The following is a 72089-nucleotide window of genomic DNA, read 5'->3' on the forward strand; positions in this document are numbered from 1 at the left end:
GAGAAGTCGTCAATGAATAATATAAGGTATTCTTCTCCTCGAGGTGACCTTGTCCTAAATGGACCACATACATCTGTATGGACTAGCTCAAGAGGCCTGCTAGCTGGTCCTTCCTTTTTAGGAAAGTTAGTTCTGGTTTGCTTACCAAATTGACATGATTTGCATATGGTGTTGTCTGGAATTTTGATATCTGGAAGACCACGAACTGCCTGGTATTTGCATGCTTTCCTTATTTGTGAAAATATTAGATGCCCCAACCTCCGGTGCCATAACTAGTGTTCGTCATCCTTGCACAAGTAGCATTGTTGTTGTCCTTCTTCAAATATGTATAGATTATTTGGAGTTCTTCTGCCTTTGATCACTGTTTTTCCCGTATCAAGATCACAAACACTACATCCATTTGATCGAAATACTACCTCGGTTCCTTGATCGCACATCTAACTAACACTCAGTAGATTATGCTTCAAGCCATCAACATACAAAACATTTCCAGCTTTGACCGTTTCTTTCAACTGAGCAGTGCCTTTTCCTTTTATGGCTGCAGGGGTATCATTTCCAAAAGAAACCTTCTTTCCCTTTTCTAATGCAGTATATGATTCAAGTTTTTCTTTATCCCCTGTCATATGCTTCGAACATCCGCTGTCGATATACCATAGATTTTCCTGTCCTTCTGCATAAAAGGCTATCCCACATCTTTCTGGTTGTGGTTCCTTCATCCTCCATGTTCTGGCACTTGAGGTTTGTTCCTTCTGAGTTGTCTTCCAAAACCTGCTCCTACATTCAAAATCTTCATGACCAAAGTTATTACAAATAGAACATTCAACTTCATTTTCAAGGGCTGAAAAGTTGTTATAAGTCCTTTTCGTGATCCCAGTCATATTCTTTTGTTTTTGAGCTTCTCTAGTCATGATTGTCTTATAGGCAACACATTGGGCTGCTTTGTGACCAAAGTTATGGCAAGAGAAGCATTGGCCATTGAATAAACTCCTGTGATTATCAAATCTATCATCCAATCGATTGTAGTTTCTACTGACATCCATTCTTGAGGCAAATTGGGAAGATTTTACCTGAGGCTGATTGTAGCTTCTATTTGTCCTTAAGGTAGCTTGCCCCCGATTTTCTTGATATTATTTGTTCGTTCTTGAGGTAAACTGTCCCTGATATACCTGATGATTTCTATTAGGCCTTTGTTCGCTCCTCCTTGCTGCATCAAGATAACTTTTGGATGTGGATGCTCGAGATGTTTCTTCATTATATCCCAGACCTGTCTTGATTAGTGGAGAACGCTGCACATTGATAATCTCATCCAGAGTTTCAGATCCTTTAACAAATTTAAGATTAATAGCTTTTGTTTTCTCAATCTCCTTTCTAAGACCAACAATTTCGCATTCCAATTTTTCAAGATGTTTTTCCCTTTCAGCCAGTTGACATTGCAGAGAATCAATAATCGCATTTTTCTCTTCTAAGAAAATTTTGAGATTAGATATCTCTTTATAAAAACCTTCTACATCTATAACATCCATGTAGTCATCATCTTCAAAAGCCATTAAAAGTTTATACTTATTACCTCGTTCATCTTCGTCACTATTTGAAATTCCATCACTATCTTCATGAGTGTAATAACTTTTCTTATTTGCATTCTATTTCTTGTTCCATCCAACAGGTTCCTTCCCTTTGTCAATCTTATCCTTGTGAGGACATTTGGCAGCATAGTGACAGACTCTTCCACAAGCAAAGAATTTGAAAGGTAACTTACCTCGGAACCGTCCAGTACCCCGTTGAAGATTTCTGACAAAATTTGATTCTTCTTCTTCTTCTGACACGTGTCCTGACTCATAGTACTCGCCTTTGCCTGAAGCCTCAAAGGCAGCTTCTCTCCTGTCTGATGGACCTCCTTTCCTCATTTCATAAGCAGTTAGAATTCCGTGCAGCTGTGACATTTTAAGGCTTTGTAGATTCTCTTTTTCTTCTATTGTAGAAACTTTAGATTCAAACCTAGGGGACAAAGATCTTAGAACTTTTTCAACCACAACAGCCTCTTTTATTTCTTCACCCAAATTTTTCATACAATTAACAATCTCATCTACACGAAGAAAATAGTTAGCCACACTTTCATCATTATACATCCTGAGATTTTCATACTGAATCCTGAGGGTTTGAAGTTTTGCTCGTTTTACCTGATCATCTCCTTCATAGCTCAGAACAATCTTGTCCCATATCTCTTTTGCGGATTTAAACTACATTACCTTGACAAATTCTGATTGAGATAGGCATCCTAATAGAGTATTGACCGCCTTTGCATTTGTTTCATATTTCTTCTTTTCAGCCGGATCTATAGGAGTTGCTGATGGAAAAGTATACCCTGTATCTATGATATCCCAGACTTTTGTACCAAGAGATTGAAGATAGGCAGTAACTCTTACCTTCCAATAAACGAAGTTTGTCCCATCGAAAATCGGTGGCCTAATTGATGCTTCCCTCTCATAGTTGCTCATGATGAATGATCTTCCTTCAAGCGATCAAGCTTCTTCTGAAGGACCTGCTCTGATACCAATTGTTGGAAATAATACTGAGAGGGGGGGTGAATCAGTATTATTAAGTCAAATATTCCTTTTTCAAAATCAAATGCTATACGCTACTTCGATGAATCAAACCCGCGTATATACGCAACTATGCAGAAGAAAACCCGCGTATATAATGCAAACTTTTAATTTACTTTATCTTTCTGATGTTGATTGTTAATCTGTGATTCAGAAGCAAATAACCAGTAACCAGAAACAGTAAAACAGAGTAGAAAGACAATCGCACACAAGAACACAAGATATAAGGTGGAAACCCAATGTGGGTGAAAACCACCTGCTGCAATTCGTCTCTATCTTTTCTTTAATTAGAAACTTCTTTTTACAAATGTATTGGTGCAGTCCTTTACCAGTACGCAGGCTGCAACCTGCAGAGAGCTACAACCCTCTCTCGTTTTCCAGCTTCTTCTGGAAGGGAGCTACAACCCCCTTAGCTCTTGCACTAGCCAAGATACTAGTACGCAGGCTTCTACCTGTAGAAGGTTGCAACCTTCTCTTTGCTTTCAGGGACCTCGTTTCATTAATTTTCAGACTGGATCCATAGATAGCATCAATCAAACATCAAGAATTTTTGCATCAACCAAACTTCTTTTCACCAATCAAAACTGAATCAAATAAATACTTCTCTGACCGCTGTACCCAGAACACAGTAACTGTAATCAAACACCAATTCTGAACCCAGAATACTGCAGCAATAAAACAGAAGCAGCTAAAACATAAATCAAGATATGTACGCTACTTCACTATTCAGCAACCTGCGTGTATACGCTTCTGTACCACAACCAACCTGCGTATACGCTTCTTTCATTCACAGAAAAAGCATGTATACGCACCTGCACTTCACTAAACCTTCGTACAGATCTATAAAGGATAATTTATTATTTTAAAACATTCAGTCATCAGTTAACCCAGATTATCAGATTTATAGATCAAGAGAGCGCCACATATAACAGATCAAAATCATACAGAGATACCAATGTTCAAGCCTTGAGAATTTGATCCATCAATAGTCCTTGTCCTTCTTGCGCTTAGGTTCCCCAGATCTAGATCTGCACCATAACCCAATCACCAGTATTCCAGATCTAGAACAATATCAGATATTCAATAAATCAGATAGTGTCTTGCCACATGATCTCCTTCCTCTTTTATAGTTTTAGGTCTTCCACAATACCACGGTCCAAAACCATAATAAACAATACCAAGGGCCCAATACCTGGGGTCAACACTTCTGACGAGATACCATGGTCCAAAACCATAGGTTCAAATTCCAAGGACTAACGACCATGGACTAAAAAATAAGTTTCCCACCATGTACACGCTTTTATGTGCGTGAAAGTGCGTGTATACGCATACGCGACTTTTGAACATCTAACTCGCGTGTATACGCGTCTTCCGCAAGGTGAACCTGCGTATACAATATTTCCTTCATCCTGAGAGCCTGAACTGAGATCTGTCACCAAAGTGAGTTGTCATCAAGGACAACACCTGTACCATAGCGCCACACCTGTACCATAATGCCAACACAAAATTCCTTCATATCTTTTGCATTTACCAATATTTTCTTGTAAGGATTCAAAGGAGATCACCATTCACGATTTTCCCCAATATGAGGCGTTCAAGCCTTCTTATCCTAATCAAGGATACCTATTAACTGATAACAGTCCAAGTAGGAATATAGTATATTTTTTCAATCCCGCAATTTCCCTAGTAAGGCAAAAATAAATCACTTAAAAGGCCATACAAGCCCATTTCAAGCCCTTTAGTAGGCTTTCCACTAGTTAAATAGTTAATCGATGAACTCTTTAATATTTTTTCTCAAATGTTCTATGAAGACTCCTTCCATTTAGTTTCCACTTTATAGTCAAGGCCTTTACTCTTGCATCTAGTTCTGCATCATCAATAGGAATTTTTTATCATCAATATTAGATGTAGAGTTTCTCTAGCCAATCTAGAGCAAGTAAAGCTCCCTTGGTAGATACTCATTATGAGTCTTACACAACCTACTAGCCATCCTAATTGTCCATGGGACTAAGGGCTTAACATCCCCTATCTTCTTAGTCATGACATCTTACTAGTGAAAATGCATATTACAACATAAACACTAAAGACAACCCTGACTTAATATTTCTGAGGAACGTGCTCAAAATCATGAAAACACATCATAAGAGAACATTAATATCAACGGGAAGGCATGTGAATATTACACAACCATCACAACAATATTTTCCATCTCATATCATAAACATGTATCACATAGACTAGGATGGATATTTAGCAAGCAAACATATAAGTATACACATTTTATCAACATCATTTATGTTTCATTGAATATGGTCTATATTAAAAGTTTAAAGTCCACAAGGGTAGTTATTTGATTAAGATCAAATGTTTCCTACAACTAATCAAGGGATAGCCACGTTCCACCTTTCCATAGGCTCAACTATCTATTATATCATTTATAATTTCTCACCCCAAACCTAGACCATGAAGCCATAAGGGAAGTTATTACTCAAGCATTATAGGGTGGAGTCATGAAAGCCATTCTCCTTCATCAAGTCAAACTCATCAATTTCTCTGGAAATCCAATTAAGACTAAATTTTTCCGAACTATTATGGGTGCTTTCTTAGTTATTCTACAGAAAAAGCACCCAAAGGGAAATTATCTCACAAGTTACCAATGGTGTAAGGATGAAGGCCATTCTCCTTCCTCCACACTAAAATTAGTATGTTGTCTTTCAACCTACTAATTCAGAGCCTATTATCATTCACAATGTGGCCACAATGGACCTCCAAGACACAAAAGTATCCCTTCTTGATGCTATAGTTCCTCAATTTTCCCCTTTCTCAATGATTTCCTTGATTAATTTAGAAAAAAATCATCAATGATTCCTAGCCCTCTAGCTCTAGTTAAAGACTTCGACATTGAATTCTCTCACCAAATCAGTTGGATCACAACTTACACAAGTTCTTATGTATATGAATCCTCATGTAAACTACCACATCTTTCCCATTTGATATTTTATTGGGAAAGTTGATAATCTTAGACTTTAAGAATATTTGGCTCAATCAAATAATTTATTGGCAAGGACTAATTCCATAAATACCTTTTATTGGATTCCATTCCTTCTCATGTATTCTTATGGTCCATATCAAGGCTCCACCTCTTCATAAGTTGTTATTAAAATATAATTACAACTATTTTGGGTCTTTTAAACCTTTTACAATTACATGCTATATAGACATCATTAAGATATTTAATTATAATTACAATATACATGGGGGATTAAAGGTTGGGATGTTACAATAAACTATCACTTTAATCTAATATCATGAACATTCTGAGTGACCTATTACATCCTCACAAAAAACATCAAAGAAAATCAATAGAAAATGATATCCAATATGAATGGCCATCCACATAATGTTTGGTTGTAAAGATACTTGTGCTAAATAATCTTAACCAAATTGGGCCTAACTAGTAAAATATATGCATTGCATGAAGAAGTGGAGCAATTGAAGGAATTGTATATGAAGCAACCTAGGAGGAATGTAGACACTAATGCAGAGTATGTAAATTTTCACAATATAATGGTGTACATCATTTACCACTAAGGTAGAAACAATGAAATCCATTTCCATATCATTTAACTTAAAAAAATTTCTCACAAACAATAGTTAAAGATTTGTAACTTGTTAAGAAATTGATAGCATGGTAAACACAACAGACAAGCGCAAGGTTGAAGATGAAGAAGGAAGTCTTATTAAATAAAATTAAAATTACAGTATTGTCTTAGTTGGTTCAAAAGGACAACACAAAAATATGATAGTAATACCTCAATAAATAGTGTGATCCTTACAACCCTAACTAAAATAAAAACTAATTAATATTTCCAATGATATGATCCCCAAAAAATCTTTTTAAGACATTGTGCTTAATAGTTCTCTTTTATTCAAAAAGTACCAAATATGGTTTTGATGTACGTGAAGCATTGTTGAAGCTCCTTCCTTGTATTGTGTTCTAATTTGATGATGTGTGAGTGAAAATCCTCCTCTCCATATTGCATAGGACTTAAAAATTATATAGCTTTATTTGCAAATAAATCAAACCCTAAAATGTGTTTGGAACATGTATGATGATGTGCCCTTCAATTGCAAAACCAATGCGATGAATATTATGTTCCAAACCTCACCATCAAACTAAAATTGGATGATCTTGGTCAAGTCAACAGCCATTTGGAAAACTTGTATTTTGGTCAACACTTTGTAACATCACAATTGCAACCATGAAATTTCACAAAATCTACAACTCAAAAGATGACCTCTATCTTCCCCCTTTATCATATGAGATCTAAGGAAGGTCCAAACCACATAATCACAAGGTACCACCATTGAAACTTTAAGGGGTATTCCAAAGCACTATTATTCATGTATGAATCCAGAAGAAAGCTCAAAACTAGAATATGTATCCAAACGGTTTAAGTGTCAAAATCATCAAAAGTTATTGAAAACAATATAAATAAATGCCAAAGAAAAGCACTTGATATATTTATGCTTATCCAAACAAAATATTTTTTATAATCCCCTTATTTATTTTTCATAATTTTGGGTGCGTTGAGCAAACAAAAATGTAATGTAGCTAGGGAGGATAATATGGTGAATCTAGGGAGGTATCCAAGGGGAAAATGTGGCCATAATAATGGGATAGGTTGCCTATGTAATTAAAAGGGAAAAATATAATCATAAGGGGTAATTGGTATAAAACCCCTAGGAATATTCATGTGTCATGTGTGTCTATACATTCTCATGAATATTCCAAGGTTTCTTATCCCAGTTACCCCTTATTATTTTATTTTTTCCTTTTAATTACACAATAGGCATATTGCATTATTATGGCTACATTAGATTCACTATCCCCTTAGGTACCCCATATTATCCTCCCTAGGTACATTATAAAAATTCCTCCTTATAAGCCATAATTTTTCTGCTAACATGAAATATACCCCTTCATAATAATTTGTCAAAACTATTAGCCCTTAAAGAGCTTTGAGCAAGCAACCTCTCCTTAACCATTTTAACCTATTAAGATATAACAATAAGTTGATAGCAAGGACCCACCAAGTAAAGAAAAGAACATCAATGGATGAGAATATAAAGTAATCCCATAGTCTTGACTTCCTTTAAAACCATGAAAGCAACCCAACACCATGGATAGATTTCCTAAAACATTTGAAACCATTAAAACCAATGTGTCAATTAATTCTTATATAATTCTCTTATAAATTGAAAGTTTTTTAATTTAAGCACTTAAAAAATTTAATGAGTGGGGATTTTTCTCTTAAAAAATGAAATAACTTTAAGTCAAGAACTTGACATCTTTAATGAGTAGGGAGTGGGGATGAAACTTAGTGCTTCAAGGTGCCTAGTATGCAATGCATGCTTTTGCTCATATAGTACGATGGAGTTCCAACACATTGTTTCATCCTATGTAAGTGATCCCATGCATATCAATGTACCATTAAATGTGGATCAATTGGGGGATGCACTTTAATCCCAACAAATAGGGTCCCTTCACTATCATTCCAACTACATGACTACTATAAAAAGGGTATTTCCCCCAACCATGGCCTAGTCTTGGTGTGAAATAGATGTACTTGAGAAAATATGTTTGAGCTTAGGTTAGAAGTACATGTGTTATTGGTATGTATCAATCAAATTGATTAGTGTCACTACCTTTATTTTAGTAATGCATACAATGAGGATCCAAAATTTCCATCTCTTGGATTCAAAAAGATAACTAATATTTCATCCAATCACTAGTGTGCATTTAGGTGATATAAGTGTTCTCAAGGTATAAATCCTTTTAAGTGACCATCTCCCATTATTAATGGATATTCTGAATCATATTCCAAACACTCTAAACCAAATAACCAAATGAAAATACTCTAAAAATATTCATAAATCCAATTGTGTAATATCACCAATGATATAAATTACAAAAACACTAATTATTTTATGATTTGACTTTTTAGATTCGTCATCATTAGAATCCATCTAGAAAAACTTTGTTGAAATTGAAATTTTAGATTGTTGATTTTTTTTTTTTTTATATAGAAATGGATTCAATGCCCTTGAGTATCCCTACTATAACCTAATTTTGCGGTATTGACAATTCATATTGCAATTCCACCAAATCCAAAATTATTCCTGTCATATTACAAGTCAAAATGTCAAAAAAAATTTCCATTATTTTGAGTGTCCTAAAAAGATCCAATTCATAGGATGTTTAGACTATAGCTATAACATATATTTGAAATAAGTATAAGCACTAATTGAACGCATACCTTAGACATTCCACCCAACTATAGACCACGCTGCTCCATTACTCCGAAGAGTGGGTCACCCTTGTGTTGTGGCTATGACTCCACCAAGGAAAAAGGCTTTCTAAAGCTGGGTATGGTCCATAATTGATCTGGATTTAAACAGGAACACAAAAAATTATAGATATAACCATAAATACAAAGATGTAGTAGAAATAAAACTTCATTTCATTAATATCAAATATTGAAATGTGCCTACAAACAGAATGGAAATAAGACTAGCTCGAGCGATGGTAGCTTATCTCTGAGAAGAGATGTGGCGGCTACATGCCTCTGAACTGTGTTAGTATGAGGTTAAAAGGTCTATTTATTATTGAGAAACAATGGAAAACCATAAACATTCAAAAACCTAACCCTAGGAGATGAGGCGCCAAACTATGGGCCTCGTTTGGGTAAATTGGTACATCAACTTCCTGGGGTCGTAACTTTGGCATACGATCTCCGTTTGACGTGCACAATACCTTGTTAGAAATATCTATCTGGGGAATACAACTTTTAAATGACCAACATCAGTCAATGTCTAATGTTGGTCCTGATTTTCCCCAAAAAAAGTCGTTTAGGGCCTCAAAATGGCCCTGGAAGTTCAACACCCAAAAAAATGCCAAAAATAGTAAATTGTGGTACAAATAAGGAAATTGAAAAAATGAAAGAAACAATGGTGGGGGTCCAAGTGGAATAGGCGGGTGGCCACCAATATCCACCTGGATGATTCCTCCCCCCTTAGGAAGCAATGGTCCCCATTGCGTTGAGTTCCTCCATGAGATGAGGAAACTTCTGCTGAACTTGGTCCCTGGTGAGCCACTTGCGTTGGTGAAGGAGTTGGCCTGCTTTGACAACTCGATATAGTTGGATACTTTGTTGTCGAGTGTTCTTGGTCTGCGTGTCCATGATCCGATCAGTTGTGACTTGTTCCATGCAATATGGATTTAACTCTATAGGTGTGAGTTGTTATGTAATGTCTGACGTGTCTAGCAATTGTGGGAAGTATGGTCGAAGGCAGTCCACATTGAACACTGGGTGTAGGCCAAGGAATGGGGGAATGCTGAGCTCAAATTCATTATCTCCCACAACCTTTTTAATGGTGTAAGGACCATATCGGAGTGGTCTAAGTTTCTAATAGGCTCCTTTAAGACGTTCCTTCTGCAAATGAAACTAGACTTTGTCGCCCACCTGAAACTTGTGTGGTACCCGATGTTGATCATGTCACTGCTTGTACTTGGAATTTGTTTTCTCTAGAATCTCGTGGACCTACTGGTGGATATGTTGGATGTGCTTAATGAATTTGTTTGCTTTATCGACTTCAAACTGGACATGAGCTGAATTTGCCTGAGTAGCTTCAAATGGTATGGCCACATTAATGGGACATAATGGTTGGAATCCCAAGCCCATCTGAAAAGGGTTATGGCCAGTCAAGCTATGGAGAGCCTGATTATAGCTGTGATGGACATAGGGGAGGATCTCATCCCATGTGTGTGGATGCTTTGAGTTGTACATGCGCAAAATGTGGACAATCATCCTGTTGACGACCTTTGTCTGGCCATCAGTTTAGGAATGGAAAGCTGTGGACTTAGTGAGCTTGGTGTCCAGCATTGAATAGAGACTGGATCAAAATGTATTGAGGAACTTGTTGTCCTGATCTAAGATAATAGACTATGGGATCCCAAAGTGTACCCACACTCGTTCAAAGAAGAGTTTAGTAGTGGATTTTGTTGTGATATTCTTCTTGCAGGCCGCCATAATGGCCATCTTCGAGAATCTGTCGACAACCACAAAAATTCATTTGTTGCCATGCTTAGTAGAAGGAAGGCCTAACATGTAATCCATGGATATGGATTCCCAAGGTCGACTCGGGGTAGGAAATAAAGTATAAAGGCCTTGCTTCTTGATGGTCGGTTTGGAAATGGCACAGGCAGTGCATGAGCTGATGTACTTCCCAACATCCTATCAAAGATTTGGCCAATACATATACTTCTGCAGTACTTCCACCGTTTTCTCGACCCTGAAAACCCACCGACCCGACTGTAGTGTGCTTCCCAAATCATCTTGGCATGCTCACTTGAAGGAACACAAAGATGTACCAGGTGGCATAACAAGGCATCTTGGAGGTGAAAATTTGGAACTTGCTGACCCTCCAAGAGCGTCTGGTATGTGTGCCCGAATTTTGGGTCACTTTTGTAGAGAAGGGGCCAATCAGAAGTCTCGTGACCACAAGAGTTGAGCACATGCCATGATCGGTGGTCGACTGAGGCAGTATGCAACATTATTGGTGCTACCCTTCTTATACTTGATATTCAAATGGAACTATTGCAGGTATGTGGACCACTTATTATGGCGATCATTCTGCAACTTCCCTTGCATCTATATGAACTGTAGGGGTCAGTGGTCTATCTGGATAACCATTTCCTTCCCCAAAATGTAATGCTTCCAATGCTGGTAGGCCTGCACAATGGAATACATCTCTTTGTCATAAGTGGGATACTTCCAGACCGTGTTTGAAAGTGTCTCACTATGATATGCCACTGGATGCCCTTGTTGAGTAAGGACTGCCCCAATAGCATAGTTAGAGGCATCTGTCTCAATTTCAAATGGTTGTTGCAAGTCTGGTAATGTGAGAACTGGTGTAGAGAAGAGCCGATGTTTGAACTCTACGAATACCTTTTTGTTGAGATTCAGAACAAAAGAATTTTTCTTTCACTCCTCCCTTGGTGACTTGAATCAAGGGCCAAGTGATATGAGAGAATCCCAACACGAACTTGCGGTAGAAATTGGCAAGAACCAGAAAGCTGCGAAGCTCTGTCAGAGTGATGGGTGCTGGCTAATCCCGAATGACTTGGATCTTGGTTGGATCCACATGCACCCCATGTTCATCAATAATGTATCCTAGATACTGAACCTGGGTCATGCCAAAAGTTTATTTCTCCAAATTGGCACACAACTTGTGTTGCCATGGTCTTTGGAGAACTTGTCAGATGTGGTGGAGGTGCTCTTCCCAACTTTGGTTGAAGATCAGGGTGTCATCCAAGTATACCACTACAAATGAGTTGGTGAAAGGTTGAAATATGTCATCCATCAACCTCATGAAGGTTGCAAGAGAATTTGTCAGCTCGAAAGGCATAACCAACCATTCAAAAAGGCCCTCCTTGGCTTTGAAGGTAGTCTTCCACACATCGTAGGGTTCGAATAGTACCTGGTGATATCTGGACTTCAAGTCGATCTTGCTAAAATATTTTCCCCCCTTGAGTTGGTCCAGAAGGTCATCACTTCGTGGGATCGGGTACCTATTCTGGACAGTGATCTTCTTTAGCGCTCGATAGCCAATATAGAGTCTCCAAGTTCCATGCTTCTTCTGGACCAACACGATCAGGTTCCCACAAGGTGATGAGCTTAGTCAAATGTGACCTTTCTGAAGCAGCTCCTGAATCTGCCTCGTGATTTCGTTGTTCTCCAGAACAAAGTGCCACTAGATTGGTCCATTGAGCAACGACATACCTGGGGTCAGATCGATGGAATGCTTGACCTGACAATGCAGAGGCACCCCTATGGGGGAGGTGAAGATGTCCTCATACTCCTCCACGACCTTGTCCATCTGTTGTTGTCGTGCGGAGGGGCCCTATCTAGAGGTCGTGGCCACTGTCTTCTTCTTTCCCTGAGGGCATATCATCAGGAAAACAAATTTCTTGGTTTTCGAAATGAGCTTACTGCATTGCTTTGCAGTAACCAACGAGATGACGGTAGGCAGTTCTACCTTAGGTATCCTGTAAAACTTATTTCCCAAAGTAATAATAATGGCGTGAGGCCATGACTCATACACATCATGTCGCTTCCACAAGTATGGTTGGCCTAATAATACATCACAAACATCAAGGGGAGCAACGTCACATAATACCTCATCCGTGAAGGGCTTGATGCTGTATGGAAGGTGGCATTGCTGGCTCATGCGAAGATCTCGTCCTTGGTGAAGCCACGCAATGGTGTATGATTGTGGGTGTATTATGGTTGGTAAGCCCAACCGCTTCACAACCTCTGCTGAAATGAGGTTCTTTTGGCTCCCGCTATCAACAATGAACTATAGTGGGGAACCCTTTACCCACATCTAGGAGTGGAAGAAGCGCTCCTCCTCCTCTGGATCTTCGGGTTCATCCTTTTAGATCTTCGTGGTGGCAACAATGGCATTGGGCTTTGCATCAAGAATCTGCTTCCCTTTGCCATTCCCCTTATCAGTTTCTAACTTAGAGTCGGAACATGCATCTAATTCCAAAGCCTTCAACTCAACCACCAATGACTGCTTGGCCCGAAATTCACTTATGTTGTGAGTGGATCTCTTATGGAACTCACATCACTTTCCCATGTCCTTCTTTGGCTTTGCAGTGTCGTTATTTTCTTGCATCTTTGGCAGGTTGTCCTGGGATGCCCCGCCTTAGATTTATCCTTTGTTCTGCGGTTTGGGGGCACCTTTTCCTTGCTTCAGATTCATAGATCCAAAGTCTCTCTTCTTCTGTTTAAACTTCTTCTTGATCTTGACGGCATATCGGTACGCCTTTCTGAGTGAGGAGATATCCAAGAACTCCATCTCATCCTGGATGTACCTATGTAGGCAACCGCAATACTTGAGTACAAAATGTTTCTCAGAATCCTTGATACCCAACTTCGTGTCAAGGTTATGAAAAACATTGGTAAATTTCGGCACATCTTGGTCCCTTCCCTGTCGCAGCATCGTCCACTTTATGTATTTATCCTCATAGCTCTCGATAGGGTAGTACTGCTCCTTGATGGCATCTTAGAATGAATTCCAAGTGGGTGTCACTGAAAATAGTGAGGTCGTACTTTCATCCTTCTTCTCACAGTAGGTTTCCCACCAGTCCTTGACGTGGGGGGCGACTTTGAGAAGAGAAAAAGTAATCTTTTCTTGGCTGGAAAAATCATGCACAAAAAAATATCCTTCTAGAAGATTTAACCATTTATCTACGACATTTGCATCTATTTGGCCCTCAAATATGGGAATGTCAAAGTATAATTGTACCTTAAAAGGAGTGGAGCCCCCAAAGTGGTTGTTGGTTGTGGATGCGTTGCTGATGGGCAACTGTTCAAGGATCTGGGCAAAGTTATCCATCATCGTGTTCCTTTGTTTCTCGAGGGCCTCCTCGAGCAATATTTTGATAGGATATCCTACCCCTCATCTTTCTTTTCTTCCCCCATGGGCGGCTATCGGGGTTTGCGAGGCTAATCTTGCAAAGGTTCAACCAGATCGAGCCCTAACTCCTTATATCCCAACCTCGTTGGGGACATGCAAAGAAAAACAAAGAAAGCCCAGACTGCTCTGATACCACTGATCCAGATTTAAACAGGAATGAAACAAATTACAGATATAACCATAAATACAAAGATGCAGTAGAAATAACACTTCATTTCATTAATATCAAATACTAAAATATGCTTACAAACAAAATGGAAATAAGACTAGCTCGGGCTATGGTAGCTTATCTATGAGAAGAGATGTGGTGGATACATGCCTATGAACTGTGTTACAATGAAGCTTAAAGGCCTATTTATTATTGAGAAACAATGGAAAACCCTAAACATTAAAAAACCTAACCCTAAGAGATGAAGTGCCAAACTATGGGCCCCATTTGGGTAAATTGGTACATCAACTTCCCGGGGTCGTAACTTTGGCATACGATCTCCGTTTGACGCGCATAATACCTCGTTAGAAAGATCTATCCAAGCACTACAACTTTTAAATGACCAGCATTGGTTAATGACACATGTTGGTCCCAGTGTCCCCAAAAATTTTGTTTAGGGCCTCAAAACGGCTCTGAAAGTTTAGGACCAAAAAAATCCCAAAAATAGTAAATTGTGCTACAAATAAGGAAACTAAAATACTGAAAGAAACAATGGTGGGGGTCCAAGTGGAATAGGTAGGTGACCACCAATATCCACCTGGATTAATAGTCGACACCAACAAGGTAACAAACCCAAGTACTAAATTACAACAACCTCCAACCTATAGCCTCTCATCCCCTATAAGCTTGCACAACCCAAGTTAGCGCACCCCTTTCTCTAACCCATAGTCCCTTAAGTTGTGACACTATCTGTTTAGGGCTCCAATATAGGTCGACTAGGAAGCCTCAAATCCTTTTAGCTTTAAGAGTTCCCAATACCCTTAGGAGTATCTAGGAACCCTCTAGGCCTCATACAGGGAAACCTATCCCTATGCGTCTCCCTCTAGGGCTCTAACCTTCCCCAAGGAAACCAAAGGAGAAGTGTGCACACATCCATATCCACTTGGGATTAATAAGATAATAGTAGTGAAAGGTTATAGCTCTCCCCAAATCAAGCAACATAGTCCATTGAAAAACTAAATGAGAAGAAGGGAAGAAATGATGGGAATTACACTAAAATCCATCCCTTTTATATTCATGTTTCCTTTTTTTTAAATGACACCTCAAGAAAGCTCGTTTCCCACTTTTTTAAAATTTTAGGATAAAATATGAACTTAGGATTTTTAATATAATATTTGGCTTAAGCTCATTATTTACCCCTTAGCCCCCCTTCGTCAATTGTGGAGTCCTAGCCCTCCCACATCTCTTACCTAATTTGGTCTTGTTGTAGCAGCTACAACCACCCTCCAAAATTTTGCCTTAGCTTCATTTTGGAGCCTCCCTACCAACCTTTCTTAGCAGCATGTCTTGCCTTGTCAAGTACACAAGCTTTAGTGATTTTATTGCAGAATGACAGCCCGTCCATGAGAGCTTGTTGCATCTCCCTCACAGGTTGTTTCTTTGGACTTGGTCCAGCTGCAGGTTGAGCAACCCCCTCAAGAAATTGCACAACTCTAGAGGGCAACTAGCCTTCCCTCTAGAAATTGTGCATTTCTGTCTGGCAGCCTGCTGGGCTCCAGAATTGCGCAAATCTGCCTGTCACTGTTCATTGAGGAAATTGCACAATTCCTCCCAGTGGGGCTGATCAACCCAGAAATTGCGCAATTCTGGGTAGCACTCAGCTACTTTGCCCAGAATTTGCACAATTCTAGGCAGCGGTCAGCTGCTCTGCCAAGAAATTGTGCAAACCTTCTGGTCATCCAACCTAGCTCCCTCCCAAAATGCGAATTTTTTCCTGTCAGCTGAGCAGACTGTTGCATGTGCAGTTGGGTTGACCAATTCCACCCAGGACCAAGAAAACTTGAATTGCATGCATGGGCTGCTTTTTCTCGGAATAGCAAAAAGAAACATGCAAAAAGAATTGCTATATTTTAGGGATCTATTTTTAGCAGCTAGAGGTTACATGCAAAGATCGTTTTAGAAACTTCCTCCAAGTGTCGCTTTTTCCTAGATTTGTGGCATGCACGTCATAAGCCTTAACTTATTTATTCGATGCTTCAGAGATCACTTATTCACATCGATCTTGGAGCTTTGACATCCCACAACACATCCATGAGTCTTCAACACATCCAACTAAACTATTCATGGGTAAGTTGTCTTAACTCGTCTTTTTCAACATTTCTGTCGCTTTTTTGTGTTTTCGCTTGTGTGAGTGTTTTTTTCTTGATTTCTATGAACACTTGATGTCGTTTACATGCATACTAGCTTGTACTAGCACTGTTTCATTTTTTGTTAGCATCTCACTGTTGTCGCATGCATGAAACTGTTTTGCACGAACGGTCGCTGATTCGGTGACTCGCTTCACCCAAATGCATGTTGTTTGGTTTTCTGAATCTTTCATTCACTGTTTTCATGCATGACCATTCACTCCTACTTATACTCAATATCGCCATGCATTTATAATCACATTTGCTTTCAGTTTCATGTCTGTGAGTTTGGTCAGCCTTGGGGACTCTGCCTCACCAAGACAACATTGCACAATCCTGAGAAGGAAGGCTCTGTCTTCCTCTTAGAAAATGTGCATTTTTTCCCAGTGATTGTCCTCCAGTCTTGCATTACGCAATTCTGAGGGACAATGATTGTTGGCCCAGAAAATTGTGCAACGTAGTCACTGGGCCTGTAACCACTGACAGCTAAAATTGTGCATTGCGCAGTTTCAGCTGCCAGCAGGCTAGCCTGGATTGCGCATTGTGCAATTCCAGCAACTAGCCAACCTCCCCAGATAGCCCAGACTGCCTTTTACGCAGTTTTGGCATCCAGTCTCCCAGCTTCCCAGGAAAAATTGCACAATCCTTTCCAGTCAATCCCCAGGTATGTTGCATGTCATTCCTCAAATTTGCTTTGGTTTTCATTGACAGATTCTTGCCATGCATGTCACTTTATCTCCAGATATAGCAGGTGTTCATCTACCTCTTAGTAGTTTAGGATCAATGGCCTCTAAGAGAGAAGAATCAAAGGACACTAACGAAAGTGTAACTGGAGTAGCATTTGAGTGAGTGTCTACAAGTCTGCCGATCTATGAAGATATCAAGTTGAAATGGAAAGAGGTAAATGATGCATTTGCAGGTACATTTGGGGAAGACCTCGAAGACCGCCAAGTTTATGTGCACATCCACAAGTCCATCTTGTACCGGATTGCGTGTAGATATCTCGTGCTCCCATGCTCGGACATGATACATTGGATCGTCTCGCACATTGATCCCGAGATGATGACATTGAGTAGTGTCAACGAGACAGAGATTGCTACCTTCAGGGCACAAGATTATGATGAGATGTATCAGATGTCGAAGCCTGTGATAATCATGGAGACTCCCTTCAGCATAACTAGCAGCAATGCCAACTCCAGAGACATTTTGAACAACGGGGTGAAGGAGCCGGCCAAATTCAGGATGACACCCAACCAGGTCGACAAGAGGAAGATACTGTGGAAGGTGTATCAATAATTGTTCATCTTTGCATGTCGACTATATGGCTAAGAAAGCACAGGAACATTCGCACAGAGTTGGGTGATAATGTTGGACCAACTGGCCAGAGAAGGCAAATCATGCAACTAGTTCGACATGTTGGATCATCAACTGAAGGGATAGGTAACAAGGGCTTGACAGCCGCCCAAAGGTATGCAAGCAAAAATCTACATGTCTGCCTATATCTTGGGTGAAATCTATGCACGACAGGAGTTCCCGAACTTGAAGTGGTCATGGACACTGATGGATACTGCTGTGAACACTTATTGTAATATGTTGTCTGAATGCAGCTTCAGAGGAGTTATCACACAGCTTTTCGATCATTTTGTCACCCTAATTTACAAGATGATATTCAGACAGGATCCACCCTGCATGTCAAAGGCAACAATGGAGGCACTGATTGACATAGTTGATTGGTATGCCTCACCGTCCGGCACCTTCATATGGATGTACAACGTGGAGAAGCCTCCACATGTTCTACCAAATTTTTACTTGGAAAAGCTCGTCATGCAGGAACTATCATACCACATCTCGCCAGGATTGATAGCTAGGCTTCACTGAAAGAAGAAGGTACATTGGCCCTCTCTTCCATTGCAGATCGAGTTATATGAGATATAGAGTTTCAAGCATGAGGATGTCGAATCAGAGAATATGAAGAAGTATCCGATTGACCTCTGAAGTTACAATCTGTATGACCCGCACTGTCTTGTGAAAGATCACTACACGAGAGTACAGTTCCACTGGATCCACGGGGCATGTCATTGGGTGGAGGAAGACCCATGGAGATATTGTTACAACTCCTCTAGAGTCAATTAACATGTCGGCCTCATTGTGGAATGGATAGCGAAGCAGCATCCTGGAAGGCACCAGAAGCAGTAGCAGCAAAGGTGAACATACTAGTGTGTGACAAGGGCAAGAGAAAGATTGTCGATCGCATGCAGGAAAAGCAAAGCTACAAGTTCCAAGCAGACCTACTTGTGCAGAAAACAGCTTTGGCCATAGAGGCAAAGAGGAAACAATGCGACAAGAGAAACACACAAAGGCATAGAGAGAAACAGAAAATGGAGGAAACATAGAAGGAGTTGCATGAGTTGAAGGAGCAACTTCGAAAGGAACAGGAGTTGCACAGACAAGAGAAGGAAGTGCAATAGGAACAAGTACAACAGGGGGTGTAGCTTGTACAGACAAATGAAATTGCGCCCGTACAGGTAGTAGACTCATCAGAACAACTGGCATTAGGTAGACAGGGTGAACCATCGCAGGGGTAGGACTTCGCTCAAGAGATAGAGCAAGAACTTGAACATATGGATACGGATATGGAGAAACATGGGTTAGAGCAAGACATCGACCTCATGAAACATGAGTTAGAGCAAGACATCGACCTCATGCCTCATCACCAAGAGGTAAATCCACCAGCTTCACTGTGTCTAGAAAAGGATCAAGTCCCAAGCAACCAAGGAGACACATAAATAGTTGGAGACAATCCGGAGGAGATGCACAACATCTTATTCGACGAGTCTCAACATAGAGTTGTGCATTCTCGTAGAGTGTCGACTTTGGATGATCATACATGTCCTACATAGTTCGAGGAATGAGTGATCGTGTCTGACGTGTGCAAACATCCAAAAACATTGGCCGATGCTACTAGAGCATATGTCGAAGCCACTAGATCGAGTGTTCACTTTCTGATAGCTGAGAACGAGAGAATGGCTAAGGAGCTACAGATGACCAAGCAAGGAGGAGAACTGGTTACAGCATTCGCCCGAGAAGAATTGAAGAAGGCAATACTAGATGAAGTATTGTCCCTTGACATAGTCATGCGAGCGTTGTATTCCAAGTTTGGTACTGTGCATAAGGCAGTCACCCATCTCAACAGATGGCAGCAACGATGTGCTAGAAGAGTACGTATCTTGTCGAATGTGCATGTTGTTGTTGATTACATGCAAACATGGATGATGAGATACAAGGGAGCCCCGCTTCACTTGCCTAAGATGATGAAGCCCAGAGCGGTCAAGCTAAAGGCACACATCTAGAGTTAGATTCAAAACTATGAAGAGCTCCCGCAGCTAGTCACTAGTCTATAGGCTTCCCATGCACGTGTATTCACGAGTATGGATGTTGTTGTGCACGCACATGCGATCCCATCTATAGGGACACTCACCCAGGCAAAGACAAAGGCACAAGTCTGACTAGAGCTTGACTCGTACTTTGATGAGTTGGTGTGCATAGCCACCAACCCAGACTTGTCCATCAGTGCAGACATCATGCATAATTATGTTGCTAGTCTGGTCGCACTCAAGGCAAAGATGTGCATGCTATTAGACGAATTGGATAGAGGAGCCCAAGTAGTGTACCCGAATGTTATGGAGGCAAGAGTCAGGTTCCAGAAAGATGTTACCTTAGAGTACACGGACACCATCACGGACTACCGAGCTTGGCATCAGTTCGCTACTGTCGATCACCATGAGGATGTCGAAGAGTTGGTCTTCCAACGGTTGTCCGAGTCATAGAGTTTTCTTGAATGGATTGCTCAAGCCATTTTGTATCACATGGGTACATGTGCATTTTAATGTAACATTTTGTCAAGTGTAAGTTCAAGTGTCGATAGTTGGATGTAACAGTCATAGAGTAGATGAAGAGTCATGAGGGTAGATGAACTGTCACAAAGGGGAATGTCAAGGGCCACCCCACCCTTTGCTATAAATAGTCCCTCGTAACTCATTGTATAAGATTTTGGTCAGCCAAGCTTTTGATAAGACTATCTTAGAGAGAGATTGGACAATATTGTAATGTGCCTTGGCTTCTCCACTGTGCAGAGCTAGTATATCTCTTTGGAGGAGCAGGCGGTTGTGGCTGTAATGTTTTGTTGTCAGAATTAGTGGTTGGACATGGATGTATTGTATGACTGGAACTTACACTTCTTAATATAATAGAGGCAACATGTTTCATGCATATGTCATATTGTATTCCAACTATCTTGTTTACTCTAAATGGTATATGTATATGTTTGCTTACGCATGCATGTATGGACTATTCTGTACAATTATGTACGAATCTTACTGAAATGTGTTGATTGGTTTAACCATCACTTTGGATTGTTAGCTAACTTTCTTTCCAGTTGTGATGCATCTTTGCTCGTGTGTTCCCTTCCAGGCCGCGTGCTATCATAGGTTTCCAAGGGTCGCACTCACCCCACTCTCCGTGTGTTAGAACTGTTCATGCACCTTCCTTGTTTTGCCGCAGCTGTCACACGCTTGCTACCAATAGGGACATCTTACTTGCCTCTGTGCGAAACTGTGGTCAAGGAATTAATGTACAACCCACTGTTGGGGCTCCTACACCAAATGGTTTGAGGTCTAATTGGGACTTCTTACCGGGGAGATCCCTTGACATGTTGGCGGGTCTAGCACACAAGTCTGCAGTATCAATGTAATTTTATTAATATTAGTATGATTACATATTTACATAGCTAGGCTCACTAGCCTTTCATCACATAGGCTCACTAGCCGAAAATCATGCAAGCACTCTAGCCTCATAACATATAAGCATAGGCACATAGGCCCATGCATGCCAACTCGCCAACCAATGCACGCAGTCCATGTATTGTAACAAAGCCTATTACTCATATACTAATTGTTTTTATAATTTATAATATTAATATTTTAAAATAAAGTTATAATTTAGTTAATTTTTATAATTTTTGTTATCTTAACAATGTGAAATATATCATAAAATAAGTATTTTGTATTTGTCAACTATTTAATTTATATAGCTATCCTACTCGATAGAATAATAAAAACACACTCTATATTTATAAGTAAAAATCCTTGCCCTTGTTTTTCTTATTGAATCAACATTCCAAGTTCTTACCACCAAATGAGGGTTTATAGAGTTTTTGTTGGGTTCCAGGCTACCTGCAAGCATTTATGGATGCATCCTTGCTATTGACAGAAATTGTAATACAATGTGGCTAATCTTAATCTACTGTGGTTTTTCTTTAGGTCTAATTTTTCTGATTAATTCTATTCCACAACTATTATTTTCCTTGGATAGTTGGCTTTGTGTCTTTTTTCCTACAAACTAAGTGACGTATTGTCCTTTGTAAATGGGGGATGGCATTCAACTTGTTTATAATCAAGAGTTGTCTGGTTCTCCAATGGTTCGGGACTAACAATAGCTTTTTTGTCCCGATTTTATTGGTGATCCTATCAATAGTGGGGTTGGTGTGTCATTTGTTGCTTCGTCATTTTCACATGGGTAGTTTTTATCGGGACTTGTTTCATCAAATGGTTTAAATGCTATATTTTTGGTAGGTTTTCTTCCTTGTGGAGTTCTTGTAGATTTTTCTATAGATTCAACAACTCATGTGATGTACTAAAACACAAGACAAAAATCTACTCTACTCTTTACAACAAAAACTAATAATGATCGATGAAAACAACAATCAGAAAGAGGAAGAATATCAATCGCACATAACACAATATTTCTTTGGGGAAATCAATTGCTCAAAACTTTGACTATCTGTATTGCATTAACCAGAAGATATGAGAAGAAAATACAATGCTTATTCACACTAGAACAATCCCTGCACAAGTATAATCCAAATCTTTGCCTCACAAGACCGCTATAGCCAACACTTACCCAATTCTGCTGCCTGCCAAGCCCCTACTTCCTTGCACAATTTCCTGAGAGAATCCGCCCATATTTAATTGGGAAATCCTTTCTCCATAATTGTGCGATCCAAACTTAGGTCCTCAACTGATTACATGCACCATCTGTACAACTTGGAAAATTATACAATTGATAGTACATTGTCCCTACACTCTAGTCTCAACTAGGTATTCCTCTAAACTAACATGCATGAATTATTTGTGAGTGAATCTTCAATTAACTAGTGTGGCACGCACCGGTGCACTGACTCACTACTAAACCTCTACTAGTTCCTCCAACGATTAGAACTAGTTTAATTGACTATAACTTAGTTAGACTGAGTTATCTAATTACAACTCCAAAGAACTCAACCTGGACCCCTCAAATTTAGGGATCACTCTACATGACTCTAGATAGACTTCCAACTCGAATTTCCCAAGCTAACTAAGTCAACTTAACTTAGTTAACTATTTACAAGTTGTTATGAGAATAGAATTCGATTTTAATTCACAATTTAATTCAAGGACAAATTAAATTGGAATTTCTTGTTGCTATTTTTAACACTCCCTCTCAACAAGAAATGGATTATTAGCTACCCCAATCTTGTCTCCGTGAAACTAAAATTTACATCTTGACAATGCCTTTGTCAAAATGTGAGCGTCCTGCTCCTCTATGGGAATGTACTCCAACAACATAATCCGCCTCTGCACACAATCTCGAAGATGATGATACCTGATATCAATATTCTTGGACCAATAATGAAAAAATAGATTTTTAGAGAGTTTGATACAACTCTGGTTGTCACAGTTAGATCCATATGCTGACCAAACAAACCAACCAAGATCTTCCTCATCCAAATGACCTCACAAGCTGCTTGACTAGTAGCCATGTACTCTGCCTCTATTGAACTGAGTGCAACTAATATTTGTTTCCTGTTGTAATAAGAAACAACTGCTAACCCAATACTGAAGATCCCTCTTGATGTGCTCTTCCTATCAGATGGACTCCATGCCTAATCTACATTGGTGAAGCCCTGAAGCTTCACTCCCTCCGTCTGTCTGTACCACCATCCATATTGAATAGTGCCTCTGAGGTATCTTAACACATTCTTGGCCACCTTCCGATACAACTTTGTCAGCTTAACCATCGCTTGCCTAAGCTGTTTAACTGCAAAACACATGTCTGGTTGTGTGTTCACCAAATACATGAGTGAACCCACAAGCTGCCTGTAAATAGTAGCTTCCACTACTTCAACCAAAGTAGCATCCTCTTTCCTCCAGTTACCTGCCAGAAGAGTCTCCATGTGGAACCTTTTCAGTATCTCATTGACATACTTTCCTTGAGAGACAAAAGTTTTCCCATCACCTTGCCATAATTCCATGCCTAGAAAGTAGTGCATGAGCCCCAAGTCCTTTATTTCGAGCTCTCTTGCAAGATCCTCTTTGTAAGACTTGATCAACTTATCATCACCTATCATAATCAAATCATCAACATATAAAACAATATTCAACAATTTACCTTCCACCATAATATGGTACAAGTTCACATTTGCTTCACTTTTGGTGAAGCCCAACCCTGTGAAGTGGCTATCGATCCTAGTGTACCAAGCACAATGTGCTTTCTTCATCCCATACAACGCTCGCTTGAGTCAGCACGCATGCAACTCTCGATCAAAGGTCTCAAAACCTTCAGGCTGCTCAATATACACCTATTCCTTAATCATGACATTAAGGAAGGTTTCCTTTACATCCATCTGATGTATCTTCCAACACATCTACGCTGATAGTGCCAATGTGGATCTGATTGATGAGTACCTTGAAAAAAGAGAAAAGGTCTCATTGTAATCAATCCCCTCTACCTGAGAAAAGTCTCGGTCCACAAACCTGGCCTTATGTTTCTCCACACTACCATCTGCTACTTGATTTACCTTGTAAAGCCATCGGGAACTCACCACTGACTTGTCTGCTAGTCTTGGGACCAAATCCTAAACATTGTTACGAACAATAGAGTCATACTCCTCCACCATGGCATCAACCCAAACTGGTTGCTGCACTGCCTCCTCAAAATAAGATGGCTCTATATAAACACATATGCTCATAAGATCCATGTATCCAGTGTACATATCAGGTGACCTCCTCTGCTTGTGTTGTGATGTGGGTTCTTCCACATTCTCTCTCGCATCCTGAAATAACCTTTTAGCCTCTCTGGTGCACTTTCTCCCATCTATGGAAGACTCTTCTTGAGTGGATTCCTCCACTCCCGGTTCCTCTGCATGTGGCTACTCCACATCAATATGAGGTTCCTCCTTAGGAGCTAAAAGCTCCTCAACCACATGTAGCTGAAGCTCCCTCTCAAGGGAACATCACATGGCCTTCTCTTCATCGAATTTGACATCCCTGCGAACCACTATCATCCTACTGGTTGGCAGGTACACCCGATAGTGGTGAGGTGTATTAGTGTACCCCACAAATATCCCCAACTCTATTGTTGGCTGAAGCTTCTTCAATGCATCTTAGGTCACATGGAAATATATTAATGAGCCAAAAATCCTGAAGTGACCCACATCTAGTCTCTTCCCTGAGAAATCATCCTCTGGTGTACTCATCCTGAGAATCTGATGAGGGCTTCTATTCTACAAATAAATAGGTGTATTGCATGCCTCATCCCACAAGTCTAGTGGTAGGACCTAATCATGCAAAATTTCCTGTGTTTCCCCTACAATGCTTATATTATTCCTTTTAGCCACCCCACTCTGTTGTGGGTTATGGGGTGTTGTCAACTCCCGTTTAATCTCTTATGCCACTTCAAAATTTTTAAACTTATTTGACACATACTCTTCGCCATTATCACTCCTATGATATTCAACCTTCCTACCAGTGTCTTTCTCGACCAATGCTTTAAATTCACAAAACTTTGCAAAAGTATGATCTTTCTTCTGCATGAAAAAGATCTAGCATTTACAAGAAAAATCATCAATAAATATAACATAATACCTGTGTTTGGCCATGGATTCTATCGATAATGGTCCACACACATCTGAAAGGAATCGATCGAGGATCGCCTATGCTCTACTGTCTTTGTCGTGAAAGGAAGCTTTGGTGAGTTTTCCCAAAGTACACCCTTTGCATGTATCAACTTGATCTAGTGAACCTTTGGGAAGACTGGTAGAAATTTGATGCATGATTTTCAAAGTGCCATGATGCAAGTGACCCAACCTCATATGCCATAACTCACCGATGTCTCGTCTTTACCCCTTTTATGCTTTTGTGCTCAAGGAAACACAATCTTCTACCTCCAACTTGTAGAGATTCTTCACACAAATCCCTATCCTCTTTACCTGTCCTATGGCTATGTGATGAAGGAATGCCTTTCCCTTACTAAAGATCACATCATAGCCTCTATCCTCCAACATGGAAACATATACCAAGCTCTTCTTCAAACCAGGAAGATACATAACATCTCGCAAAGTGAGGGGGCACTTGACTCCCTATGAAAGGTAGCTATACCCAACCTAGTAGCACTATACCTCTCATCATGACCCATATCAATATGCATCTGGAGATCGTTCTCCTCCAATTCACTAAAGAGCTCCTTGTTACCATTCATGTGGAAAGAAGTTCCACTGTCTTGGTACCATACACCACCCATCATCGATGACACCATACATGCGATGATGGTAAAGACCAATTCGAATTGTGAGGCAAGAGCCTCACTTGCCGCTCCTCCTGAGGACTTCTTCTTGGACTTCTTGAGAGGAAAATTTGTAGAAAAATGCCCCATCTTGTGACAATGAAAGAACTTGACTTTCGACATGTCCTTCTTCTTACCTCCATGACAAGATTTTGATTTGGAATGGGACACCTTCCCCTTCCCTTTCTTTTCCTTACCTGTTAAGGCAAAATTTTCCTCATCATTAGTTTTTGATGAGGATTTGTCTCTGGTGTTCCTCTGAATCTCTTACTATACCAAATCTAACCACAGTCGTTCCTAATATGGAAGCTTCTCCCTCCCATTTATAGAGGCTTGATAATTGTGCCAACTCTTGGGGAGTCCTGGAAGAGTTAGTCTCACCATATCATCCTCAGCAACAATAATCCCAACACTTCCAAGCTCATCATAACAATGAGTGAACTTGGTCAAGTATTTCATAATTGAGTCGCCCTTCTCCATCTTGATCTTTCTAAGTTTGTCCTTCAGTGCCAACTTCCTATGGTCACTGTTATTCTGAAACATGTCTGTCAATGCCTTCCACATAGCATATGGAGTTTCCTTGCCATGGAGACTCGAGACAATGTGGTCTCGAACTCCCTCAAGAATAATCTGCCTCACCTTTGCCACACACTTTCTCCATTCGGCCAGATCATTAGCATTCGATGCTGGAGGCTTAGGAATGTCTTGATCAATGAATTCCTTGAGGCCATTGTCTTCCAGCATTGCTTCCATCTTGTCCTTCCAGGCTATGTAATTTGAGCTTCCTTCCAAGGCATACTCAAGTCTCAAACCGTAGAAATCCATTTTCTGACTCTGAAGTATGAACTACAAATTCGAATTTCACCTGCACAAAAAAACTCAAAATCTCCTCTTCTATACTTTCTTCACCTCCGATACCATGTATACTTTTTTTGTAGATTCAACAACTCATGTGATGTACTAAAACATAATACAAGAATTTAATCTACTCTTTACATCGGAAACCAATAATGATCGATGGAAACAATAATTAGAAAGAGGAAGAATATCAATCTCACATAACACAATATTTATCTGGGGAAGCAACTGCTCAAAACCCTGACTATCTATATTGCATTAACTAGAAGATCTGAGAAGAAAATACAATGCTTGTTTACACTAGAAAAATCCCTGCACAAGTATAATCTAACTCTTTGCCTCACAAGCCCAATATAGCCAACACTTAGCCACTTTTGTTGCCTGCCAAGCCCCTACTTCCTTGCAAAATTACTGAGAGAATCAACCCATATTTAATTGGTAAATCCTTTCTCCATAACTGCACAATCCGAACTTAGGTCCTCAAATGATTGCATTCATCATCTGTACAACCCAGAAAATTATACAACTGATAGTACACTGTCCCTACACTCTAGTCTCAAGTGGGTCTTCCTTTGAACTGACATGCATGAATTATTTCTGAGTGAATCTTCACTTAACTGGTGTGGCACTGAGGATGAATTAGTACATCGACTCACTACTAAACCTCTATTAGTTCCTCCAATAGTCAGAACTAGTTTAACTGACTATAACTCAGTTACACTGAGTTATCTAATTACAACTCCAAAGAACTCAACCTAGACCCCTAAAATTTAGGGATCACTCTACATGACTCTAGATAGACATCCAACTCGAATTTCCTAAGATAACTATGTCATCTTAACTTAGTTAACTATTTACAAGTTGCCGTGAAAATATAATTCGATTTAATTCACAATTTAATTCAAGGACAAATTAAATTGGAATTTCTTGTTGCTATTTTAACAATTCTCGGTTTCGATCCCCTTCTGCGTAACCATATTCATAATTGGCCTCACGGTAGCTGGGTTTAGGCTAGGTTGTTACTCTCACCCCTACTCTATATTCTGCAAGTTTTGTTAATGATAATGACATATCTCCTTTTGAAGGTCACCAATTGAGGGCTTCCAATAAGGAATATTCAATCTTGCCTAAGTTTGGTCCTTCTAGCAAGGACTCAATTCTTTCTGAGGGAAAGCATAAGAAGGGACATTTCATTAAGCAGGATAGGAATTTATAGATGGTTGATGTTTTAGAGTTTGATGTGGCCATCCAAAAGGATAATGACTACATAAGAAAATATTTGGTTGGAAGAACTCGAGGTAGGAAATTTGATTTTCCTTTCCTACATGACTGGGTGGCATCAACTATTCGGTCGTTGACCAAAAACCATATTTATTTTAGGGCTCTTGAAAGAACCTAGATAATTTTTATTGTTCAAGATGAGGTGGATTCAAACTATATTGAAGGGAAGGTTCTTTAAATTGATTCCTCTCCCATTATTTTTAAACCTTGGTCCCTCCTTTTTTATGCATGTTGTGAGAAGTCTAAAATTTAATTGGTGTGGGTTCACATTCTAAGCCTTCTGGGAATCTTTGGCATGAGGAAATATTTCATCATATCGACAACCAAATAGGGGTTTACTTGGAACATGATTCCTCATATATTTCTTTGGGTGCTATGTATATGGATCGCATCCTGATAAGTTTGGACATTCATGGAGGGCTCCCGAGTGCCATGGAGTTTGGCTCTAGAATGAATCTTATAATACTAGACTATGAGGGTATCTCGTTTCGGTGTCGGTGCTGTTGTCGTATAGGAATAAAAAAAAGGAATGCACACTTGTAATGAATAAGAATATGCATATATCATATGGTGTTCATCCAGATGATGGTTTGGAGTTGGGATTCCATCTTTAGTCCGTATCATCTCTAGTTGTCTATTCAGTTTCTCAAAATGTTGTTGCATTGGTTCATGAAGTATTACAAACATCTAAAGGTCCTCACCCAGACGTTCTTTTGTTTACACAATTAGCATCCATCTTTACAGGTACTGTTTCAAGTTCCCTCTCTTTTATTTCAGTGTCTAGTTCTTCATAAGTTATCAATTCCTTTAAACTATGTCATGCATGTTCTCCTATGGCATCTGAACATTTACCCACTATTAGTTCCTCTTCTCAAAATCAAAATTTTCTATCTCCCTTGGCATCTGCTTGTTTTCCAATCTCTCATGCCTTGGGAGACTTGTCTTCCCCATCTTCCTTCTCTTCCTCTCCTCCTTCTGTGTGTCTTACATCTGATGACGTCCTATACAATATTAGATTCATGCTTTTGGTCCTTCTAAGCGGGGGTATCACCTAGAGTATTGGTAAACTATCCCTTACTGTAGTTGATGTTTGATGTCATGGATGCCATTATTCACTTCACATAGAAAAGGAGAAATAAATAGATAATCTTGCTGATGGTAAACAAGTTTCTATCCGAAGGGACCTTATAGAAATCCAAGCCCTTGATGCAACCTCAAAATGAAAATATTTTCATTTAATTGTAGGGGTCTAGCATGCCCCTCTAAAAAACAGGCTTTGATGTGGCTTGTTGAAATTAATAAGCCAAATACATTTTTCCTTCATGAAACACTGGGGTATTGTTTGAAGATTTCTTCTTTTCTAGAGGGTTTTTTGAAGGAATGGTTGTTTTTAGCGGTGGATACTTCTAGTTGATCGGGGGGCTTGGCTATGGGATGGAATACTAAACATGTTCTTGTTTATAATTATTGGAGTATGGAATCTATAATGATAATTGAGATTTATCCTATGGTTATGGGTTATTCTATTATTCTAATAAATGTATATGTCCCTACTCATAACCACAATGAATTCTAGGATGCTTTCTTCAAAAAATCCTTTCTCAACTTGACAAAGTCATTGTTGGTGGAGATTTAAATTTTTCCATGGGCCCTTATGAGTCCTAGCGACCTCGTGCCAAACGAAATCCTCAATATGATTTTTTCGAGCGTAGGCTTCTGTAGAACTCTCTAATGGATGTGGATCCTACAAAATTATTACCCACTTGGAGAAATCAAATATCAGGGGATGAATGTTTCACTAAGAGAATTGATAGGCTCTTATAGTTGAAACTCTTATGGATTCCCCCCATATGGACATAAAAAGGATTATTTAAGATAGAATATTGGACCACTTTCCCATTTTTATGGAATTTAAAGGTTTTCCCAACAAACCTATTAGTTCCTTCAAATTAAATTTGGATTGACTCAATGATATGGATTTTAAATCCCTTGTAAAGTCTTCATGGATTCCTTATGCTCCTTCTCTGGAGGCTTCAACAACTTTTCACCCAAAATTCACAAACCTAGGGTCCCCCTTAGACCTATTGTTAGTGCCATTAGAGCCCCTACCCACACACTTGGTTGGAATTTAGTGACAAAGATTCAACAATTTGTATGTTCCAGCCCCTCTTATATAAAAGAGTCCGCTGAATTTATTCATAAAACCAAAAAATTCTACCTTGAAGAAAATAACCTTTTGGTTAGATTCTAATGTTGTATCCATGTTCACAAAAATTGTTGTTCCTGAAGCTTTAAAAATAATCTCTAATTTGGTTGACAATGAAACCCTTAACCTTATCAAGATATGCCTCTCTTCCACCTTATTTTTTACGAAGGCATCATCTATGAGCAAACCAAAGGGACAACTATGGGTTCTTCCCTATCCCTAATTGTGGAAAATATCTTTATGGAACATTTCGAAGCTAGAGCCCTAAACTCATGGCATCACAAGCCCAAATGTTGGTTTATATTTGTTGACGGCATTTTTTTATTTGGAAGAATGGATTTCAAGCCCTCTATTACTTTCTCAACCATCTCAATAACATTTCGCTCCATATCCAATTCACTATGGAAATATAATCCAACAATTCTCTTCCTTTTCTTGATGTTCTTATCTCTCAACTGCCTAATGACACCCTTACCCACCAATTTTATCGAAAGAAGACTCATACTGAATGTTATCTTCATGCCCATTCTCATCACCACCCTTCCAAAAAATCAGGTTTCCTTAAGACACTTATCTCCGATGCCCTTAAAATATTTGCTCCCCAGTTCCTTCCCTCAGACAAATCCTACCTAATTTAAGCTTTCAAAGCTATTGGCTACTCGACCTCTTAAATTCATAAAGCTTTTCAAGCCGCCCCTTACCCTAAATCCAACCCCTCTGACCCCTCCCCGAGCCTAAGCCAATTCTCTCTCCCTTACATAAAAAGAACCACCAATATCATTGCCAAGTTTATAACATTAAGACCATATTTAAGCCCCACATAACCCTCAAACAGTTATTTCAGTTAGCCAAAGATAAGGCTAACCCCATGTAAGCATCAGGTGTTTACCAAATTCCTTGTTCATGCAGTAAGTCTTACATTGGCCAAATAGGTCGCTCAGTCATTTCCTGCCTTAAGGAGCACATCAGGGATAACAACCATCATAGAGTGACTAAATATTCCATAACTAAGCACTCCTATGATACCAAGCAACTTATTTGTTTTGACTAGGGTCGAACCCTAGCTTGTATCCCTTTCATAATTCTTGTGTCATTATGGAAGCTTTAGAAATTGATTAAGCATCCAAATAATTTCAATAGGGAAGATGGCTATAAGCTTAGCCACTCCTTGAATCCTATAATCCATCACCTTACTTCTTAACCATGCCCCCTCCTCCCCCACCACCTCTCCCTTTATTCGAATTCCTTTCTTCCCCTACACCCCTCTCCCTTCCTTTTTTTTCAAAGTTTCTTTCCCTCCTTCTTTCTATAAAATCTTTCACTTTCTATATATATCAATCATAACATTAGACTAAAGTAATTTATACTATTAACCATATCATATTCATACCATAAATAAATAAATTTAGATTAACTATAAATAAAATTATTTATATTAAATATAAAAATAAAACCCCCTTCCCTCTCTTTGACGACGTATATTTAGAGTTTTTAAAATATATTATTAGTAATATGTGTCCATAAATATATTACTAATTCATTTAGGATAATATATTAATAATAATATTTAGAAATTTTATTTATATATAAAAAAATCAAAATTTCAAGCTAATAACCATATAATAATATTAAATAAATAAATAATTTATTTATTTATATAATAATTAAAAATTAAATATATTGTCCTATTTTCAAGCTTGGACTAAATTTCTAAATCATTAGCTATTTAATAATTATAAACAAAAATTAATTATATATATATATATATATATACTATTCTAATTTAACTTTTGACTAATTTCTCATTCCATTTTAACCTCGTTAAGTTTTTCTTTGACCATTCATTTTAACCATTTCCTTTAATTATATTTCTTGATCCCTCATCTTTTGATCATTCATAATTTAATTTAATATATTTTCATCCTTGTGACCATCTCATTACTTATACGATTGATCAACTCTCACGCTTACCATCTATCTGCTTTCTAGTCCCTGAATATGATTGATCAACTCTCACACTTACCATCTATCTGCTTTCTAGTCCCTGAATATGGGTGGAGTGTCCACCCAAAATGTTGAACAGGGAAAAATTCTACACAATTTATATTCAAAATATTCAAACAATATGAATAACAATGGAAATCTCCACTCCCAAACTTGTTATTTTGAAGAAAATTTAAAAAGAGTTAGGGCTAAAATTAAGGATTTGGCTAAATGGAAGAAAATGTAGGAGATTCATGAACTGGAAATGATAGAAAATGATTTTGAATCTATCTATTTCTCTCCCAAGGAATGTTTTTCGTTCGAAAAATCATGCGCCTATCGTAGATCTTTGGAGAGTCAAAGGATTAGCCTTTTAAAATCCATAGAGGATGAATGGTGTCTAAAAAGTATAGTAATTTGGCTTAAAAGTGGTGGTGAGAACATGGAATTTCTCCATGCCTTTGCTAAAAGAAGGGAAGTGTTAAATTCTATTTGGTGTTGACAGGATGATCAAGGTAGAAAGATATCATATTTTAATGGTTTTGAAAATTTGGGTAAGAAATATTTTGAAAATCTTTTCAAAGCCCCTCTGGAAACTTCTATAGCTGAAGTCATTCAAATAGCTCAATTTTTTCTGAGGATGGTTGATGAAGATGAATGCAGGGCTTTAATGTATGAGATTTCCATGGAAGCGTTAAAAGTGATGCTACATAGATTTTAGAGAAAAAAAAATTCCTAAGCTAGATGGATGGGGTGTAGAATTTTTCCTCAATCTATTTGATATAATAGGTCTTGATTTGATTGTTGTTGTGGAAGAATCTAGGGCAAGATGTATTGATCCTGTTTTCAATTCCACTTTTATAACTCTCATTCCTAAATTAAATCACCCTCTCACTTTTTTTGACTTTCGTCATATTTCACTATGTAATGCCATATACAAAGTCATTGCAAAGGTCATTTCTTCTAGGCTAAAATCCTTTCTTTCTAGATACATTTCTCTAAATAGTTTGCCTTTCTTGAGGGCAGACAAATTCATGAGGTTATTGGTGTGGCCTAGGAAGTCTTACACAATATCAAAACTCATAAGATGAAGGGGGTTATCATAAAAAATGTTTTATCTAAATCCTATGACTGTGTTAATTGGATCTACATCCACTTCCTTCTTACTCACCTTGGATTTTATATTGATTTCATAAATTGGGTTATGTCGTGCACTCAATCTGTGTCTTTTGTTGTTTTGATAAATGGTTCCACCTCTTGCTTTTTCAATGTCGAAAGAGGTCTTCGCCAAGGGTGTCCCATTTCCCCTTTACTTTTCTTACTAGTGGTGGAAGGTCTTAGTTGACTTCTTTTGGATGCTTGGAATTGAGGGGCTTTCAAGGGTATTATTGTTGCCCAAAACTTCACAATTACTCATTTGTTATTTGTTGATGACATTTTGATTTTATGTGGTGGTTATATTAGTGATATATTGATTATGGTGGATTTACTCTCTTTGTTCACGCATGATACATGCATGTCTATTAATGTTCATAAATCCATTATTTCACACCACAACCTTTCTATTGAGGATATTAGTCATATGTCGTGGTCTCTTCCATATGTTTTAATTCTTTTGGATCAAGGTATAAAATACTTGGTTTTCCATTTGAAGCCTAACTACTATAGTAATGAAGATTGGATCTGGCTAATTGTTAAGGTGGAAAAATTATTGAACTTTTGCCATCAAATATGGTTGTCTCGTGTTAGCCGTCTAGTCCTTATAAAATTTGTATTAAAGGCTATCCCAGTATGTTGGGCCTCCTTAGCATGGATCCCTAAAATTTTTTGGAGAAGATTAAGAAATTATGCTACTCTTTCCTTTTGTCTGGAAAAAAGAAAGAGGTTTTCTTCCATGGGTAAGTTGAAGTTCTATTGTTAGGCCTAAATCTTTGGGTGGCTAGGGTTTAAATAATTTACACCCTTTTTCAAAGCCTTTGGCAGCCAAATGTGGTTGGCGTTTGATCTCTTCAAAAAATATTTGGACATCTATGGTGAAACAAAAAGTATATCTCTCTTTTTTCCATTAAAGATTGGATTCATAGATTGGATAAGCCTAGATAAAACATTTCAATTATCCAATGTGCTATTCTCAACTCTTTTGATATCATTGGTAATGGTCTAGCATGGCTGGTAGGCAGGGGGGATAAAGCCTGTTTAGGCCTGAATCCATGGCCTAAATGTGGTCTTCAACATATTTTTCCTTCCCCTCTGGTTGACTGGCTTTGAGACCATGGTTACAATAAACTTGCACATACTACAAATCTAGACCAATATTCATTCTAGCATTAGGGATGATTGTCATTAGAGGATTTTGGTATTGAGGATATTTATAGGGCTAACTAGCTTAATTATTTCATTCTAGCATCAAGGATGGATGTCATTAGAGGATTTTGGTATTGCGGATATTTATAGGGCTAACTAGCTTAATTATATTCAAGCCCTTGCTGATGGTCATATACATCCGACAGATAAACCAAATGAATTGATCTTATGCTTCTCCCATGATGGGATCTACTCTCCTAAGTTGGGGTTTTGTTTCTTTTATGCAATTCATGGTAATGTTAAATTCTTAAAGTAAAAGTGACATTCTCCTTTATCTTTTATTTTCTTCCTTTTACTTTAAGAATTTAACTTTACCATGAATTGCATAAGAGAAACAAAACCCCAACTTAGGAGAGTAGATCCCATCATGGGAGAAGCATAAGTGCAATTCATTTGGTTTATCTGTCAAATGTATATGACCATCAAAAAGGGCTTGAATATAATTAAGCTAGTTAGCTCTATAAATATCCGCAATACCAAAATCCTCTAATTGTTGTTGGGAAAAGTATCCAATACGAAATGACCCTATCCCACTCTAAGGGTGATAGTACCTCAGCAACAACTGAATGCAAAGCTATTCAAGATTACTTCTTTATGAGATGAGAGAGAGAAGAGAAAAGGGATCCACTAACCGTTATCTTCCGCTAATGGTTGATCCAATCTTCCCTCTTTGCTGCTTGCTCCTAGCTCCTTGCTCTTTCACCGGCCCAGCTACACAAAGATCCTGTAAAAGCACAAGGAAAGGAAACTACAAGAGGCATACATCCATAACTGATTCAAGGATTAGAATAAATCAAATATACAAGCATCAATTCACCATAGAGATACATGCATATAGAAGAACCTCAAATACTTTATTAATAGAAGAAGTAAAGTTCTGAGAGTGTTACAACCATAATAGGCCCAATCCAGCAACACCTCCCAGCAGAAAGAAATCTCCTCTTCACCTCCTTCAAAGCAATCACCCAATAGTTCTATACTCAAACCAACAGCACTTCCTTACTTGCACAAAATTCTAGCCTCCTTAGACCTCATGAGAGAGCTCTATATATAGGAGATTTGGAGAAAGGATGAGTCAGCTTGAGGCTGGCATGAAGCTGACTAGTGTCCTCTCCCACTTCAGTTATACTTCAGTTCTTGAGTCCACTTGGAGTTTCTTGCTTCCACTTGGAGATCTAGATCCTCTTACTCATCACAAGGCGAATTCCCTGATCCAAGTGTCATTTTGGAAGCTTCCTGGGCATTTGACACCTTGCAGAATGACTGTGCCACTTGGCCAATCTCGCCCAGCGCAGGTAGCCTTCATTTCTTTTGACATTCAGCGCAGGTACAGAGTGGAGCAGTTGACATTCAGCGCAGATGCTCAGTGGAGCAGCTGACATGATCCAGAAATAGCTTGTTTTTGAGTGTTTTCAGGTGGAGAACTGATTTTCAGTGCTGTGGTTTGCTGACCTTGTTCCTCTAGGGGTAGGAACAACATGTTTAGGGACTTTGGATCCCTCAGATTATTGACATTTCATGCTTCATGCTGTTAGGCACAAAAATGTCTATAACAGTTGCCCCCTAAAGTATGAGGTCGTTTATCGGGTGAAATTCTTTATCAGGAGGATCCGAAGTTCATTCAATCGCTGAGAGGTGCCCTGTAATAAAATACAATACAATACATTATTTTTCATTCTGCTTTCATGATCTAGCTGAGGTGGGCATTCCCATGCTCAGCTTTATAAATTCATTTTGGTACATAGAACAGACGATCGTCTGGTGGTAGACTGATAATTCTCTGCTGAAATTATCATCCTTTGAGTAGGATGATCATCTGCTGCAATGATGTACATAACAAATGTCTTTATATCCTGAATATATATATCGCAGCCCAGATGGATGAAACTAGATCCGGGGTCTTCAAACTCGTTCGATCTTCACTCTAAGTACAAGTCGATCCATGTGAGAATTGCGCTGAAGTCGAACATGGAAAGACATCGCTTGATTACTGGTCAATAATGTAAACCGTTAACAAGCGCGAGAGGAATCACCGATAATGATAATGACCCTCAAGGTATTGCAGTACAATTCACGTGGTGTGAATAAAGGACTTGGCGTCGAACACCACGCAAAATCTTCTGGTCGAAGGTCATTGATGTATACCTGTCGCCGGAAGTGAGAAACTTGCCATTGAGGCATGCAAGCTTCAAAGTACTGGGGGGGTGTTCCTAGATCAACTTCTTGGATAATGAGCTGAAGTCGACAAGAAGCGATCCGTCAAAGGAGGGCCTTAATGAATCCCACATCAGTGACACGGAACGGAGCTAATGATTTTAGTGGAGGTGAAAACAATCTGTGAAATATGATTCAGGGTGGCGATCATGGGTGGATGAAGGATAATGTATGGCAGTGGATGGGACACGGTTGACTCTTTCTGAACACATCTCTTGAACATGTAACGACACTGATGTGATGGATCGGTAGCATTACCCCAAATGTGGATGGTTTGGCGAGGACCATGGTGATGAGACCGGTGAATGAAACAACCCAACCCGATGTGATACGGAGGACAAAGTGTCATGTTCATGAGCGACTTGCTACCATTAAAGCTTTGAGGTTCTCCCAATTTTTCCCCAGTCATTTCTGACCAGTACCTCTTTATTTTTGTTAAGCTTGAGGAGGATAACATATGCTTGTTCTATAACCTGCCCTTCGGGCAAGCCCATCGCTATGTTTTAACGAGCTTAGCGATAGGGAAACTCGTTCTCGTCTAAAGACAAGTTTGTCGCTATTTAATCATTTTAACGAGTCTAACGACAAGGAAAAACTCGGTCCTTTTCATTTTTAGAGAGTCTGAAAAGGTACATAAAGTTAACTCCAAAATTCCTTTTTCGTCATCTAATCCCTTAAGTCCGAAAAAGTATAAAACAATACAGAAGGGATGAGTTTTCGATAATTTTAACGAGCCGAATAAAACATGTGCTCGACCTTTTTGTGCAATAATCCCTCAGGTCCAAAAAGATTAAAATCTAGAGGAGGGATAGCTCTTCCGGTCACTTTAACGAGCTGGAAGGCCAAAACTCGGCAAACTTTTCATATTTTACGAGTCAGGAGAAAAGAGCTCAAAGAAGACTCGTCTTTTGAGGAACGAGTGATAAACAGGGATAGCAGCGGCTTCCAGGTACAGGTTGGAATTTTCCAATCACGGCAGTGTCACAAGGATGGCTAAGTGAAATCACTCTTCGCAGCTGTTCCTCAAAATGGGTAAACAATCATATGGAGGTGAACGATTGGCCAAATGAAATGGAGGTGGCGGGTGCAAACACGACCAAGGCTTTTATGGCTAATAAATTTACGATCACAATGGCTATTTACCGGTACTGGGTTCATTTTTTAAATAGCTTGAATGCGCCAAAACACTGCTCAAAAGCTTATGTTTATTTTTTAACGAGCATGAACTATGACGCTAAAATTGCTCGGATCTCGCTTTTCTATTTTTTAACGAGCATAAATTCCGCGGTAAAACTGCTCGATATACCAGTCATAGGATAAGAAATGTCTTCCTGCAAGATTCCAATTTTTATAGAGCTTGCACCTCACATAAGCTATGCTCCATCTCATCCTTTCTTTATGCAAGTTCGGAAACGGTTAATCCCAAAAACAGATAAATAACCGCCCCTAGCTTGCACTCCAAAAGGTTTGCATGCCCCCAGGTATAAAGTATAATTTCAAGGCTGCCCCTACTTATCTGATAAAACATTTGTTTTAAAGGGTGAGGCTTGCCTCTTTCAGGTTATCCAAAAAATGGTTTTATTTGCTGCCGCAAATGAAACTCTTTCTTCGGCGATGTCTATCATTAGGTTACTCAAAGATGGTTACAATTTGTTGCAGCAAAGGAATCTCTTTCTTTGGAGGCTGCCCCTACTTATCCTTCAAAACATTTGTTTTAATGGGTGAGGCTTGCCTTTTTACCCAAAGATGGTTACAATTTGCTGCCGCAAAGGAATCTCTTTCTTTGGTATTGCCTACCTATTTAGACAAAGGTGAATGACTAGAAATCATCAAACACATAACTTTGACAAAAGAATCTTATTCTAGAACAACCCTCTCTTCCTTTTTGGACGGGGTACGGACTAGTCATATTCTTCCGCGGAAATTTACTCTATACCCAAGGTTTCCTCTGCCCAAGGCAGGCCAGGATGCATGCCCCCTGGGTTCCAGTCCCATCTTTCCGAATCACTCGCACTCATCGGGAAGGAGGACTGGGGGTGGAGACATTTCTTGGGTGAATAGACCATTGAGGGTTGGTATTTGACTATTTGCGATGCGTGATCCCGGAAATGAAAGTTGGTCTACGAGCTTGACCATTCTTCCTTCGTGTGGAAAACACATTACTCTAAAGAGTGAGGAGACTATAGCTCCCATGCAATATATATAGTCTCGTCCAAGGAGTAGGTTATAATCCAAGGGTCCTTGAATGACCATCACGTTCATTTGAACGGTCTTCCCTTTCAATGTAACAGGTACATTGGGGAGGATCCCTAACGGTCGACTGGTTCCTTTATCAAAACCCGAGAGATTTCTCATCTCAGGCAAAAGCGTCGGGGAACCCAGTGCTTTCCAAGCAATAGAGGAAAGGATACTCACAGATGTCCCTTCATCAATGATAGTTCCAGCCATTACCATTCTATAAATTTGGACTATGATTCTGAATGGTATACTGGCTGGTAACCGGGGTCTGCCTAGTTGGTTCCAATCAAAGGACACAACCAGGTTGCTTGGTGGTGGAACCGAATACACGGCCGGATACGATCCTGACGATGTTCCTTCCTGCAATAAAGGAATGGGCGCATTGCCCTGATGCTCATCAGAATCTGTGTTGATGAAAAGAATCTGGATGGTGTCATCCTTGTTCTCTTTAGTGAGGGTATCATTTGAAGATGAATCTTCAGTGACGGTGTCATTTGAGGATGAAACCTCTGAAGGAAGAACCGGGTCAACTGCCGTATCGACCTTTAGAATTTCGTCTGGTCTGTATTCAGTAGGTTTATTTTCAATGACTGACGCTTCAGCTGACCACTTGAGCAGGCCAGCTGTATTTTCAACCAACGAAGGACTCGGCATGAGTTTTTTGTATCCAGGAGGAAGTCTCATCGGTGAAACCGGGCGATCTTCCAAAACTCTCTTCGCCTCGTCTAAGAAGGGACAACGGTGGATGGCGTGATTGCCTTCACACAGTCTGCAGGGGGATCTTGCTCCCCCTCTTTGTCTTGAACCTTCACTTTCGCTGGTTGACGGTAAGCAATCAACATGGCTATCAGAGGTTGATGCTCCCGAATTGTGCAGACGAGGGGACCAGTCCCTTAGTATCCGGGGAATACAGGGACAATCTCTATGGAAGTGGTCTCCTCTACATATGACACATGGCGATTTAGGCCCGGTCTGTGCTGTGTGTGGATTTTTGTCAGATGTCTTTTGCTTGCCCCCAGTCGCCTTAGGCTCTTTCTTCTTCTTCTCTTTCTTCTTCTCCATGGGAGCTTGGCTTTTGCCGGCTCTACCCTGCGAAGATGAAGGATTGGAGGAAGAGTTATAAGAAGTAGAAGGCTGGTGGGCAGCTCTAGACTGATCTAACTGTTGACTCGACTGCTCAGGAACCATGGTGGTCTGAACTACATTAGTTGAGAATAGCCAAATAGGCAGGCCAATTGTCAGTCCTGGAAGCGACAATGTGGCCATGTGGGGCGCACCAACTTCTCCCCAAGAGGAGAATGGACTAGGATTTCCATCATGTGGAATTCCTTGGTTGGGGCTTTCCATGTTCTCAACCTAAGATCAACGCGGGAATAGGAGGTGATTATGTTCCGTTTAAAATAAATTTTATAACGACGCTTAGACACAACTTGCTTTTTCACTTTTTAAGAGTCGAGAAAAAGCTAAAGATGACTCTAGTCTCCTTCGATGTTTTAACGAGCCTGAAGTGACAAATGCTCGGATGGACTTTTTCAGTTATAGAGTTTGAAAAAGGCCAAAAGAAACTGCTCTGGAGTTCTAGGCAGAGGGTGTGCCAAACTTTTCGCAAAACCACAGAATACGTTTTACGGTACGAGTGGTCGATCTTCGTGAATGCTGTGTTCACTGCATTGCGATCAGTAGGGCGGCCGACACGGTTTCCTATTGGATAAAGGCTTTATTCCTATAGGGGTCTCCCAATATATACGCGACGGTACGTGGGAGCACAAGTCCGTATTAGTGCCACCGACTCTCAGGAGGAATCACCCACCTTCGTCGAGATCGACAGTCACTACGTTTAACGATGCCAGAACTAGCTTAGACCTCTATGTGTTTGCGTTATGTTTCAATGCGTTGTTATGTAAATTCAATTTATTTTAAGGTTGATCTTGTTTAGCAGTTTGCCTTTATGGATCACCACGAGATGTATGATAACACTCCTAAATGCAGTCTAAGATGATAAGCAAGCTTTTCAATCTTTCAACTTTGAAAATCCTAACTACTGAGGGAAAAGAAAGATAACATCTTTTCACACAGATCATAGAGCACACACTAATGCACTTTTTCCTTAAATCAACATGCAGACTGTCATAATGTATATGCACAATGCAAGTATTTCTTTTCTCTTTCTTAATGTTGGTGTAATGCAAAAAGAAAGCTGTTGTATAATTTTTTGAATTCAATTTCAAGTGAAAGCAAACAAGCTTGTCCAAAATCAAAAGACACCTTAAGATTTACTCGTTTCGACACTAGAAATATATAAATTCAAACCATATGACGAAAGCAAAAGCTCAATCAGCTATGAACAGCAAACAAACTAACTCTTAAGATCAAAACGACACTTTATCACAGGTCTAGATCTAAGAGGCCACAGCAAGACTAGTTCACTTTCGTTATGGGAAACTGTAAATGTACAAGAAATACACAAAGAACAAACACAGTTTCTTTATACAACCGAGGCGGAATAGTGACAAGGAAAGTTGGTTTCAGATAGGCACACTGACTGGTAACAAACAACAAAAACAAGAGTGAAAACAGGGCAAGAAACAGCAGGAAACCCCAGCAGCACAAGGCAGGACTGGTCCAGCGCAGGTGGAACACTGCCTGTTTGACCTTCAGCACAGGTAGCCCCTTCGGGAACTGCGCTGAAATGCAAACAGCCTTTGTACAGCCTGCACTGAAGAACGAAACTTTCGTTTCTGGTGGTTTCCGGGTCACAGATTGCTCAAAAATTCACAGTTTTTGCTCAAATCAGAAGCTATCAGTCAAGGACACACTAAGGGATGACAAGGAGGATGAAAAGCTATCACTAAGAGCTTATTAGAGTCCTTGTGGATCAGCTCTTCAAATCATAAACTTGCCCAGAAATTGAGCTAGAGTAGCTGCCCTCTACTTTGCATTTGAAAGATTCAAACACAGTTCGATTCGGTACTCCCTTTGTTTATGAAATGAATAGCAAAAACACAAACAACCAACAAGATACGATCCCCAGCGGAGTCGCCAATTTGTTGTTGGGAAAAGTATCCAATACGGAATGACCCTATCCCACTCTAAGGGTGATAGTACCTCAGCAACAACTGAATGCAAAGCTATTCAAGATTACTTCTTTATGAGATGAGAGAGAGAAGAGAAAAGGGATCCACTAACGGTTATCTTCCGCTAATGGTTGATCCAATCTTCCCTCTTTGCTGCTTGCTCCTAGCTCCTTGCTCTTTCACTGGCCCAGCTACACAAAGATCCTGTAAAAGCACAAGGAAAGGAAACTACAAGAGGCATACATCCATAACTGATTCAAGGATTAGAATAAATCAAATATACAAGCATCAATTCACCATAGAGATACATGCATATAGAAGAACCTCAAATACTTTATTAATAGAAGAAGTAAAGTTCTGAGAGTGTTACAACCATAATAGGCCCAATCCATCAACACCTCCCAGCAGAAAGAAATCTCCTCTTCACCTCCTTCAAAGCAATCACCCAATAGTTCTATACTCAAACCAACAACACTTCCTTACTTGCACAAAATTCCAGCCTCCTTAGACCTCATGAGAGAGCTCTATATATAGGAGATTTGGAGAAAGGATGAGTCAGCTTGAGGCTGGCATGAAGCTGACTAGTGTCCTCTCCCACTTCAGTTCTTGAGTCCACTTGGAGTTTCTTGCTTCCACTTGGAGATCTAGATCCTCTTACTCATCATAAGGCGAATTCCCTGATCCAAGTGTCATTTTGGAAGCTTCCTGGGCATTTGACACCTTGCAGAATGACTGTGCCACTTGGCCAATCTCGCCCAGCGCAGGTAGCCTTCATTGCTTTTGACATTCAGCGCAGGTACAGAGTGGAGCAGTTGACATTCAGCGCAGATGCTCAGTGGAGCAGCTGACATGATCCAGAAATAGCTTGTTTTTGAGTGTTTTCAGGTGGAGAACTGATTTTCAGTGCTGTGGTTTGCTGACCTTGTTCCTCTAGGGGTAGGAACAACATGTTTAGGGACTTTGGATCCCTTAGATTATTGACATTTCATGCTTCATGCTGTTAGGCACAAAAATGTCTATAACACTAATGACATCCATACCCAATGCTAGAATGAAATAATTAAGCTAGTTAGCTAGTTAGCTTAAGTGACATTCTCCTTTATCTTTTATTTTCATCCTTTTACTTAAATTTTTAATGTTACCATGAAAGGAATCAGGATGTTTGAGAGTGGTTCTAACCTCATTAGATTAAATATGAAGAAAGTAGAATTCTAGTGACATTGGTTGTTGAACTCCTCTATCATAACCCTACTAAAATTGTTCCTATCACTCAAACCAAATCTTGACTTGACATGCTACATTTTCTCTATCTTATGTTAATGCTTAGAGGGTGATATTAATGACAAAGATCCCAAGATAGGTAATGATTTTGATGATATGTAGGTATTTGTTGTAGCATGAATTTTATGGATGCTAGAGGCCATTCAAAGCCTATTTGTTGATGTTTTTTCAGTTCAGAGATGGGTTGCACTCGATGCTATTTTGGTTATGTGCACCCTTACATGCTATATAAATGAGAACTTGTAATTTGTGACCTGTGGTTGATGAAGATGATAACTACTAGATGAATGATGTTATATGGTTTAATCCATGTTTTTATGCTTTTATCACTAATTCATCATTCTACATGATTTTGTTGACACATATGCATCAAAATGAGCCGAGTTCGCATACACTGCATGTCAATTTGATGGTTGATTTTTAAAATTTTGTTGCAATGTGTCAAGTTGTCTTAGGCTAAGATTTTAAAGTTGTTATAATTTTAGCATTTAAAAAAGAAATTACTCTTGGTATAATAACTATTTCATTCAAGTATTCAGATTAAATTTTTTTTTAGTCATAAATATTTTCCATAATGCCATGGTTGAAATATGTATAAAATTTAAGGTTTTTGTAGTCATGACCTTTGGTTTTAATTCCATGGTTGAAAAATTGTCAAAATTTTAAGGGTTTTCTTAGTCATGATATTTAATCTTTAATGCTATGGTTGAAAACAATTATAAGTGATGCAAGAGCATCCAACTAGGTCGCCATGACCGGTGATGTCTTTGCCAGGTTGGAAAGTTGATTTGGCATTTGGATTGTCTTTCATGTTTAGTTTATCAGGGTAGGAGGTAGGATTTCGTTTTTTTTTTCTTAATTGATGTATTAGTCAAAAGTTAGTTGGTCGGTTAGGGTTGTTACGTATCTGACCTTAATAAACAACAGACCAATAATTGTTCTGTCATCTTAAGAAAAAAAGAGGAAAAGACAAAAATGTCTGAATGTAAATCTTGTCATGTAAACAGTGTTTAGTAGTTATCCAACTATACTACTTATAACCAAAAGTAACTACAGTTTCATTAACTGTAAACGAAAATGTATAAATGTAACAATGGAAAACATGTAAAGGGTTCAACATTTCCAGATACGAGAAATAAAAAAGAGACAGAACGCAATTTTTTCCTATTGTCCATCTGTGTCATTGCCTACGTGTTGTACCATTATGTTTTATCCATTGAACAATTGAATTCAGTGATAGCAGACAGAGTACAGGCCTACTACTGTAGGTCGTGTTTTTTTTCTTCCTCTCTTAATAGAAAGCAACATTGAACACACATATAAATCCATGACCAAAGCGAATGGATAATCGAATTGAATTCACAACCAGAAGAGTGATGTACAACGAATCGACCGAAAGGAGAACACAAAAATCAAAGCACCAGGGAAACGAATTGCAACAGAGGTAATTTTGGACAAACTTTCACACCTTTTCGTAAATAAACAGAGACAGATAATTTATATTTACATTGTTGTTGTTCCATGCAAATTAAGTATTACATTGTCCAAAACAAATCAAGTGCACAACGTCCAATAGAACGGACAAACCCTAGTCCAGGGTTTGATGTCAATGAAACCCTCAACCTCAACCAGACAGCCAGACCAGGACCATAACTAAACTGGAACTCGGAACCAGACTCAAGCCTAAGTCGTGAGAACGACCTAACTTGTACACAGCAACCAGATAGCGAGAAGCAAATACCACAGAAACAAAAAGAAACCCTAACTGTAAGTTGACAAACTGTGGAAGACAGAGCCTACCAGCAGAGGGATGTATAGCTTGGAGACCGAATTGTGTTAAGTCTGCGTACCCCAGGTCGAACCCTTGACCTGTACAAATCAAACGAGCCACAGTTAGCATATATTGCCCAACGTTACCTGAACCGAGACATAACAAAGCAGAGGGAAAGCGTAACATACCTGGGCACGACCGGACCAAGAATCGCACCGAACAGAGCCGCAGACAACTAAAAGAGACCTGAGATAAGAGGAGCAGGCATTGGTCAGCTACTACACCAGAAGAGGGTGAATATAAAGCATAGAGGGACAAGTTACCTGAGTTGTAGCCGAGAGAATCATTGTGTTGTCACCTGTGCACATTGAAACCAGAATTTAAAACGACTTTCGCACCATAGCAGAAGTAAAGAGTATCATCAACAACAACAAAGGATAATCGGTGGCCCGAGAGACCAAATTCCGAATCCAAACAGCAGCAGAATAATAAAAAAAAAGAGCTCATTATGTAAAAGAACTCGAGCAGACTCACCTCCAGAACCAAGACAAATTCATTCTACAGGGAAAATCCGTTGATAATAGCAAAAACAAGTTCAAAAGGCCGACATACATTTACAGCCATGCCCAAAACCAGAGTTTGTCATAAGCGCCGGAACGAGACCACACACTTTGACATAAATCCTCGTAGAGTTTCCATAGCAGAGCAGAACCCATACAATGATCGGGAAGCATAAACATTTTGTGTAAAAGACCAAACATGAGGACAAAACCTGAGGCTGGGTATCGGTAGGTTGGAATTTACGATTTCCATTAATGTTGGCCAACTCCAATAAAAATATCTGATATTCATATTTACAAACAACTGCCAAAACAACAAAACAAATCCACCAACATCATAAATCCCAGACAAGTGGATAACCAGGATTACGTTGAGGCATGGGCTAGGTCCCATCATAGTGGTATCAGAGTAGTTTATTTATGTTAGTTAGAGAAATGGAGAGAGGAAGGCGGGGTCGTGGCAGAGGTGTTCGAAGGATAGCAGAGGAAGGACTGAGAGAGGAGATCAAAATTCTTACTGCCCATTTGGAGGCAGTAGAGGCAGGGAGAAGAAGAGACCCAGAGATAGGCGATGACAATGAAGAGGAAGCTGAAGTAGCAACAGATGGACCAGAAGGCGAGACCCCAGAAGTGAGATTGTTGAGGTCTGTTTTAGTGGCAAGCAGTAAACCCAAACCAGAACTCCCGACCTATGACGGCAGTCTGTCCATAGAGGTTTTATTGGATTGGATTAGTGAGATGGATAAGTATTTCGAGTGTGAGGAAGTCAGCGAAGACCGCAGAGTTAAGTTCGTTGCGACGAAATTGAAGGGACATGCAGCCCTGTGGTGGGACAGTGTCCAAACGGAAAGAAAGAGATTGAACAAGTTGCCGATTAAAACCTGGTCAAGGATGGTGGCCAAGTTAAAGGGTAGATTTCTGCCGAAAGACTATCAGATTGCACTGCACAGGCAGGTGCAGAATCTGAAACAGAAAGGAATGACGGTGAGGGAGTACACGGAGGAGTTCTATCGAGTGAACTTAAGAGCCGGATATACAGAGGATACTGCGGAAAGAACAGCCAGGTATGTAAATGGGTTAAGGTTAGAAATTTTAGATGAAATCAGTATTTTATCTCCGAAGAACACTGAAGAAGCATATCAGAGTGCGATGAAAGCTGAAGAGAAAATTACTAGAAGGCAGAATGCCCGGAGAGGACGAGGAGCTGGCAGGGGAAAAGGCCAGTCATATGGCAGATTGCTAGTAGCAATGAGGAAGGCAGCAGTTCCAGAACTTCCGGATTAGCAGATAGAGGTGATAATGCGAGAAGTAGTAGGCCATCCCAACGAGGCAGGGAAAATGGCCGAGGTAGAGGGGTTGGTTATCAGTGTTACAGGTGTCATAAATGGGGACATAGATCATTTGAATGTCCAGAGGCAGATCAAGCTGGACAGAGGGGTGCATATGTTGCACAACCAGAGGAAGCAGCGGCACCTCCCCAAGAAGCAGAAAATGCTCTAGAGACAAGGGAAGCCCTGGTGCTGCACAAGGTGTTGTTAAAACCAGTCAAAGAGGTCACCGAACAGACACAGTGGAAGGCTTTGTTTAGAACAGTTTGTAAGTCACATGGTAAGTGTTGTAAGTTAATTATTGATAGCGGTAGTACAGATAACTTGGTGTCCACAGAAATGGTAGAAAAGTTGGAATTGAAGCGCTTGAAACATCCCACCCCTTACAAAGTCTCATGGCTGCAAAAAGGCCATCAGTTGCTGGTGGATGAACAGTGCAAGGTGGAGTTTCAAATAGGCAGATATAAGGATAGAGTCGTTTGTGACATCATGCCGATGGATGTATGTCACACACTGCCTTGCAGGCCTTGGCAGTACGATAGGAAAGTGGTACACGATGGATTGACGAATTGTTATAAGTTTGTCATGGATGGAATCAAGCATATGCTTGTGCCCATCAAAGAGGAAGGGATAGCATGGACAAGTGAACCAAGAGCATTGTTGGTTAGCGGGAAACAGTTTCTGAAACAAATTGAGGACAGTGAGATGGGTTATGCAGTTGTAAAGAAAGCAAAAATAGTGTTGTTGCATACAGAGGTATCAGATTTACCTATAGAAATCCAGCAAATGTTGCAGGAATTTACAGATATAGTGGTGGATGACTTGCCAGACAAATTACCCCCCAAAAGAAGCATAAGTCATCATATTGACTTCATACCCGGAGCCAGTTTGCTGAACAAAACGGCATACTGAATGAGCCCCAAGGACAATGAAGAGATTAGGAAGCAGGTGCAAGAACTGCTAGACAAGGGAAAGTTTGAGCCCTTGCGCAGTCCCGATGGTTCTCGCTCCCAAGAAGGGAGGAGAGTGGCGGATGTGCACAGACTCAAGGACCATCTGTTATAGACATTTTTGTGCCTTACAGCTCTAAGCATGAAATGTCCATAAACCAAGGGATCCTAAGTCCCTAAAAGTGTTGTTCCTACCCCTAGAGGAACAAGGTCAACCAATTACAGCTTCTCCCAGAAGTTCTCCACCAGAAACTGCTCAGAAACAGTCAAATCAGGATCATTTCAGCTGCTCCACTAGCTAGCTGCGTTGCATAGCACCCCAGTACACTAGCTAGGTGCGTTGCAACGCACCTAAATGCACTACCAGGGTGCGCTGAGCGGGAAATGACAAATGGCAGTGTCATTCCGCGAGGTGGACAGACAATGGAAGCTTCAAGAATCTTCCCCAATGACACTTGCCTCACTGAGTTTGACCAAGGATGAGTAAGAGGCTCTCAGTCTCCAAGTGGAAGCAAGAACTGACAGAGAGAAGCCACAAGTCAAATCATAAGCTGACTCATCCTCTTTGCATGCATCTATATATGGATCCCTCATCCCAGAGATCCAGAGGCTGGAATTTTGTACTTTGCAGAGAATTGATGTTGGTTTTGAGATAGAGATCAGTGCATTGGGTGATTTATGCTTTGTTGGAGGTGAAGAGGGGATTCCTTTGCTGGGGGGTTGATGCTGGATCAGGAATCATCGGTTGTAACTCCTCCTGGACCTTCTTGTTATATCAATAAAACTATTTGAGTTTCTCCTACATGCTTGTGTATCAATGATGTTTTGTTATATTTGCATGTTTAGCTTAAATCTGATCCTAAGCTATTTATGAATGTAAATCCATGTCTTTGTGTAGTTTTCCTCTTCTGTGATCTTGCAGGAACTTGGTGAAGCTGGGAAAGTGAAGGAGCAGGTAGCTAGAAGCTGTCAAAGAGGAGAGAGACTGGATCAAAGGACTAGCGCAAGGCACAGGTTAGTTCATCCTATTCCTCTTCATTTACAGTTCATAAAGAAGAATATGAAAGTAGTTTTCCTTGTTTGTTGCTAAGGCACTGTCACACCTTAGTGGGATAGGGGCATTCTGAGTAGACACTTTTCCCAACAACAAAATGGCGACTCCGCTGGGGATCGTGTCTAGTTAGTTTGTTTGTGTTTCTCTTGTTGTTTGTTTCATAAACATAGAAGTGGTAATCGAACTGCATTTGCCATTATCAAATGCAAAGTAGACACCTACTACTTCAATCCACTCACTGGATTTGTTTATGATTTGAACAGCTGATTCACAAATGATCTGATTACCCTTTGTGATAGCTCTTAGACCTCCTTTAAATCCACCCTCTGATTGTGCATTACTGATTGCTTTTACTCGGCCAAAAACCATAGATTAAACTGCAAACCGTGACCCAGAACCCGGATAGAAGTCTCGTTTCTACCCCAGCGCAGGCTCTGTGAAGAGGTTCTGCATTTCAACGCAGGTCCCGAGAGGGCTACCTACGCTGAAATTCAGTTTCTCTGTACAACAGGTGCGCTGATCAGCCTTGCCCTGTGCAGCTGAGGTTCTTTGCTTCATTTTGTCCAGTTTTGTCTCTGATTTTTGCAGCCTGTGATCAGTGTGTGTCTGTTTAAAAACCCATTTTCTTTGCCTTAATTCCGCCTCCTTTGTACAAAAAGACTGTAGATGTTCTTTGTGTGTTTGTTACATCATTTACAGTTTTCCATTGAAAGAGTAGAATAGTCATACTGTCGTCCTTGGATTTAGATCTGTCGTAAGTGTCGATTTTGATCTTAGGAGAAAGTTTGTTTGCTGTTGACAGTTGATTATACTTTTACTTTTACCTTTGGTTTGAATTTGTCACTTTCTAGTGTCGAAACGAGTGTTTATTTCAAAATCATAGAGTGTCGTAATCTTCTCTACCTTTTTGATTTCGAAAAGAAGCTTGTTTGTGTTTTTCACTTGAAAGAAAATTCAGATTTGTACATCAACTTTCTTTTTAGGCATCAATATTAAGAAAGTGAAAACAAATACATGCATATGTGCATTTGCATATTGATAGTTTGTATGGCTTGATTTAGGAAAAGTGCATTTACAGTGTGCTCTTTGCTCTTTGAGAAAAGATTGTGTCTTTCTTTTCCCCTTGTAGCTAGGATTTTCATTGTTGAAAAGAGATAAAAGATTTCCTTATCATCTTTAGATTGCATTTAGGAAGTACATCTACATCTCGTGGTGAACCCAAAAGGAAAACTTCATAAGAAAGATCAACTTAAAATAAACTGAATGAATCTAACAATGCTTTGGAACTTAACACACAACATAGAGGTCTAGGCTAGAGACGTGTTTCGGCGTCGTAAAACCTGGTAACTGTTGTCCTCACTGATGGTTGGGTGATTCCTCCACTGTGAGACGATAAGTGCCAGTACGGACTTGTGCTCCCACGTACCGTCGAGTATATATTGGGAGACCCCTATAGGCTTAAAACCTTTTATCCATAGGAAGCCGTGTCGGCCGCCCTACTGATCGCAATGCACCAAACACAACATTCGGGAAGATTGACTGTCGTACCGTAAAACGTATTCTGCAGTTTTGTGATTGGTTTGGTACTCCCTCTACCTAGATCTCCAGAGCAGTCCCTTTCGTTCCTTTTCAGACTCCTTAACGGAAAAGGTCCATCTGAGCACTTGTCACTTCAGGCTCATTAAAAATCGAAGGAGACTAGAGTCATCTTTTGTTTTTTCTCGACTCTTAAAAACTGAAAAAACAAGTTGTGTCTAAAGCGTCTAAAAATTTATTTTAAACGGAATATTCATTACCCCTTTCCTACGTTGATCTTGGGTTGAGAAAATGGAGTCTACCAACCAAGGAATTCCCCTTGGTGGAAATCCTAGTCCCTTCTCCTCTTGGGGAGATGTTGTTGCACCCCATATGGCCACCTTGTCGCTTCCAGGACTGACAATTGGCTTGCCAGTATGGCTCTTCTCAACCAATGTCGTTCAGAACACCACTATTCCTGAACAATCAAATCAGCAGTTAGACCAGTCCAGAGTTACCCACCAACCTTCTACTTCCTCTAATTCTTCCTCTCCTCCTTCCTCTTCGCTTGATGGGGCTGGCAAAGCCAAAAGTCAAGTTCCTAAGGAGAAGAAGGAAAAGAAGAAGAAAGAGAAGAAGAAGAAGGAGCCAAAAGCGAATGGGGGCAAACGAGTGTCGTCTAACGAAAATCCACACACTGCACCGACCAGGCCTAAATCGCCATGTGTCATTTGCAAGGGAGACCACTTTCACAGAGATTGTCCTTGCATCCCTCGGATACTAAGGGACTGGTCTCCCCGTTTGCACAATCCGGTGTTGTCAACCTCTGATGGCCATGTTGACAGCACACCGTCAACTAGTGAAAGTGAAGCCACAGGACAAAAAGGGAAAGCTAGATTTCCCTGTAAACTGTGTGAAGGCGATCATGCCGTCCACCGTTGTCCCTTCTTAGACGAGGCTAAAAGAGTTTTGGAAGATCGTCCGGTTTCACCGTTGCGACTTCCTCCTGGATATAAAAAACTCTTGCCGAGTCCGTCGCTAGTTGAGAATCCAGCTGGCCCGCTCAAGTGGTCGGCTGAAGCGCCTATCATTGAAGATAAACCATCTGAATCCATACCAGACGAAAGTCAAAAGGTCGAGACGGCAGTTGACCCGGTCTTGCCTTCAGAGGTTTTATCCTCAGATGATACCATCACGGGAGAGAGCAAGGATGACACCGTCCAAATTCTCTTCATAAACACAGACTCCGAAGAACATGGGGGAAATTTACCCGTTCCTTTACCGCAGGAAGGAAGCTCGTCAGATCCATACCCGGCCGTCTACTCGGTCCCACCTCCAAGCAACCTAGTTGTCTCCTTGTTGTTGGGAAAATTATCCAATACGGAATGACCCTATCCCACTCTAAGGGTGATAGTACCTCAGCAACAACTGAATACAAAGCTATTCAAGATTACTTCTTTATGAGATGTAAGAGAGAGGAGGAAGAGATCCACTAACCGTTATCTTCCGCTAATGATTGATCCAATCTTCCCTCTTTGCTGCTTGCTCCCAGCTCCTTGCTCTTTCACTGGCCCAGCTACACAAAGATCCTGCAAAAGCACAAGAAAGGGAAACTACAAGAAGCATACATCCATAACTGATTCAAGGATTAGAATAAATCAAATATACAAGTATCAATACACCATTAAGACACATGCACATAGAAGAACCTCAAATGCTTTATTAATGGAAGAAGTAAAGTTCTGAGAGTGTTACAACCATAAGAGGCCCAATCCAGCAACACCTCCTAGCAGAAAGAAATTTCCTCTTCACCTCCTTCAAAGCAATCACCCAATAGTTCTATACTCAAACCAACAACACTTCCTTACATTCACAAGATTCCAGCCTCCTTAGACCTCATGAGAGAGCTCTATATATAGGAGATTTGGAGAAAGGATGAGTCAGCTTGAGGCTGGCATGAAGCTGACTAGTGTCCTCTCCCACTTCAGTTATACTTCAGTTGTTGAGTCCACTTGGAGTTTCTTGCTTCCACTTGGAGATCTAGATCCTCTTACTCATCACAAGGCGAATTCCCTGATCCAAGTGTCATTTTGGAAGCTTCCTGGGCATTTGACACCTTGCAGAATGACTGTGCCACTTGGCCAATCTCGCCCAGCGCAGGTAGCCTTCATTGCTTTTGACATTCAGCGCAGGTGCAGAGTGGAGTAGTTGACATTCAGCGCAGATGCTCAGTGGAGCAGCTGACATGATCCAGAAATAGCTTGTTTTTGAGTGTTTTCAGGTGGAGAACTGATTTTCAGTGCTGTGGTTTGCTGACCTTGTTCCTCTAGGGGTAGGAACAACATGTTTAGGGACTTTGGATCCCTTAGATTATTGACATTTCATGCTTCATGCTGTAAGGCACAAAAATGTCTATAACAGTTGCCCCCTAAAGTATGAGGTCGTTTATCGGGTGAAATGCTTTATCAGGAGGATCCGAAGTTCATTCAATCGCTGAGAGGTGCCCTGTAATAAAATACAATACAATACATTATTTTTCATTCTGCTTTCATGATCTAGCTGAGGCAGGCATTCCCATGCTCAGCTTTATAAATTCATTTTGGTACATAGAACAGACGATCGTCTGGTGGTAGACTGATAATTCTCTGCTGAAATTATCATCCTTTGAGTAGGATGATCATCTGTTGCAATGATGTACATAACAAATGTCTTTATATCCTGAATATATATATCGCAGCCCGGATGGATGAAACTAGATCCGGGGTCTTCAAACTCGTTCGATATTCACTCTAAGTACAAGTCGATCCATGTGAGAATTGCGCTGAAGTCGAACATGGAAAGACATCGCTTGATTACCGGTCAATAATGCAAACCGTTAACAAGCGTGAGAGGAATCACCAATAATGACAATGACCCTCAAGGTACTGCAGTACAATTCACGTGGTGTGAATAAAGGACTTGGCGTCGAACACCACGCAAAATCTTCTGGTCGAAGGTCATTGATGTATACCTGTCGCCGGAAGTGAGAAACTTGCCATTGAGGCATGCAAGCTTCAAAGTACTGGGGGGGTTGTTCCTAGATCAACTTCTTGGATAATGAGCTGAAGTCGACAAGAAGCGATCCGTCAAAGGAGGGCCTTAATGAATCCCACATCAGTGACACGGAACAGAGCTAATGATTTTAGTGGAGGTGAAAACAATCTGTGAAATATGGTTCAGGGTGGCGATCATGGGTGGATGAAGGATAATGTATGGCAGTGGATGGGACACGGTTGACTCTTTCTGAACACATCTCTTGAACATGTAACGACACTGATGTGATGGATCGATAGCATTACCCCAAATGTGGATGGTTTGGCGAGGACCATGGTGATGAGACCGGTGAATGAAACAACCCAACCCGATGTGATACGGAGGACAAAGTGTCATGTTCAAGAGCGACTTGCTACCATTAAAGCTTTGAGGTTCTCCCAATTTTTCCCCAGTCATTTCTGACCAGTACCTCTTTATTTTTGTCAAGCTTGAGGAGGATAACATATGCTTGTTCTATAACCTGCCCTTCGGGCAAGCCCATCGCTATGTTTTAACGAGCTTAGCGATAGGGAAACTCGTTCTCGTCTAAAGACAAGTTTGTCGCTATTTAATCATTTTAACGAGTCTAACGACAAGGAAAACTCGGTCCTTTTCATTTTTAGAGAGTCTGAAAAGGTACATAAAGTTAACTCCAAAATTCCTTTTTCGTCATCTAATCCCTTAAGTCCGAAAAAGTATAAAACAATACAGAAGGGATGAGTTTTCGATTACTTTAACGAGTCGAATAAAACAAGCGCTCGACCTTTTTGTGCAATAATCCCTCAGGTCCAAAAAGATTAAAATCTAGAGGAGGGATAGCTCTTCCGGTCATTTTAACAAGCTGGAAGGCCAAAACTCGGCAAACTTTTCATATTTTACGAGTCAGATGAAAAGAGCTCAAAGAAGACTCGTCTTTTGAGGAACGAGTGATAAACAGGGATAGCAGCAGATTCCAGGTACAGGTTGGAATTTTCCAATCACGGCAGTGTCACAAGGATGGCTAAGTGAAATCACTCTTCGCAGCTGTTCCTCAAAATAGGTAAACAATCATATGGAGGTGAACGATTGGCCAAATGGAATGGAGGTGGCGGGTGCAAACACGACCAAGGCTTTTTATGGCTAATAAATTTACGGTCACAATGGTTATTTACCGGAATAGGTTCATTTTTTAATGAGCTTGAACTCTGGAGGAAACTCTTGCTCGAAAGCTTATGTTTATTTTTTAATGAGCATGAACTATGACGCTAAAACTGCTCGGATCTCGCTTTTCTATTTTTTAACGAGCATAAATTCCGCGGTAAAACTGCTCAATATACCAGTCATAAGATAAGAAATGTCTCCTGTGAGATAGCTATTTTTTATGGAGCTTTATCTCACGAAGCTATGCTCCTAATTTGGCAAATTTTGACCTTTGCCCCACATCCTTTTTTTTATGCAAGTTCGGAAACGATCAATCCAAAAACCGGATAAATGACCGCTCTTTGCTTACACTCCAAAAGGTTTGCATGCCCCCAGGTATAAGGTACAATTTCAAGGCTGCCCCTACTTATCCTTCAAAACATTTGTTTTGATGGGTGAGGCTTGCCTCTTTCAGGTTATCCAAAAAATGGTTTTATTTGCTGCCGCAAATGAAACTCTTTCTTCGGCGATGTCTATCATTAGGTTACTCAAAGATGGTTACAATTTGTTGCAGCAAAGGAATCTCTTTCTTTGGAGGCTGCCCCTACTTATCCTTCAAAACATTTGTTTTAATGGGTGAGGCTTGCCTTTTTACCCAAAGATGGTTACAATTTGCTGCCGCCAAGGAATCTCTTTCTTTGGTATTGCCTACCTATTTAGACAAAGGTGAATGACTAGAAATCATCAAACACATAACTTTGACAAAAGAATCTTATTCTAGAACAACCCTCTCTTCCTTTTTGGACGGGGTACGGACTAGTCATATTCTTCTGAGGAAATTTACTTTATACCCAAGGTTTCCTCTGCCCAAGGCAGGCCAGGATGCATGCCCCCTGGGTTCCAGTCCCATCTTTCCGAATCACTCGCACTCATCGGGAAGGAGGACTGGAGGTGGAGACATTTCTTGGGTGAATAGACCATTGAGGGTTGGTATTTGACTATTTGCGATGCGTGATCCCGGAAATGAAAGTTGGTCTACGAGCTTGACCATTCTTCCTTCGTGTGGAAAACACATTACTCTAAAGAGTGAGGAGACTATAGCTCCCATGCAATATATATAGTCTCGTCCAAGGAGTAGGTTATAATCCAAGGGTCCTTGAACGACCATCACATTCATTTGAACGGTCTTCCCTTTCAATGTAACAGGTACATTGGGGAGGATCCCTAACGGTCGACTGGTTCCTTTATCAAAACCCGAGAGATTTCTTATCTCAGGCAAAAGCTCTGGGGAACCCAGTGCTTTCCAAGCAATAGAGGAAAGGATACTCACAGATGCCCCTTCATCAATGATAGTTCCAGCCATTACCATCCTGTAAATTTGGACTATGATTCTGAATGGTATACTGGCTGGTAACCGGGGTCTGCTTAGTTGGTTCCAATCAAAGGACACAACCAGGTTGCTCGGTGGTGGGACCGAATACATGGCTGGATATGACCCTGACGATGTTCCTTCCTGCGATAAAGGAATGGGCGCGTTGCCCTGATGCTCATCAGAGTCTGTGTTGATGAAAAGAATCTGGATGGTGTCATCCTTATTCTTTTCAGTGAGGGTGTCATTTGAAGATGAATCTTCAGTGACGGTGTCATTTGAGGATGAAACCTCTGAAGGAAGAACCGGGTCAACTGCCGTATCGACCTTTAGACTTTCGTCTGGTCTGGATTCAGTAGGTTCATTTTCAATGACTGACGCTTCAGCTGACCACTTGGACGGGCCAGCTGTATTTTCAACCAACGAAGGACTTGGCACGAGTTTTTTGTATCCAGGAGGAAGCCCCAATGGTGAAACTGGGCGATCTTCCAAAACTCTCTTCGCTTCGTCTAAGAAGGGACAACGGTGGATGGCGTGATCGCCTTCACACAGTCTGCAGGGGGATCTTGCTCCCCCTCTTTGTCTTGAACCTTCACTTTCGCTGGTTGACGGTAAGCAATCAACATGGCTATCAGAGGTTGATGCTCCCGAATTGTGCAGACGAGGGGACCAGTCCCTTAGTATCCGGGGAATACAGGGACAATCTCTATGGAAGTGGTCTCCTCTACATATGACACATGGCGATTTAGGCCCGGTCTGTGCTGTGTGTGGATTTTTGTCAGATGTCTTTTGCTTGCCCCCAGTCGCCTTAGGCTCTTTCTTCTTCTTCTCCTTCTTCTCCATGGGAGCTTGGCTTTTGCCGGCTCTACCCTGCGAAGATGAAGGATTGGAGGAAGAGTTATAAGAAGTAGAAGGCTGGTGGGCAGCTCTAGACTGATCTAACTGTTGACTTGACTGCTCAGGAACCATGGTGGTCTGAACTACATTAGTTGAGAATAGCCAAATAGGCAGGCCAATTGTCAGTCCTGGAAGCGACAATGTGGCCATGTGGGGCGCACCAACTTCTCCCCAAGAGGAGAATGGACTAGGATTTCCATCATGTGGAATTCCTTGGTTGGGGCTTTCCATGTTCTCAACCTAAGATCAACGTGGGAATAGGAGGTGATTATGTTCCGTTTAAAATAAATTTTATAACGACGCTTAGACACAACTTGCTTTTTCACTTTTTAAGAGTCGAGAAAAAGCTAAAGATGACTCTAGTCTCCTTCGATGTTTTAACGAGCCCGAAGTGACAAATGCTCGGATGGACTTTTTCAGTTATAGAGTTTGAAAAAGGCCAAAAGAAACTACTCTGGAGTTCTAGGCAGAGGGTGTGCCAAACTTTTCGCAAAACCACAGAATACGTTTACAGTACGAGTGGTCGATCTTCGTGAATGCTGTGTTCACTGCATTGCGATCAGTAGGGCGGCCGACACGGTTTCCTATTGGATAAAGGCTTTATTCCTATAGGGGTCTCCCAATATATACGCGACGGTACGTGGGAGCACAAGTCCGTATTGATACTTATCGCTTCACCGTGGAGGAATCACCCAACCACTCAACGCTAAGATATCACGTTTAACGACGCCGGAACACGTCTCTAGCTTAGACCTCTAGATGTTTGCGTTATGTTTCAATGCGTTGTTATGTAAATTCAATTTATTTTAAGGTTGATCTTGTTTAGCAGTTTGCCTTTATGGATCACCACGAGATGTATGATAACACTCCTAAATGCAGTCTAAGATGATAAGCAAGCTTTTCAATCTTTCAACTTTGAAAATCTTAACTACTGAAGGAAAAGAAAGATAACATCTTTTCACACAGATCATAGAGCACACACTAATGCACTTTTCCCTAAATCAACATGCAAGCTGTCATAATGCACATGCACAATGCAAGTATTTCTTTTCTCTTTCTTAATGTTGGTGTAATGCAAAAAGAAAGCTGTTGTACAATTTTGAATTCAATTTCAAGTGAAAGCAAACAAGCTTGTCCAAAATCAAAAGACACCTTAAGATTTACTTGTTTCGACACTAGAAATATATAAACTCAAACCAAATGACGAAAGCAAAAGCTCAATAAGCTATGAACAGCAAACAAACTAACTCTTAAGATCAAAACGACACTTTATCACAGGTCTAGATCTAAGAGGTCACAGCAAGACTAGTTCACTTTCGTTATGGGAAACTGTAAATGCACAAGAAATACACAAAGAACAAACACAGTTTCTTTATACAACCGAGGCGGAATAGTGACAAGGAAAGTTGGTTTCAGATAGGCCCACTGATTGGTAACAAACAACAAAAACAAGAGTGAAAACAGGGCAAGAAACAGTAGGAAACCCCAGTAGCACAAGGCAAGACTGGTCCAGCGCAGGTGGGACACTGTCTGTTTGACCTTCAGCGCAGGTAGCCCCTTCGGGAACTGTGCTGAAATGCAGACAGCCTTTGTACAGCCTGCACTGAAGAACGAAACTTTCGTTTCTCTTGGTTTCCGGGTCATAGATTGCTAAAAAATTCACAGTTTTTGCTCAAATCAGAAGCTATCAGTCAAGGACACACTAAGGGATGACAAGGAGGATGAAAAGCTATCACTAAGAGCTTATTAGAGTCCTTGTGGATCAGCTCTTCAAATCATAAACTTGCCCAGAAACTGAGCTAGAGTAGCTGCCCTCTACTTTGCATTTGAAAGATTCAAATACAGTTCGATTCGGTACTCCCTTTGTTTATGAAATGAATAGCAAAAACACAAACAACCAACAAGATACGATCCCCAGTGGAGTCACCAATTTGTTGTTGGGAAAAGTATCCAATACGGAATGACCCTATCCCACTCTAAGGGTGATAGTACCTCAGCAACAACTGAATACAAAGCTATTCAAGATTACTTCTTTATGAGATGTAAGAGAGAGGAGGAAGAGATCCACTAACCGTTATCTTCCGCTAATGATTGATCCAATCTTCCCTCTTTGCTGCTTGCTCCCAGCTCCTTGCTCTTTCACTGGCCCAGCTACACAAAGATCTCGCAAAAGCACAAGAAAGGGAAACTACAAGAAGCATACATCCATAACTGATTCAAGGATTAGAATAAATCAAATATACAAGTATCAATACACCATTAAGACACATGCACATAGAAGAACCTCAAATGCTTTATTAATGGAAGAAGTAAAGTTCTGAGAGTGTTACAACCATAAGAGGCCCAATCCAGCAACACCTCCCAGCAGAAAGAAATCTCCTCTTCACCTCCTTCAAAGCAATCACCCAATAGTTCTATACTCAAACCAACAACACTTCCTTACATTCACAAGATTCCAGCCTCCTTAGACCTCATGAGAGAGCTCTATATATAGGAGATTTGGAGAAAGGATGAGTCAGCTTGAGGCTGGCATGAAGCTGACTAGTGTCCTCTCCCACTTCAGTTATACTTCAGCTGTTGAGTCCACTTGGAGTTTCTTGCTTCCACTTGGAGATCTAGATCCTCTTACTCATCACAAGGCGAATTCCCTGATCCAAGTGTCATTTTGGAAGCTTCCTGGGCATTTGACACCTTGCAGAATGACTGTGCCACTTGGCCAATCTCACCCAGCGCAGGTAGCCTTCATTGCTTTTGACATTCAGCGCAGGTGCAGAGTGGAGCAGTTGACATTCAGCGCAGATGCTCAGTGGAGCAGCTGACATGATCCAGAAATAGCTTGTTTTTTAGTGTTTTCAGGTGGAGAACTGATTTTCAGTGCTGTGGTTTGCTGACCTTGTTCCTCTAGGGGTAGGAACAACATGTTTAGGGACTTTGGATCCCTTAGATTATTGACATTTCATGCTTCATGCTGTAAGGCACAAAAATGTCTATAACACTCCTTCGACTGGAATCAACTAGGCAGACCCCGCCTACCAGCAGGTGTACCATTCCAAATTATCGTCCAAATATATAGAATGGTCATGGCTGGTACAATCATAGATGAGGGGGCTTCTGTGAGTATCCTTTCCTATATTGCTTGGAAAGCGCTTGGTTCGCCACCGCTTTCGCCTGAGATGAGAAATCTGACAGGCTTTGATAAAGGAACCAGTCGGCCTTTAGGGATCCTTCCCAATGTGCCCATAACATTGAGAGGGAAGACAGTTCAAATGAACGTAATGGTAGTCCAAGGACCCTTAGATTACAATCTACTCCTTGGGCGAGACTATATTTATTGCATGGGAGCCATCGTCTCATCACTCTTTAGAGTAATGTGTTTTCCGCACGAAGGAAGAGTGGTCAAGCTCGTAGACCAGCTTTCATTTCCCGGATCACACATAGCAAATAGTCATATACCATCCCTAAATGGTCTCTTCACGCAAGAAATGTCTCAACCCCCAGTCCGTCCTCCCGATGAGCGCGAGTAATTCGGAGGGATATGACTGAAACCCAGGGGGCATGCATCCTGGTCTGCTTCGGCAGGAAAACTTCGGGTATAGGGTAGGTTTCCACGGGAGAATATGACTAGTCTGTACCCCGTCCGTCAGTGGAAGAGGGGTTATTCTAGAAAAAGATTCTCTTGTCAAAGTTATGTGAGTGGCGCTCGTTGTTGCTCACCTTTGTTTATCTCGGTAGACATCGCCGAGGAAATGTTTTATTTGCACCGCGAATAGAGAAATCTTTGGTAACCTATAAGAGGTAGGCCTTTCCTGATAGAACAAATGTTTTGTCTGCAAATTGAGGGGTAACCTTGAAACCATATTTTATACCTGGGGGCATGCAAACCTTTTGGAATGCAAGCAAGGGGCGGCTATTTATTTTTTAAATTTTTAGGTCCTCCCTTTAATCCCGTAGGCTAACCCTTTAAACTCGTAGGATTAGTCGTTTCCTAACTTGCATAAAGAAAGGATGTGGGGCAAAAATCTAAATGTTGCTGTTTTATATGAGACATTCTTATCATATGACTAGATTATCGAGCAGTTTTAGCACATAGTTCAAGCTCGTTAAAAAATAAACATAAGACCGAGCAAGTGTTTCAATCCGTGTTTAAGCTCGTTAAAAAATGAACTATCCTCCGGTAAATAACCACCGTGAATGTAGCAATATCAGCCATTAAAGCCTTGGTCGTGTTTGCACCGTCACCTCCACTTTTCATTGGCCGATCATTCACCTCCATTTGATTGTTTACCCATTTTGAGGAACAGCTGCGAAGAGTGATTTCACTAGCCATCCTTGTGACACTGTCGTGATTGGAAAATTCCAACCCTTACCTGGAATTAGCTGCTACCCATTTTATCACTCGTTCCTCAAAAGACGAGTCTTCTTTAAGCTCTTTTCATCTGACTCGTAAAATGTGAAAAGATTGCCGAGTTTTGGCCTTCCAGCTCGTTAAAGCGACCAGAAGTGCTATCCCTCCTCTAGATTTTAATCTTTTTGGACCTGAGGGATTATTGCACAAAAAGATCGAGTGCTTGTGTTGTTCGGCTCGTTAAAACTATTGAAAATTCATCCCTTCTGTATTGTTTTATACCTTTTCAGACCTAAGGGATTAGATGACGAAAAAGGAATTCCGGAGTTAACTTTACGTACCTTTTCAGACTCTCTAAAAATGAAAAGGACCGAGTTATCTTTGTCGTTAAAAAGATTAATAGCGACAAACTTGTCTTTAGACGAGAACGAGTTTCACTATCGCTAAGCTCGTTAAAACATAGCGATGGGTTTGCCCGAAGGGCAAATTATAGAACAAGCATATGTTATCCTCCTCAAGCTTGACAAAAATAAAGAGGTACTGGTCAGCAATGACTGGGGAAAAATTTGGGAAGAAACTCAAAGAATCTTTATTGGTAGCAAGTCGCTCTTGAACATGACACTTCCACTCCGTGCCTGAGTCGGGTTGGGTTGTTTCATTCACCGGTCACATCACCATGGTCACGCCATACCATCCACATTTGGGGTAAATGCTACCAATCCATCACATAAGTGTCGCCGGCATGTTCAAGAGAAGTCATCCAGAGAAGTCACCCATGTCCCATCCACTACCATACATTATACTTCATTCCTTCATGACCGCCATCCTGAACCATATATCATCAGATCGTTTTCACCTCCATCAAAATCATTTACTCCGTTCCGTGTCATTGATGTGGGATTCATCAAGGCCCTCCTTTGACGAATCGCTTCTTGTCGACATCAGCTCATTATCCAAGAAGTTGATCTAGGAACACCCCATTCAGTACTTTGAAGCTTGCATGCCTCAATGGCAAGTTTCTCACTTCCGGCGACAGGTATACATCAATGACCTTTGACCGAAAGATTTTGCGTGGTGTTCGACGCCAAGTCCTTTATTCACACCACGTGAATTGTACTGCAGTACCTTGAGGGTCATCATCCTTATCGGTGATTCCTCTCGCGCTTGTTAACAGTTTACATCATTGACTGGTAATCAAGCGATGTCTTTCCATGTTCGACTTCAAAACATTTTTCACATGGATCGACTTGTACTTCGAGTGAAGATCGGACAAGATTGAAGACCCCGAATCTAGTTTCATCCATCCAGGCTGCGATATATATTCAGGAAAAATAAAGACATTGACATGTACAGCATTGCAGCATAGATAATCATCCTACCAAAAGGATGATGACTTCATCAAAATCATCAGTCTACCATCAGACGATTGTCTGTCCTGTGTACATAAAAATGAATTTATAAAGCTGAGCATGGGAATGCCCGCCTCAGCTAGATCATGAAAACAGTATGAAGATAATGTATTGTATTGTATCTTATTACAGGTCTCCTCCCAGCATTGAAAGAACTTCGGATCCTCCTAATAAAGCATTTCACCCGATAAACGGCCTCATACTTTAGGGGGCAACTGTTATAGACATTTTTGTGCCTTACAGCTCTAAGCATGAAATGTCCATAAACCAAGGGATCCTAAGTCCCTAAAAGTATTGTTCCTACCCCTAGAGGAACAAGGTCAACCAATTACAGCTTCTCCCAGAAGTTCTCCACCAGAAACTGCTCAGAAACAGTCAAATCAGGATCATTTCAGCTGCTCCACTAGCTAGCTGCGTTGCATAGCACCCCAGTACACTAGCTAGGTGCGTTGCAATGCACCTAAATGCAATACCAGGGTGCGCTGAGCGGGAAATGACAAATGGCAGTGTCATTCCGCGAGGTGGACAGACAATGGAAGCTTCCAGAATCTTCCCCAATGACACTTGCCTCACTGAGTTCGACCAAGGATGAGTAAGAGGCTCTCAGTCTCCAAGTGGAAGAAAGAACTGACGGAGAGAAGCCACAAGTCAAATCATAAGCTGACTCATCCTCTTTGCATGCATCTATATATGGATCCCTCATCCCAGAGATCCAGAGGCTGGAATTTTGTACTTTGCAGAGAATTGCTGTTGGTTTTGAGATAGAGATCAGTGCATTGGGTGATTTATGCTTTGTTGGAGGTGAAGAGGGGATTCCTTTGCTGGGGGGTTGATGCTGGATCAGGAATCATCGGTTGTAACTCCTCCTGGACCTTCTTGTTATATCAATAAAACTATTTGAGTTTCTCCTACATGGTTGTGTATCAATGATGTTTTGTTATATTTGCATGTTTAGCTTAAATATGATCCTAAGCTATCTATGAATGTAAATCCATGTCTTTGTGTAGTTTTCCTCTTCTGTGATCTTGCAGGAACTTGGTGAAGCTGGGCAAGTGAAGGAGCAGGTAGCTGGAAGCTGTCAAAGAGGAGAGAGACTGGATCAAAGGACTAGCGCAAGACACAGGTTAGTTCATCCTATTCCTCTTCATTTACAGTTCATAAAGAAGAACATGAAAGTAGTTTTCCTTGTTTGTTGCTAAGGCACTGTCACACCTTAGTGGGATAGGGGCGTTCTGAGTAGACACTTTTCCCAACAACACCATCAACAAAATCACCATCCGGTACATGTTTCCACTACCACGGATGGATGACATGATGGATTGTTTAAGCGAGGCAACGTATTTCTCTAAGATAGACTTGAAGAGCGGGTATCATCAGATCCAGATACGAGAGGGGGATGAATGGAAGACAGCCTTTAAGACGAATGAGGGACTGTACGAATGGCTGGTCATGCCATTTGGACTGAGCAATGTGCCTAGTACATTTATGAGGTTAATGAATGAGATGCTGAAGGAGTACATCGGGAAATTTGTGATAGTGTACCTGGACGACATACTAATTTTCAGCAGGACAAGGGAAGAGCACCTTCAACACGTACGGAAAGTGCTGGAAAAATTACAGCAGAATAAATTGCTAATAAATTTGAAGAAATGTACCTTTCTGTAGAAGGAATTGATTTATTTAGGCTTTATAATAGCAGAAAAAGCACTGAAGATGGATCCGGAGAAGGTTGTGACGACAGTGAATTGGCCATCTCTGAAAAATTTATTTGAGGTACGTAGCTTTCATGGACTAGCGAGTTTTTACCGAAAATTCATAAGGAATTTTAGCGAAATTTGTGCACCTATGTTGGATACCATTAAAAAGGCCAGTCAGCCTTTTCGATGGATAGAGGCAACGGAGAGAAGTTTCCAGTTATTAAAAAGAAAGATCACTGAGAGGCTGATCCTGAGATTGCCAAATTTCAAGAAGCTTTTTCAGGTTCGCTGTGATGCTAGCAGTACGACTATTGGAGCTGTACTCAGCCAGGAGGATAAGCTTGTGGCCTTCTTCAACGAGAAGCTAAATGAAAGCAGACAAAAATATTCGTCTTATGACAAGGAGTTCTATGCTGTTATACAGGCATTAAAACACTGGAGGCATTATCTGCTGGGAAACGAATTTGTGTTGTTTTCAGATAATTCTGCACTACAGTATGTTATGCAACAGCACAAGTTGAACCACAAACACGCCAAATGGGTGGAGTATTTGCAGAGTTTCAACTTTGTGTTGAAACATATCAGCGGGCAGGCCAACAAGGTGGCGGATGCACTAAGTAGGAGAGCTTTACTTCTGCAGGAAAGTACTGTGCAAGTGCTGGGTTTTGAGCACTTAAAAGATTTATACCAGACTGATACAGATTTTAAGGAGGCCTATGAGGCATGTCAAAATCCCTTGGTGAGAGATAACAGCCCATGGTTGGACTACAACCTACAAGAGAAACTGTTGTTTAAGGGAGGACAACTATGTATACCTGACTGCTCGATGAGAGAGAATATTATTCGGGAGAAGCATAGTGGAGGTCTGGCCAGACATTTCGGCATGGAAAAGACACTCGAGCAGCTCAGTCATTTCTACTTTTGGCCAAAGATGCGGAGGGATGTACAACGATTTGTGGCCAGATGTAAAGTGTGCCAGTTGGCGAAGGGTCACAGTCAAAACACGGGACTGTACACACCATTACCTGTTCCAAGCAGACCGTGGGACTCAGTCAGCTTGGACTTTGTCTTAGGTCTACCTAAGACACAACGAGGTTATGACTCGGTGATGGTAGTGGTGGACAGATTCTAAAAAATGGTGCATTTTATCCCTTGCAGAAAAACCAGTGATGCCACTCACGTGGCCCACTTGTTTTTCACAGAGATTGTCAGGTTACATGGGTTGCCTAAGTCTATCCTTTCAGACAGGGATGTGAAGTTCATGGGACACTTTTGGCGTACCCTATGGAAAAAAATGGACACACAGCTAAGTTACACTTCTGCTTATCACCCGCAAACCGATGGACAAACAGAGGTTGTAAACAGGAGTCTAGGAAACCTGCTACGAAGCCTGGTTGGAGAAAATTCGCGGATGTGGGATTGAGTGCTTGCACAGGCAGAGTTCGCTTATAATGACTCGCCTAACTGCAGCATAGGCTTCAGCCCATTTCAGATCCTGTATGGCATGCATCCTTGCAGAGTGCATGAGTTGTGGGATCTTGGACTACAGGAAAGGCGAAGCGCAGATGGAGAAGATTTCGCTAAGGTGATGAGAGATTTGCATGAATAGGTAAAAATAAAATTGCAGGACAACAGCCTAAAGTATAAACAGCAAGCAGATTTGAAGAGAAGGGAAGTGCAGTTTAACGTGGGGGAGGAAGTCCTCGTGCATTTGTGCAAAGAATGCTTCCCTAAGGGTACATATAATAAGTTAAAGTACAAGAAGATAGGACCCTGTAAAGTCCTCCGGAAATTTTCGGCAAATGCCTATGAGATACAGTTGCCACCCGAAATAGGCATTTCACCAATCTTTAATGTAGCAGACCTGTTCCCTTACACGGTTGACCCAGAAGAAAAGGAAGAAGATGGAACCACGCGGCCTACACGGAATACCCAGGATGGAGGAGAAGCTTGGATGAGACAGATGCCTTACGTTCAGCCTCCCGAGATCGAGAGCATTCTCAACACTCAGGTGGCCAAACAAACTTGGTGGAAGGAGTATCTGCAATACCTAGTCAAGTGGAAGAACCGTCCTATTGAGGACAGTTCGTGGCTTGATGCCAGGCAGATTGAGCAGACAGGTTCTTCAATCGAGAAGCTCATGGACCGGAGCCATGATTTATTTTTGCCCCGGGAGCTTGATGCAGGAGCATCCAGCTAGGGCGCCATGACTGGGTGATGTCTCTGCCAGGTTGGAAAGTTGATTTAGCATTTGGATTGTCTTTCATGTTTAGTTTATCAGGGTAGGAGGTAGGATTTCGTTTTTTTCTTAATTGCTGTATTAGTCAAAAGTTAGTTGGTCGGTTAGGGTTGTTACGTATCTGACCTTAATAAACAGCAGATTAGTAATTGTTCTGTCATCTTAAGAAAAAAAGAGGAAAAGACAAAAATGTCTGAATGTAAATCTTGTCATGTAAACAGAACCGAGAATTTAGTAGTTATGCAACTATACTGCTTATAACCGAAAGTAACTACAGTTTCATTAACTGTAAACGAACATGTATAAATGTAACAATGGAAAACATGTAAAGGGTTCAGCATTTCCAGATACGAGAAATAAAAAAGAGACATAACGCAAATTTTTCCTATTGTCCATCTGTGTCATTGCCTACGTGCTGTACCATTATGTTTTATCCATTGAACAATTGAACTCAGTGATAGCAGACAGAGTACGGGCCTACTACTGTAGGTCGTGTTTTTTTTCTTCCTCTCTTAACAGAAAGCAACATTGAACACGCATATAAATCCACGACCAGAGCGAATGGATAATCGAATTGAATTCACAACCAGAAGAGTGATGTACAACGAATCGACCGAAAGGAGAACACAGAAATCAAAGCACCGGGGAAACAAATTGCAACAGAGGTAATTTTGGACAAACTTTCACACCTTTTCGTAAATAAACAGAGACAGATAATTTATATTTACATTGCTGCTATTCCATGCAAATTAAGTATTACATTGTCCAAAACAAATCAAGTGCACAACGTTCGATAGAACGGACAAACCCTAGTCCAGGGTTTGATGTCAATGAAACCCTCAACCTCAACCAGACAGCCAGACCAGGACCATAACTAAATCGGAACTTGGAACCAGACTCAAGCCTAAGTCATGAGAACGACCTAACTTGTACACAGCAACCAGATAGCAAGAAGCAAATACCACAGAAACAAAAAGAAACCCTAACTGTAAGTTGACAAACTGTGGAAGACAGAGCCTACCAGCAGAGGGATGTATAGCTTGGAGACCGAATTGTGTTAAGTTTGCGTACCCCAGGTTGAACCCTTGACCTGTACAAATCAAACGAGGCATAGTTAGCATATATTTCCCAACGTTACCTGAACCGAGACATAAAAAAGTAGAGGGAAAGCGTAACATACCTGGGCATGATCGGACCAAGAATCGCACCGAACAAAGCCACAGACAACTAAAAGAGACCTGAGATAAGAGGAGCAGGCATTGGTCAGCTACTACACCAGAAGAGGGTGAATATAAAGCACGGAGGGACAAGTTACCTGAGTTGTAGCCGAGAGAATCATTGTGCCGTCACCTGTGCACATCGAAACCAAAATTTAAAACGACTTTCGCACCATAGTAGAAGTAAAGAGTATCATCAACAACAGCAAAGGATAACTGGTGGCCCGAGAGACCAGATTCCGAATCCAAACAGCAACAGAATAATAACAAAAAAGAACTCACTGTGTAAAAGAACTCGAGCAGACTCACCTCCAGAACCAAGACAAATTCATTCTACAGGGAAAATCCGTTGACAATAGCACAAACAAGTTTGGAAGGCCGACATTCATTTACAGCCACGCCCAAAACCAGAGTTTTCCATAAGCGTTGGAACGAGACCACACACTTTGACAGAAACCCTCGCAGAGTTTCCATAGTAGAGCAGAACCCATACAATGACCGGGAAGCATAAACATTTTGTGTAAAAGACCAAACGGGAGGACAAAACCCGAGGCTGGGTACCGGTAGGTTGGCATTTACGAGTTCCATTAATGTTTGCCAACTCCAATAAAAATATCTGATATTCATATTTACAAACAACCGCCAAAACAACAAAACAAATCCACCAACATCATAAATCCCGGACAGGTGGATAACCAGGATTACGTTGAGGCGTGGGATGGGTCCCATCAATAAGTATTTTATCTTTAACGCCATGGATGAACATTGTTGGTTCAGAGACGTAATATTTTATCTTTAATGTCATGCTTGAAAATTATTGGAATTTTAAGGATTTTTGGAGTCATGATATTTTATCCTTAACACCATTGCTAAAAAATGTTGAAAATTTACCTTGAAAAAAAAGAAGAAGTTATTCCAACATGAACACTTTTTGTTTTCACGGTACTTTTGCACAAAAAAAATGGTTTTTTTTGACTTTCATTGCCATTTTTAAAAAATGTTGAAAATTTACCCCAAAAAAAATTATATATATATATATATATATATATTATTCCAACATCAACGCTTTTCGTTTTTAGGTTGTTTTTCATGATTTTTTGGGGTTTTTTGGCTAGAGTTCTCGTTTTGAGTTTGCAATTCTCGTTTGATAGTTTACATTGTTTATTCTATAAGTGAGATGAAAGGTGTGCTATTGTGTTGGTTATAAAGGTTTTGTTTTGCACTGTTGTAGTGTATATATTTTCAGTATTCAATAGAAAGTAGATGCAATTAAGAGTTCAAATTTATGTATTTTCGATTCAAATTTTCCACATTATGTATTTGTAAATCAACAAAATTATGTCTACCTCTTTTATATTGAAACTTTCATGTTTTCAACTACCTAGTATTTAAGTTATTCTTTCTAAGTGTTGAATCTGCTTACCATTGTTAATTAAAATTAAGAGATATAAATATAAAGGGGTATAAAAAATGTGAATGAAAAAATGGATACCTACAATATCTAGTGAAAGTATAGGCTTTTTAAATTGGGAAGATATATTGGGTTCGTATTGGTAGGGGGTTAGATAAAGTGATTTTTAGAGATATTTTCAAATATGTAGTCAAATTAAGGGTATTGTTTAGTATGTCATGAATACACGTGTTATGTCAGAGGTTCATTGATTGAAGCCCCCGTGGGTTTTAGCTACTTTGAGCCATTATCCCCAAGAAAAAGATCATGTTTCTCCTAGAGTTATCACTTCTGAAAATATTGTTCCATCCAAACCCTGGGGTTATTTTGATGGTGCTTTAGTTGAAAATGGTCAAGATGGTGGTGGTGGATTTATATTATTTCTTTCCCCAAATCACTTTTTTAAAGTTAAGATGGGGTTTGGTTTTGACACAAATAATACATCAGAACTCCTTACTTGCAAAACCTACTTTTGTTTGCAAAGGAGAAAGGATATTCGCAGATCCACATATATGGACATTCAAAGCTTGCAATCAATTAGCTAAATAACATTATTTCCTGCAAAAATATTTATTTGAAGCCTATAATTGAAAAGATTTCTCGTATTATTTTTTCCTTTACATTTTTCTTATGTTCACATATCTACAAGGAAAAGAACCAAGATACTAACAATTTATCCGAAATTAGCATCCAACTAAAAAAGATTTATGGATCATAATTAAAGAGAACAATAATCACTCCGAAAATTTCCATCATCTTACACTTTTGAACCAACTTTTGAGATCAACATATTTCATAATATTATCTTAACATCCTTTTATTTTATTTTTTAGGGCAGTAAAAAATGCTTCCCTCTACAATTGTTGTCTTTTATCCTCTGTCTTGTGCTAGAGTTTCTTGTAGTTTCATTAAAACATTTTGCTATCATGTTATGATAGTGGGGATTTCTCTCCCTTTCTATCTACAATTTTACACGCACATATGCCCCATCATGTTTTTAAAGTACCGAGGGATATTCTGTTAGATTTCTACTCATGCTTTTATGCCTTACTGGTCATATAATACATAAAATAAAGGTTAAGTTCACATATTTTAACGCGCAAAATAATGAATAAGTCGATACAGGTTTGTAGTTTGTTTTTAAATATGATATTAGATGATTCACGTAACCGTTTTATCTGCTATTATTATTATAATAGTTTGATATAATTAGATTTGATGTAATGTGTGTGTGTTTTTACTTACTTAATTTAATTCATTAAAAATTAAGAATATAACATTTTATTTTGTATTAATTATATTTAGATTATAAATATTTATCTTTTTCAAAGAAAAATTTTAAATATTGGGAGCTATTCTAAAAAGAAATTTGACCAAAGGCGAGAGAAAGATTGTTGATATAAAGCATAAATATGTCAACTCAAGAGACTTGAACTTGTGTGGGGAGGATAACTATTCTACCCTCCAATAAAGCTAAACTCAATCAACACTATAAATTTTTATTTATTAATTAATATAAAATATTAGACAAATAACATTTTATTCATAAACATGTTAACTCAATAGGCTTGAACTTGAGTGAGGAGGATAACAACTATTCTACCCAACCACCAACACTAAACTCAACTGACATCATAAATATCTATTTATTAATTAATATAAAATATTAAATGTGATATATTAAAATTTTATTTTTTCATCACTTTATTGGTGAAGATAGTGAAGTCTTATTATGATGGCTATTGAATTAGAATTATATTAAAAAATGATATTAAATAGTAAAAGGAAACAAAAAAAAATAAAAATTTACATGGTAAAAACCACAATCCTTATGATATGTTCATATATATATAAGAGGAGTTGTCTTTAGTGTGACTTTTTGGAAGCTTTTTCGGTGGATTTTTCCAAGCTAATTTCTCTAAAATCCGGTAGGAATTCATTGAAATCACAAGCTTGATGGGTAACCCTTGCACAATAGAAGTGTCCTAGGGGTTTTTCAGGGTGCTGAATCCATATATACAGTGAAAAAACTAGTTTAAATAACACAAATCAAGATTTCACCTCAAATTTTTTCGTCGGATTCCAGCACCAGAAACTTCAAAAAGTCGCACTAAAGACAACTCCTATATAAGATGGTATCAATTGATTTAGTTGTTACAATGACATCAATACTTAATTTACAACTAATCATATGAACTTGTTATTTAGAAAATTTAAATCTCATTTTACTTCTAAGTTTGCAAATTCTTCTTACTTTAAGTATCTTATGAGAAACAACAATTGTTTTTTTTTTCCCAGGAAAAATTGTAATTTTATTCATAATGAGAAAAATTACATGTTGTAGATGCTAAAATAGAATATGTATAATAAGTTTGTCCTGATACTTGGGAACAAAAACAAATTTAACTCTAAAAACTATCTATTCTTTCCTACCTTTCTTTTTTTTCCACTTTTCGCCAA

This window comes from Pinus tabuliformis, chromosome 8, assembly GCF_031772625.1.
Source record: "Pinus tabuliformis cultivar Carrire ecotype Pingquan chromosome 8, CPIR1, whole genome shotgun sequence".
Taxonomy (NCBI): Eukaryota; Viridiplantae; Streptophyta; class Pinopsida; order Pinales; family Pinaceae; genus Pinus; species Pinus tabuliformis.